This window comes from Haemorhous mexicanus, chromosome Z (assembly GCF_027477595.1).
Source record: "Haemorhous mexicanus isolate bHaeMex1 chromosome Z, bHaeMex1.pri, whole genome shotgun sequence".
NCBI lineage: Eukaryota > Metazoa > Chordata > Aves > Passeriformes > Fringillidae > Haemorhous > Haemorhous mexicanus.
In genome coordinates this window covers 72,091,889-72,152,836 of record NC_082381.1, presented here as the reverse complement: position 1 = coordinate 72,152,836, position 60,948 = coordinate 72,091,889, and the positions used below count along the sequence as shown (strand labels likewise).

The 60,948-nt window shown below is 40.0% G+C and overlaps 1 protein-coding gene across 3 annotated transcripts; it reads right to left on the bottom strand.

Annotated features, from left to right (window-relative positions):
• Window positions 1-376: 376 nt before the first annotated feature.
• On the bottom strand, window positions 377-47,810 carry ANKRD55 (ankyrin repeat domain 55). 3 transcript variants are annotated; one of them, XR_009490346.1, is made up of 12 exons: window positions 47,424-47,810; window positions 40,391-40,513; window positions 38,450-38,580; window positions 36,269-36,378; window positions 33,022-33,082; window positions 29,320-29,448; window positions 16,108-16,292; window positions 14,329-14,496; window positions 11,824-12,488; window positions 10,000-10,511; window positions 6,229-9,309; window positions 2,521-6,132 (listed from the first exon to the last, which is right to left on the bottom strand). XR_009490346.1 is itself a non-coding variant. In XM_059874045.1 (11 exons), exons 1-11 carry the CDS (start codon window positions 47,461-47,463, stop codon window positions 866-868), a joined length of 1,965 nt encoding a protein of 654 aa, XP_059730028.1. In that variant the 5' UTR covers window positions 47,464-47,810; the 3' UTR covers window positions 377-865. The 3 variants fall into 3 exon arrangements, 2 of the variants coding, with proteins under 2 accessions (XP_059730028.1, XP_059730029.1); XM_059874045.1 differs by lacking the exons at window positions 2,521-6,132; window positions 10,000-10,511 and adding an exon at window positions 377-1,116 and having other exon boundaries at window positions 6,229-6,330; XM_059874046.1 differs by lacking the exons at window positions 2,521-6,132; window positions 6,229-9,309 and having other exon boundaries at window positions 9,938-10,511.
• Between the last annotated feature and the right edge of the window lie 13,138 nt (window positions 47,811-60,948).

Sequence of the window (60,948 nt, the reverse complement as noted above, 5' to 3'; positions counted from 1 at the left end):
ATGCTGGCGTCTTTGTTAGCCTCTAGGAAAGGACAGTCTTGTGCAATGTTTAGTTAAAGGCTTATACGACTCGTAAAGGTTCTTGACTGAACAGCAGTGTAGTTAAATTTCTTCCAGTTCAGTGATCAAAGTGAAACAATGCCTAAAAACTCAGGACAGTGCAATCCTTGTTTTATGAAGATGCATTTTTGTCACTGTGGAGTATGAAGGATTAAATAAGACATTAATCTGTCTGTGAAATGAACAGTTTTGAACAGTGCAGGCTAAAGGTCTGTCTGTTCCACTGGAATTAGTGTTTCATTGTACTTTTTTAACTTGTTGAATTCACGAACTGACAGTTTAGAAAATGTGTGAAAACAGAGACAAAAGACTTCAATTGCTAAGGCTGCCTTTTATTTTGAGTTTATTTTGAGTTTATTTTCTCAATCTTAAAAAGATTCTTTTTACGGCACACAGCATCAGAATCAGCACCTTTGCATTTACAAATTACAGAGAAGCCCTGTCAATTTGTTTCCCTAGTTTCAACTTTTAAATCATGCAGAAAACTTTACTCTTTGTTCCTTTTTTCTATGAAAGGCTTAACAGCACATTGCTGCAACAAAATCATCTTATGAGGGTTCCATTCACAGAATAAATTTACTGCACATTAAATGTTGATTAAGTAATTTCATCATAAATGAAAACTATAATGCAAATACATATATACACACGCACAGTGCAGCTTTTGCCATGTACTGTCTTGTCTTGGTTTTTGTTATGCTCCAGATCACAACAGTTTCATTAGTGCAAATTAATGAGATTTAACTGTAAAGTTATCTTTTAACCACTTGGACATATTTCAACTAATTTAGGCCACTGTAATGAATTAATTTTCAGTGTCTGATTTGGTGAGTGATTTCTCAAGCTCCTCTTCAGGATTAGATTTCTTCTGGTTTGGGATAGCAGGTAGGACACAGCTTGGTTTTAGATGCTCTCCTGATAGATCAGGCAAGGGAGAATAGAGGGTATGACTCTGAGAATGTCCTGTTTTCGGAGATCTGGAGATTGGAGCTGGTGGGAGAATAACTGTACCAGTCCGTAGGGACTTAAACCTAAAATCCTGAGATGGCAGCTGAACTAGAGGAAATAGGAAAAAAGAGAAAGTGCACAGAAAGTGAAAAGCATGGCATTTTTAGAAATGATTTTGCTACTTCCTTTGAACTGTTGTCTCTTACTCTGTGTACTCAAGCCTGTACTTGAAAAATGTGATCAAAATACTAATAAAATATTGTATTTTTGTATTCAGATGAAGATAAACCTGGCAAGGGTTACCTTCATCTAAAGGAAACAACTCCAGGGTTAAGTGATTTACTTTTGATTTAGTGACCAGTAAGTCTTGAAAAGTTCAAAGATTTACTTTTGATAAGCAGAGAACCCATCATTTGCCTGGAGGAGACTTGGTCTGTTGAGAAATTTTCACAATATATTTTTTCATTAGAAATCACAGGCTGACTGTAACAGAAGTGTTCCATGGGGATATATTATTTCTAAGAAAATTGCTCTATTGCTGAAGGTAAATGCTGATCAAAATCTAAAGAAGATGAAATGGAAGAATGTGGGATGTTGTGTCTGGGTTTCTCTAGGCACAGACACAACATATGTCTATCATAAACACAGGTCCACACATGCTCTGATATTCACAGGCCACAAAAGTAGCCCATTACCCTGTAGCACACCAAGACACACCAAAACACTTGAGAGGCACACCCATTACATATGTCTGTTTTTGTCTTGTAAGAAACTGTGGATTTAGATAATTTCTAATTCCCAAGTCACAGTCATCAGTGTAACATTGTGCTTCAAAGCTAATGTAGTTCTGTATTTTCTTTAAATTGAAATCATCAGGCTCGTTCATTCAGACAACTCACTAATTTCCTGATTTTTAAAAGGAGAATTCAAAACCATAACAGTAGACCTACTTTTCTGTGCCGTCAATTTACTGTGAATTGCATTAGCTTCTTTTCATTTTATCTCTATTTTATTCACAAGCTCTTTGTATACAAACAGTTTTGTTTCTTATAGTTTAAGCATATTTCTGGAGCTGCATCATCTCTGTTTTGGCAACTGAATCTTGCAATTTTTTACATTCATTTTTCGTTGATTTCGTTCTCATTGCACTTGGGATTTCCTTCCATCTGTGTATTTGTGATGAATTATCTGAGAGGCTATTAACACTTTCCTCTTCAGTGTTCTAGCTGGAAATTTTGTGCTTCATTTAATTTGCTCCACTGAAAACAAATGTTACCTCTCTAATGTCGGCAGTGGGCCCTCACTGCATATATTTGTCCATCTATCTATCTATCTATCTGTCTATCTATCTATCTATCTACCTGTCTATCTATCTATCTATCTATCTATCTATCTATCTATCTATCTATCATCTATCTATCTATCTAATCATCTATCTATCTGTCTATCTATCTATCTATCTATCTATCTTTTATCTATCTATTTGTCTATCTATCTATCTATCTATCTATCTATCTATCTATCTATCTGTCTATCTATCTATCTTAACTATACACATGGTACAAAAGAGGCTGAAGTTCTCATCATAATCCCCTGTAGCATGCACCTTATACTAATTTAATAATTGATTATTTATTTTTCAGGAGCAGTACTTTTCTAAAGCTTACCAGGTATGGATTTAGGGCAAAGTAGGATCTTTATAGTGAGGATTTAGAAACTTGGTAGATTCTTTTATTTTTAAGCTAATTTCAATTACTATTCAAGTTGTGATTACCTGAGCAGACAGTGTTTACTAAAACTGCCTGGCCTCTAGGAGTGTACTGTAATGGGTCATATTTTAGATTCATTCATGTTCAGAAATTCAATAAATCACTTCTCTTTTCCACGAAAAACACCCAAACCATTAACACTTTGCTTTAGTTGGTGCTGAATTTGTGTGAGTCTGGTGGGGCTATATACAATAAATTAGCCCATTTGTTTTCTGGCACATGGTAGAATGCTTTGAGTTCACTGAAATTTTGGTGTGCCTTCAGCAAATGTTGAGACGCTCACTTGTGTCCCTCTTTGGAACACTGTCATATGTTAATATATTCAAAGTTCACATCTGTGTGAAAAATATCTATAAAGCTTTATGTACTTTATGTACATCATTAAAAACTTTAAATGATGGACTCAAGTAGGCCAAAACCACTGTAGCTTAACTTCACATCCATGACAGAACAGCCATCACAAACTCATGCTCATTCAAAGAATCCAAACATCAGTGCTTTCCACATTGTCCCACATACTGCGCTCAGTTTAGGATATTCAATTTAGGATTTCAGGGCTGGTACATGGATGGCTCTGAAACAATGCATATAATGACTAGTATTAGTACATGTATTGAAACACCTGAGCCTGGACCCGGGGCTGGGATCTGTGGGAGGCCTTAATGCCCCAGAAGCTACATACAGGAAAAGCACCATTAATGATTCACACACAGAGGGCAGAGTCGGTCACCAAAGACCCGAACAGTAGGAGCTACTGGTTCAAGAAGCCTTTTCCACTCAGTAGAGACTCTGGAGTGGCTGCTATTACAAACTGCAGAGGCAAAAATAAGGCTGTCAGAAAGGCATTGCCCAAGGAGTATGGAGTCCAGCTAAAGAATGGGTCTTAGACACCCCTCTGCAAGCAGTGGACAACAGTGGCCTTCTGCAGTGATGCTGGTGCTTTGTGGAATGCTTTGCTGTTAACTTGGGAAAGATGAAACATCAAATCATAATGAATAATGGCAAAAAACAACCACAGATCTCCAGAAAATATTGTTAAATGACCTGTAGAAATAGATTTTAAGTTTGTTTTTTAAATTTGTTGTTGTGGTTTTTTTATCAGCAACTAATAATGTCACCTTTTTGTGCATCAGACACATGTTGTCTCCTCTGATGTTTCCAGAAATATCTGACCTTCTTAACTACATGAAGAAGTGAGAGAAGCAGAGAGTTCTCTAGTAGTCCCATATTTGTTTGAAGATTTATTCTGGCATTTTGTGAGGACTGTGTGACAGTCTGTTTTCCAGGGGTTGTTGGAAATGTTGCATGATAAGATGGAAAGACTGTGTGGGGGATGAAGCAGCAGCATGCAGAATAGGAGATGCAGTCTGTGCTGAAGCTACTCAAGAAGTCATGGGAGGGATCTCTGGCCTTGGGAATATCTGAAGGGTGAGAATTTTATTGTTTAAAATCACTCAAGTACTCTTCCCAGGCTACTGTTTCATTCCTATTTTCCTCTTTGTAATGTGTATTTTAAAACGTTTTTACTGAGAGATTTAATAATTTCTTCCTTCTTTTTTAATTGACCTTCCTTTTTTGGGAGAGATACTTCTTCTTTCTCTATCTCTGAGTAGTTTCAGTTCTCATTCTAGTTTTTGCTTATTTTATTGTTCCAACTTCTTGGTAGTGGTTTGGTTTTTTTTTTTTTTTTTCTTGGTGTATTTTAAACACACATCTTGTGTATTAAAAATACTAGAGAAAACACAGATATTTATACTCAGACTTTGTTGCTTAAGCACTTTATCTGGATAAAGGCTATGTCCAAAAAGGTAATACTTTTAGGGCTGGATGGAGGATGAGTGAAATCTCATACTGAGATGAGACTCTGAAACAATTATTTAGAAAGCTTCATGAGCAAATATGTAATTTGTGTTAACAAGAAATACAATCTATTTTGCAAATAATTTTGCTTTTCTGTTACTGGCTTGAACTAATGTTCAAGCAGTAATGGCACCTGGATAAATGGGCTGTGTTAGTTAATAAACCAGCGATTCTTAATTATGACAATTGTATCTTATTTGCAAGACAATTTTTGGCATGAGACTAGAACTAAATTCTTAACCACTTGTAAGAATTAATGCAAGAGCAAAAATTATTATGAAAGATTTTTTAAAGGATTTTGCTTACAACTATGATTTAACTGGAAGACACAGAGAACATGAGTAGAAAGCTTAAAAAACAGAATGCTTGGACCTGGGGTTTTAAAAGCAATCAAAACCAATTAAATTATTTTCTTCCTTCTGAGCAGAGAGAGAATACGACCTCAGTAATTCAAACAGCTTTTCTTCTTTCTGTTTAATGTAGAAAACAACAGCAGTGCAGGATTCTGTACATACCCATCCAATACAACCCTGTAAGGCTGCCTCTGCCTCATTTCTAGCAATATTGTCAGGATTTCTTCTGACATTCAGATTTTAAGTGGCAAGGAATCTTAAATTTAGGTCTGAATGCTTTTGCGCCTGGCTGATCCACAGGATGACAGTCAGTAAACTGTAAATCCTCATGTAGTATACAATGGAGATCTGTGCTTTGTGGAGCACAAGAATGTGAGGTTAGGACTGCTGAGACTAGGGCTACATGTGAAGAAAACTCCAGTTGCTGGCTTGATCCAGCCTGGGACAATCACAGTCTTGACACTCTGCTGGGACTCTGGGAGTGGGATGAAGCTCTCCTGCTCTTTGGGACCACTGCTTTCCCAAGCTGAATGCAAGCCAGCAATGTGCCCATGCAGAAATAGAGCCAACAGCATCTGGGGCTGCACCAGGAAGAACAACGCCAGCAGATTGCGACAGGTGATTCTTCCCCTCTACTCAGCTTGGGTGAGACACACTTGGAGTTCTGAGTCCAGTTCTGAAGCTCCCGGTATACAGAGGGAGGGGGACATACTGAAACAAATCCAGTGGAGGGCAATGGAGATGACTCAAGGGTTGGAGTGTCAGCCTTAAAGGGGAGACTGACTGTGCTGGGACTGTTCAGCCTCAAGAAGAGTAGCAGCTCAAAGGATCTTGTCAATATCTATAAATGTTTGATTGTGCAGAGTAATGGAGAAGGAGACAGACTCTTCTCAGTGGAGTCCTACGGAGGGAAAAGAATCAATGGCCACAAATAATTACTAAGAAACTTTTTCCTCTGAGGGTAGTCAACCACTGGAAGAGATGGCCCAGAGAAAGTGTGTAGTCTCAATCTCCATTCTCAGAGATATTTAAAACAAAACTGGTGTGAACGTAGGCAATGTGCTGTAGGTGACTTCTCTGTGGACATGAGGATGGACAGACAGAATCCAAAGGTGTCTTCCTACCTCAGCCATTCTACAATGCTGTGAAAAACAAACATGAAACCTCTGTCAGGCCCTGAGATGCTAGTGATGGAGGCATGCAATGTGATACAGTAACTGACACTTGTCTGTACTTACTTTTGTGAGCACTGTGGTTGGGTATTGGAGCTAGGCTGTTCTGCCAAGGAATAACATTTTTCATTTTGTATTGGTCCATGGACATCTGTCGAAAACTTCTACCTGTGAAAGAAAAAGAAAATTATTATGGAAGTAATTGTAACTAGTGCGGTGCACTGTGCATTTCTGGCTTCCAGAAAAGAAAACTTACCTAGTATTTCTCAGAAATATGCAATAACAAGAAACCACTGACTGAAAAAAAGAAGCTGTTGCTTAGTTCACTTTATGCTCATAAGAAAGACTGGTTGATTTAGTACAACCCTCACATATACTTTTATATTTTCCTCTAGTATAATATAGCTTTAGGTCTTAAAATGGGCACAGTTTATTAGCTAGGTCTCTCTAAGAATCTTTGGACTCTAAATCTGTAAAATTATTCAAATAGATGATTTGATTTAAAAATTGAAGCTTTAGTTTTCAAAATGTCCTGACAGGGTCTCAGCCTTTGTAAATATTAAAACAAAAACAGAGTTCAACTGCTGGTTGGAAAAGGACATTGAAAGCTATTAGCAGTAAAGATGAGCTTTGAGAGGGTTTTGTTGCAGATGAAAGCATATCACAACTGATAGAAGGCTATACTGATCCTTGTTAAACTATGTTTATGCAGTTGTTAAGTTATGTTTATGACAGAAGAGTATATACTGGAAAAGGAAAGGTTAATTGGTTAATTCTGGCATGTCACATGGTTAAGACATGCCTAAGTTAACTTAGGTCTAATACTACTTAAAAAGACAGTATATTAGAAGATGTAATGGATTTCATCACATAAAGACACGTCTAATACTGAAAAAGTAGAAACTCAAGCACAAAGTCAACCTTTTTACCAGATCTTTTTCCTGAGCCGATCTTATTCTGTGATGCTTGAGTAACTCAAATAATTTTTCTTGTTATTACCAAATCTGCAATGAGCCATGTAATGAGACGTTTTGGCAAGCAGCTGCTCATCCAGCATGGCTTTGCAATATAGCTCATTGAAGAGCAGACATATGCTCTGTCAGCACACAGAGACAAGGGGAGACACAGGGTGGATGTAGCAGGACATCCTAAGCAGGAGGAAGAGATGGAATGACATTAACTGCCTTTGTGGATTTGCAGCTGGTACTTGAAAATACCTATGTGTTGTTGGGCTTTGCAAGATAAAGCTGTAGAAAAACAGTTTTCTAAAAGTTTTCTAAAGGTGCACAAAAGTAGCTGTCAGGGCTGCTGTAACTCTGCTGATGACTGAACTGATTCTGTGTGAAAGGAGTTACTGTGGTGTTGGTCAGGCAAACCACCATGTTACAGTGCAGCCTTCAGCTCAGCACGGAGCAAGGCTCTGGTCTAAAAGCCACAACAGTTGATACACATTGGGTTGGTCTGCTGGATCCTGTGGTTAAGCTGATGTGTCTGAGCTAAAGCATGAAGAATCTTGTATGGCTGAGCTCTGCTTTACAGAAACAGACTTCAGTTTGGTTTCCCTGTGTTTACTCTTTAACATCTCTAGTGTCTAGTTGGTAAATTTCTTCTATAGACCTTGCATGCACTTTGCACAAAGGACTAAATATATCAATTCCAATATAGCAGAGAATTGTTTGTTGCTCTCATTAGAGAAATTCAAGTTATATTGGTTTCTGTGATGCTTATGCTGAGAACTAATGGCTTATTGTGTGCGTACCATTATGGCTTTGATGATGGCAGGTTGTTGTTGCTATCAAGAGATATATTCATTTCTTAAATGGGATATCTGTCAGCAAAACAATCAAAACATAATCGTGGTTGCAAGTATAATGTGAATGCTTGGAAAAGAATCCTTGTTAAAACTTTTGGCATCAAGTGGAAGTTTTCTACTTTTCCTTTCTATCTGTTTAGCATAACATCTGGAAAAATAGTTTTTCTCTCTCTGAGACATCATCTTTGCTGTCCCCAAGAGCACATTTATAATTGCAGTTATTTCTGAATAAATGGAAAGAAAGCAATTTCATTCTTAAAAAATGCAGGACTGCATTTGGGTCTTTTTAGAGGCTGTATTTTTTTTCATTTTTCCTTGTATTTAGGAAGGTGAACCACATAGTAGCGTATTTTGTGTAAAAGTTGTTAATGTTATGATGAATGTCTCAGAGTAAATTGGTTCTTAAATTTGAGAAAGTGACAGCCACACTGATCAGCTTTGCTCTGCTTTCCTAGCCAAAGAATGTTTCCTGTTGAACTATGCTTATGATGGTATACTGCTCATACCATCATAAACTTAATAATAGTCCATTTTTCACATTTTCTATTCAAGCAAACAGAAGGTACTGTAATAAAACCTGTAATAAAGTATCATCTTACATCTGGAAATTTAGTAACCCAAAAGATGAGAGGGTGATAGGGGTCTCAGAGCTGTCTTATACTTGAGACAGGGTTCCTGTTACCCATATCACTTGGAATTCTCTACTTCCACTATTTTTCCCTGTAGAATGTAGATGGCAGTACATTTTGCAAAAAGAGATTATTGCAAAGCTCATAAGTAAATGCTTCAGATTTTTGATGCTAGCTCAGTACTGCGGGTGGCAAACTCTCATGGAATTTTGACAGATTCTAGTTTAGACTCTCTTTGCTCTTCTCAGTGGAGGGCAGTAATTCTGAGAGAAACAAATGGCACAGTAGTAAAGTAATTCTCATTGCTACACTCAGCAACCTCTCCCCTTTGTGTAAGTGTTAAAGCTCAGATAGTAAATTGACTCATCTTTTATTCCTAGGACCACAGATAACAGAACAAAAAACCTCCAAAGACTTTGACACATATATGGGCCAGCTGCCTTTGTATCAAGTGAGAATAAAAATTAGCTTTGACTTTGACAATAGACATGGTCATGAAGGACAATCATCACTCTGTGTCAACACAGAAAATAAAATTTAAAATTGAGTTTTCTTAGATTACTGATACCCATAATCCTGGCCTAGATATTCAGTGATTAGGAAATTACATCTAGTCCCCCCCAGTCATGAATTGAGAAATGAAGTATTAACATTTCAGTGTCTTCAAAAACTGGATGTTGTTTTTTGCCCCCTCAGCTAAGTCTCCTGCAGAAAGAAAGAAGAATCAATTAAAAAACCCCAACCAAACAAACAACAAAAAACCCCACCAAAAAAAATCCCCAAAAACAAACCAACCAAAAAACTCTCAAACCAAACCACTCCAAACCAACCAAAAAACCAAAAAACAAAACCAAAAAGAAAACAAAAACCCCCAAAACCAACAAAAAGCCAAGAAAACCCAACAAAAGATATTTTTCCTCAGAGAGAGGGCTGCCTGTACAGCCTTGCTAGCTGGCCTGGAACCAGACTTTTCTTTTGATCCCTGGAAGTCCTGCAGGCACAGCACACTGGAGACCTGGAAGCCCTGGAGCTCCTACAGTAATGCAACTCTAATTCACAGAAAGTCAGGTGGCTTTAATTACAGGGGCAGACAGATTTAAACCACCCACATAGGCATGAAAAGGGATAAGCAGATCTTTTTATCATGAAGAAATGTGAGACAATATCTGTGTTGTGCAATGCATTCCTGTCAGACACTCTCTTCCTCCTTAGAGGATTTTAATTCACATGTTTCAGAGGAAGGTCCTTTTTGCCAGCTACAGGCATAGTTTCATTCTTGGAAAATGGTGTTAAATCTTAAAATTGAGTTGGTACAAAGAAAACTGGACTTAAAGAAGATTCAGGCTTTTTATTTTCTAAGAGAGATAACAAATTGTCAGAATTAAGATTACTTACCTTCCCTTTGGGCATGCAAAGATGGCTCCCATTATAACAACTACATTTTTGTCATAGGATTTCCACAGAAACATTTTTTCTAGGAAAACCATCTATCCTTCTGTCCAGAGCAGACAAGGATTTAGCCATTTTCTTAGCACTGTAGTATACTACAATATTAAGAAAAATCTATAATCACATTTTAAATAACATGGTAGTTACTTCCATGTCAAATGTATTAATAGTCTAGCAAATTCCAACAGGAAATTTTCCCAGAAATAGCTGTTCTCCAGCTTGGCTTATCCAGCTTGAACTCATTCCTGGTACTGCTGTCAAGTTCAATGATGCCAAATATCTTAGACTCGCTGTATCCTATTATAGTGAGGTTGTAAAGTAGCCCTGCAGGTATTCTTGTGTTCCACATGTGAGCTGAACCTTGCAGAATTTAGTGTAGAAGGAGTCGTGCAGAAGCAATCATTGCTGGGCATGTGGAGTCTGGAGCTTGTATGGTTGAGTGAACAGCTGAAGAGAGCCTAGTAAAAAAGTAGAGACACCTTTGGAGCAGTTCTATTAAGCTTTCAGGAATGTGGCTGGGAGTTCAGGAAGTGGCACTTTTAAAGTAGTTCTTTTTTTACACCAAAAAGCTATTTCCAGCCTTTATTTGCACAATGTATGTATAATGACCTGTCATTCTGAAATTGCTGTCTCTGCTCTAGTTGTCAGATCTGTGTGCAAAGATTTGCTTTTTTGTAGTTCACTTCACTTAGATTTCAGATCAGTTAGCACTATCACGCAGCTAACTGGAGGCTCTTCTTAGGGTTTCTTAGGGTTTTCACTCCTCTTTCCACTGAAGGGTAATGGCTCATGTCTCTTGGTGTAAGTGTAGATTACCTTATTGTAAAATTTTTACTCCTTTTAATGGCATACTGGAAAGTTTGGGGCTTGCTTTTGCTTGCTTCATTTTCAGTTAGATATTGTGGTTGGAAGGTATGCTAGATGTGTTTAATTTTGGCATGGGACTAACCCCAAAAGAGATGAATTTGGAGACACTGATATGTTAAAGTAAACTCCAGAATGCAGGCCAGCCAGGCAGATTCATTTAAACATGGATGTGAGTCAAACAAAATACTAGATCCCAAATCCAGCCAAACAGCCAAACTCTGGTATCAAGTTCATCTTAGAACTCTAACGCTCTGCTTCATTACTGTTGCATTACAATTTCCAGACCACAGCATAAAAGCATTTGTCCCATTTCTGTAAATTTAGTATCCTGAATTCAGCTTTGGAGAAACCATTAGAACAGCACATCATACCAAAGAGCTGGCACTCAGGGTGGTATTCAGGGTGGGAAGGGGTGCCACTGCAGCCTGGAGTCAGAATATAACTATATGGGTAAAGTGGCATGGCATAAAGCTGTCCAGCATGGCACTGGACCTGGCTGGATCCAGAAGCAGCTCTCAGCACAGTTAGAGATTTGAGGGCAAGACTGTTCCCTTATACATCTACATCCAGGACTAGATGTGGACACAAGGCAGCAGGTGTGGTAGTGGGTGTTAATGTGCAATTCACAAAGCCCATACCTGGAGGCATTTATTGCTCTGGTGCCTTATATACTTCCTAGATACCTGCATTTTTGCTTGCTCAGATCTACTTAAATCTCCTATTTCTCTTCAGCTTTCAACTGATGTCCCACCCACACAAGCTATCTGTGATGGCCACGTAAAGGAGAAACTGGAAAAAAAATTTAAAAACAGAAATATTATTGGTCCCTACTTTTTTCTTGACTCAGTTTGCCACACCAGTAGATATTATAGGATATAGGATATAGAGAAGGAAAAAAATTACCTGATGGAGAACTAGGAAGTGAGGGAAGGCAGGGAGGGCACAAAAGCACATGGTGAGATTTATCAGAGTCTAAGCCATTCATCAGTTTGTCTGAAGAAGTCCTAGTACAGACTTTGTAAGAGAGCCTTTGGTTAGAATTTGTGTTCCAGGGATGATCCAGCAAAGCCTGGCAGCTGTCTGTGTTGTCCAGCAAGTTGTGCTCACTCCTACTCTTTTGAGATTTGTATGGAAAATGGTGGGTACTGGAGCTGGAGGAGAAGCTTGACATTTTGCTCTGGGAAGCAGTTAGGAAAGAATTGCCTGCAGTGATTGGGGGAAAGCTCTGGGTGGTGATGGGTGGAAGTCCCTGACATACTGATTTCTTCTTTTCTGCTATGAGGTACTTAGTGTCTGTACTCTTTCTTTTAAAGTTAGGGGTGGTCTTACGCTCATCTGGAATGTCTTTGCAATTTTTATTCATAATGCAATCAAAACGGGTGATGATATCGTCTACTTCTGAGGTCTCTTCTCCAGGATATTGATCCCTGCTTCTCTCCTTCTGACTGGTTTTCTGATCATCTTTCTTCTTTTTGCAAGAGAAGATCTGGTTCAGCATACTGAATCGTCCTTCTTTCTTTATAAGTCTGTTGTTCTGGGAGTGAAACTGATGATCTGACTCAGATCTACTGGAAATACAAAACAAAATGTGATGTCAATATTACCAAACAATGAGAAAATACTGTGTTACTCCATTAAAGAAGCAATATTCTGTCCAGATACATTTGCATGGGTGGTTTAAGAAAACCAGGATCCCAAATCTGTAATTAACAGATTGAAAATGCTACTGTGACAATTCACTCTTTCTTGTAGGTGAATCGTCTCACAATCATCTTAAGGATTGTGACTTAGCACAGCTATCTGAGAAAAAACAAACACATTTTCATGGCTTCAGTATCTACCAGATGTGAAGCTCTAATGATAATGAGAACATGCTGTGATCTTTTAAATCAGGTATTTGTATTATGTCATACTTGGAAAAAGGTATTTCTGGTCACTGCAAACACTGTAAAAAATGCACTAGTTCACCATTCCTACTGTCCCTCTCCTTTTTCCTCTTTCCTGTTTGCCCTTTCCCTGCTAGCCCTTTCCCTTGTCTTGCTTGTGCTAAAGAGGTCCAGCACGGTTTGGTCAAGAGATAATTACCTACATTGGTGTTGTTGCCTTTTCTGAACTAGAAATCAAACTCAAGATAATTTTAGTATGGGAGGTAATATAAAAGTGGATCTTTACTGAAGGCCTTCAGGGGCAGCTATGGAAAGATGTCCACAAAAGCCCACCACCACAAGGGTGAGTACGTTTTTATAGGTTTTAGGAAATTAGGATAATTGATAAAAAGCACCAGTTAGGAAGACAGGTGGTGATGGAATTCCCCCCCCAGGTCAAGCCCCTTCTCTGGAGCCCCTCCCTTGGTACTAGTTGCACTCTGTCCATGAGAATGTATCCTGCAGACTTGTTCTAAACCTTGGTAGCCAGGAATACAAAGACAGCATTGGGGCTTGTCCCCCCCTGGGACTTGGAGCTCTGCAATTTATTTTGTCTTTCTGCCTAGGGAAAGACCATGGAAAATTACTGGGAAAACCAGCCACTAGTACAATAGGCTACAGAGCTACAAATATATGTGCAAAGAATACAGAGAACAGATAAAAAAGAAAAAGGCAAAAATGAAAATGTTACCAGTATTGCTGTAGTGGTTTTGAGATGAAATTTTGGTTAATCTCTGACCTTCTCTAATAGACAGAGTGCAGGAAAAAGTGGAGAGGTAATATTACCTTTGTCTCACATAATACTAACTTCTGACTGGAAAGGAGGGGAAAGTGCAAAGAAATGGAGAGATAAATGTGCGTGCGTACTTGAAGTAGAAGAATGGAAACTAATTAGATACCAGTTGTTGAAAAAGAAAGAATACAAAGAAAGGAAGATTGTAACCAATAAGTCTTTTGTTATACTTTTTAACAGACAAGAACGCAGAATAAAGAACCACATCAAGGTAAAGAACTGAAGAAGATTAGGATAATGCTACCAAACCCTTACTCTGAGGATGAAAACTTGCGATTTATTTTATTTTTTGTCAAAGCTGCTTTTGTGTTCAGTCTATCTGTCTGTCTGATTATATGAGCACACAGATAGTGCACAGAGATTTCAAAAAAATGGAAGTTACATATATCTAAGGGTTGAAATGATTCTGTTATATAAATTTTCTACATGAAGGTGACTGAGCAAGAGCTATACACAAATCTTCTTCATAGCCCTCTGCTGCTTGCTAGAGTAGTATTCAACCTCAGTGAAGAGTCCTTGTGAAGAGAACTGATTGTAATGTTTCAACATTGGTGGAAAATGGAACGAGTATTGCCTGTGGATCAAGGAAACACCACTGAGGGCCCAAGCCCTTCAGGAGCATTCAAAAACCAATAAATTTGTTTTCTAATCAGCAGCAACACGTGAGCAAGATGTGAACTTTACTTTTACCTGCTCTCCTGAGTCAGCAGCTTGATGCATGCCGTGTGCCCACAGTATATTGCATATGTCAGAGGAGTGTTTTCATTGATGTCTCGAGGGCTGCTGTCTATTCCCAGTTCTAGCAGAGTCTGCACACAGTCAGCTTTCCCTGCTGCTGCAGCCCAGTGCAAAGGAGTCCTACAGGAAAGGGGGTGTATAATTAAAATAGATGAACAGATCTATGATCAAAGCTATTAATGACATAGTGAGGTGTGCACAGGATATGCTGCTTGTCCAGATTAATAATACACATTTGAAGAAATTCTCCAGCCAACTGTTGTAGCTTCATTTATTTAGCTGCAGATAAAGTAGGTAAGGGGCTGCAGAATGTCTATACATTATATAATAGCATCTCTTCCACAGCTGGAATTGTAGAGTAGGAAAAGTGACCGAAGTTTTGAAAAAAACCTTCACAGTGTCTACTGCATAGGGGCAAACTCTTCTCATCTTTACACCAACCACAATTAGCCATGGTTGGCAGAGGACTGAAGGTAATTACCATGAAGGTAATTAGTGAAGCCTCTCCCAGATGAATGACAAGGACCAAACACATCTACCAGACTGCCACTTTGCCAGTTTCTCAGTTCTATAATAGTCACAGACCAGAGGATGCATAATTGTTTTGAATCTCTGCAGAAGAATCAAACTGATTTTGGTCTTGGCATAAAATTTGCATCTTGTATTTAGAAACTTTAGTCCAGTTTCCAAATTGCTCTTGTGAAAAACCTGAAAGCACAGACAGCACCACAGAAGTGTTAAAGAAATTGACATTTTTCTTTCTATTCCTTTTCAGTCCCAGTGATTTTAGACTGGATATAATCAGAAACACAACAGAATGAAAATCTCATAGATGTGTTTGTAATGAAAAGCTTACCTTTTCCCTCTCCAAGTGCATGTATTCTGTGGAAATATCTGAGGACATGGAATAGGTGGCCATGTCTTAATGAACTTTGAAGTGTAGGCAATCTTTTCCCTTTGCTCTTCTTTCCATAGAAACACAGCCTGCTCAACTACATTTTAATGATGTTTAGAAACAGCACCAGAACCCTATTCATTTATTTCTGCTCCATTTTATTGCACTTTTCCATGAAGAATGATATTATTTTAAGTACCTAAAGGCCTAAGCCAAGAAAACCTTGGCTTTTGCTTCACTGAGCAGAATAATCAATGTGAACAGCCAGCTGGTTCTCTTTGCATTAAACAAATTTATGAGAAAAGTTCCAAGGAAGGTAGGTGTGGGGTGAAAAAGAGGAAAGATGACTCTTCTGTACTTATGAAATAGAGATTTAATCACAGAAGAAATCACAGGTCTTTTCAGAATGGAAGGTGAGGTTCCTCTGGTCCTATAGGAGTATGGTATTTTCATCTTAAATACAACAAGAGAACACTGCCATTTCTTAAATACAAATAACAGCAGGATCCTGGCTTCAAGTTGTATTGATCCCATTGTATTGTTTTAAAAAGAATGTTCACTTTTGATTGAAAGAAACTTAGGTGAGTCATGGCAAAGCCCTTACACAAACAATCTTTTTCTAGCACAAACAAAAAGCTAAATATCATTCTTTCTAGTCTGGTATCATACTAAGTGCTGGACTGGTTTGCAATGCTTCTGAGCAAGCACAGCTCTCTGTGGAGTTCAGGGCATTACTGGGTCATGGCCTGTGAAACAGGAAACATGATTACATAGTAGACAGAGCTGGTCTCAGGTTATTAGAAAGGGAGCAGCAACTTCAGAGTTTCCATGGTTACCTGTCATCCACATCAAGGGCCTGCAAGTTGCACTTTGGGACTTTAGCCAGCTCACTGATGATATCACTGTAGCCTGCAGCAGCAGCAATGTGCATGCATGTTTTGCCATTCTCATCATCATAATTTATTATTGATGGTCCCTGCCAGTGGTCCAGAATGATGGAACACAGAATCCTGTTGCCACTCTGGAAGGAAATTCAGAGAAGGAAAGTGTTTAACAGTGGAGCTCACACCAAGCTGCATCTTCTCTGCTAGAGAATGCTAAATATAGTAATGGTATTCTTCTGTGTGTATACCAGAATCTCCAGATATGAAAGCCAAAATCTTCCAATCTCCAGCCAGGAATTGTGCTTACTTTATGAATTTTCTAAAACACTCCAAACACTGGAAAAATAATAAATAATGAACCACTGCAAATGTCTCCAGAAATTGTAGAGTGTAAATTACTTAATAGAAATTACTTGTGGTTTTGCTGTTTTGCTAAGCCAGAGTCCAGAAACACAAGCCTGTATTTTCCAATAGAAATTTAGGGCTGAAAAGAACCTCAGAAAACCAACTCGTATCTGTAAGTCTGTCTCAATACACTTAGAAAAGCCATGTCAAATATTTGTTGAACTGCTTCTTGAAAACTTTCTTAGCTAGTTTGCTCCGGTGTCTGGTGTCTTAATAGAAAGTCAACATTGTTCTCTAACCCGCAAATGAAATTGAACATTTTATATCCTACCTTAGTGGAAACAGAGCAGAATAATTCATTACTTTTTTATAACAACAGAAACACAAGATTGCAATTGTCTTTCCGTAACATCAAATTCAATCCTTGCAATCGCTTGAAGCTATGTTACATCATTCCTCTCATAAACTTGCTTTGTCCATTAAAGGCAATTAGGTTCCTTTTGCCCCCATTACTCTCAAAGGAACACAGTTCAAGAACTTCTTTGTTTTTATGATTTGTATCTCTAAATTCTATTCACACTCAGGACTGATGATATCCTTTTGTTTCTGTTCCAGCATAATTATTTGGATTAAATACTCCTTTCCTCTTACTGGCACTTGTTCTTCAGATGTATTTATAGGCAATCATCGCATCTCTTTTGAATTGTTCTCTTGCTGCTCTAACCAATCATGGTCTTTTAAAGTTTGTGTTTTTTTAAAGTACGCTTTCTGTTTCTCTCATTAACCTAGTAACCCGTTTCCTATTGTGTTTTAGTTGTGTTTCCTTGAAGAGGGATGATTAAAATTGTACTAGTCATACAAAGATGTTTTTGCCAGATCTTATACAGTGAAACTGCTCTTCCTTATTTGTGTCAGAAATACCTCTTTTAGTATGTCATCGAACAGCATTTGCCTCATTCACAGCGGTGTCCCATTAGAAGCTCCTAGTAATTTTGTAATGACCCTTTACACCTCAGTACTTCCTTAATTTTTTTTCCAAACATAGAGTTTCTAGTTTTGGGGAGGACCTTCTGTTACTAGCACCCAATTGCCTGACTTACACATTTTATCCTATTCAGTTTTGTCCCATTTGTATTGCTCAAGGTTTAAAGGTGATCCATATCCCTGTATGATATTCCCATTTCTTCCTGTTATTGTCTTTCAGTTTTTATTATTGGCAGATTTTATCTGAAAGCTCCTGTCAAGTTATTATGAAAATATTAAATAAGAGTAATATCAAGTCTTATCTCTGAAAGTAATTTCCTTCCAGCTTCTATTCACCATTTAATCATAATCTTGTTTTCTGGATTTTAAGACACAATTTCTTTTGCTTCTCTGTACTTTTGTATCTTATTTTGTAAGATAGCTATTTATTCTAAATATATATTTTAAAGATGGGTAGACATCCATTATCTCACGACTCTACACTTTTCGTCTCTGCTCTTGGGATTCAGCTTCCTGCACCATTGAGAGGATACATTCCAGGTCCCTGGAACATTCTGATCTCACAACTACTCAGTCCAGCTGAGAATTTCCTTAATTTATCAAAACACATCCCCCAGAAGTCAGGAATTTTGTTTTACATATACTTTGCTTAATTTAGAGTCTAATTTGATCATGTAATCCAAGCTTATTTTCTATGGCCAGCATATTGTAACATCTTGATTAACCAGGTTCAAATTAAGCTACAGTTGACTGAATATCTAATGAAAAGAGGAGTGTTGATCCTCATGTTCAGCAATACTGAGGTCCTATGAATAACTATTGTTTTTATTGTCCAATCCTTATGCCAGATACCAATATCCTCCATACGGGTATAATTCCCAGGTACATATTTTCATCATTAACATCAGTGAAATCTCTAGTTACATTCAGGTCTAACTAAATCTAGACGCCTATTACATACTTCTGTTACTACCACAATAAATATCTATCTGTTATCATCCTTCTCTAAGTCAGTTTTGATACAAAAACTAATTTACATTAGCACCTTATTACTTCTGTATTCATGTTCTAGTGACTCTACTATTCCTCCTCCAGTTTTACACTGTCTTGCTAAGTCCAAATTTCACACCCTGCAGCTGCAGCTTCAGTCCCTCCATGATCTTGCACAACTCTTAACATTCACGTAAGAAATTTCCCACTGTTCTGACTGGCATTTTATACTTTTACAGTCTGTTCTGTCTCCCACCAATCTTCTGTTTTCTAGACTAAACAAACAATCAACCTCCCTGTGCAGGTCATGTTTTCCAATGCACTTATCATACTTGGCGCTTGCTTTTGGCCTGTTTCCAGTTTGTCTACAGTTTTTTTCAACCATGACACTCCAAACAACACAATTATCCAGCAGAGGTTTCTCTTCTGACATTGAAAATGACTTCCTGTAGCCCACATGTACCATACTTCTGTTAATATGTCCCAGAATTATGTTTGATTTATATCAACACCATAATTTAAACTGCTTCTCACTTTTATAATCTGCTAGTCTATTACTCTTAATTTTGTGCAAAAACCTTTAATTTTTTCACAGTTCTGTATACAGTGTTATTTTATTAATTTCAATTAATTCCTACAATATCTCAAAATAATTTTGAATTTAATCCTTACCCATGAAGTACTTGATGTCCCTGTAATTTGATTTTCACTGTGGGTTATATGTGTGTTCTGTACTTTGACACCTCATTATGGAACAAACAAAAACATTTTGCTGATACATCCCTGGTTGGACAGTCTACGAGATATTCACCTCCAAAGACTATTTGAACTGTCTTGAATGTGGCTGATAGAGAATATATGATATGTGATACAAGTTGATTTTGACAGCATCATTCCTTCTTATTCCCCTGAGGGACATCTCAGACAGAATTCTGTGTCTATTATAGCAGTTCTGCTTACAAAAATTATGCTATTGATGTTACTCAATATAATTAAAATTGCACATACTGCTCAAATGAGAAAGGAACAAAGAATTAGACTTTTAATGACTAATGCATTTGCCACATGCTTAGAAAGGCTTTTGTGCCATGTGATGAACTTTATCTTGTCACTTTTCCAAAATTTTTGTGTTTTATTATATGGGATTAAACTGATTAATTGACATTCAAACATACTATACCTTATTAGGTATAGAAGCTTCTTATCTGAGGAAGCAGTAAATGCTTTGAAGACAGCCATGGAAATTCTGCCTTGTTTCAATAATACAATCAAATTGTTACTTCCATTTTCTAAGTAATCAAAGAGTATTTCCTAATATTTGAACCTTCTGCTGTACGAGATTTCTGGGTGACTGCTCAGCGGCTTTCCAGTTCTCTCTTCCTAAGAATGCCTTCTTATCTTTAAATTCCTCTTGGCTCTTTGAAATTGCACTCAGAAATTCTCCTAAAATGCTTACAGTGCCCTTATTATGAGATTGATAGCTTTGAGCTGTGGTCAGCAAAAATGTAGTGTTCCTGTGGTAAATTTGCCACAGTACTATTGTTAGATCAGGATGTTCTCTGGTAAATTTACCACAGGAAAATTATGTGTTTTTGTAACCTTACTGTACGCATCACTAAATTTCATCTTCCCCTTTTGTATTCAAATTCTTTACAGCAGAGATGAAAATGTTCTCAGAGATTATCAGTCATTTTTGCTATGTTTCTAAATAGTTTTGTAGGAGTTCTCTCCACCCCTCCCCTGCCCTTCCCCCATGACTTTTGTCCCATCTCACACTTTTATCTGCTTCCACCCATTACTGATTTCGTCAGTGAAATTTTCTTCCTTAGATCCCTTATCTCAATTGAACATACTTTATTGTTCTAGGGTGACTTTATTTGCCCCAAACCAGGATATATATATGAAGAAGAAATGTCTGAAAGCCTGGATCCATGAGCACCTATAAGAAAAATTTTGTGCCTTATGCAAATTTTTTGTCTGAGACTTATATCACCTCCAGACAGTGGCAAACAGCCAAATCACTAACAGATATTTAGCTCTGACACTTGATTACAGCTCTGGTTTCTATAAGTTGGTTAATGAAAGTCAGACTTCTGAGACTTGTGTCTCTCAGTGCTTTCCAAATAGAAAAATAATTATTCAGGAGGTGTCTATCTAATCAAGTACCATGAGGAGAATCCCGAACCCCTGGGAAACTTTTCCACTTTCAGCACTTCTTTCAGCTATGTCTACTCAATTTATTGTCATTGTTACTACAACCATGGTTCTTATACTTCAGCCCTTTCTGTGTCCATCTGACAAGAACAATAATTTTACTTAGAAAGCTTCTTGTCACTTACATAATATTTTACCATAACATTGCATTTTATTCTGCCAGGTCTTCAGTCATAAACATTGAGATGTTTGTTTTTTGTTTATACTGCACTGTATAGATGGATATTTTTTTCTCCACTTCAGAATATTCTAGTAAACTAGATAATGGGTTGTCAAAGAGGAGTCATATGAAAGGAGTCTGCTAAGCCTTCTACCAGTAAAGGAGAGGTGGGACGGGTAGAGGAACAAGCTATGGACCACTTAACTGGTCTCATGAAACCCAGATAAAATTTTTTTCTTCCAAGTAAATGCCTCTGGAGATTATATGGTTAGGTCATATTAGTTCTCCTATATTTCCTGTCTGTTTGTATTAGCATGCAGTTAAAAGGTTTCCTATATCTATAGCCATCTTTGCCAGGTGGAAATGCCCCACTAGAAGCTCTTGATGTTGCTTCTTATCATTAGCATTGAACTTTAGGTCTGCCTGTGTTTTCCTCTTTTTCATTCTGTCATTTTTTGATTTCTCAATTATGAACCCAAAGTCACCCCTGAGTGACTTGAGATTTTAAGCATTATTTCACTCCTTTCTGCAGCCACAAACAAATACTATCACCATTGCACTACTCTGGGAGGTAACTCACTTTTATAAAAAAAGCAAAATCAATCACATTTACATAAGTACTTCCAGCTTCCTTCTGGAAACCATCTATGTGCGTCAATGGGTGCTGTTTGAGTTTTATGTTAGAGAATCCAAGCCCTTTTGTCTTTCCTCTTATCCTTCACAAACAGACACACATAGAATACTTTAATCTGTAACACTACCAGGACCATTAGAAAATAAACTGTAACACCACCAGGACCATTAGAAAATAAACCAGCCAAACAAAACAAAAATATTTTTCTCCTTTGCTGAAATAAAGAAATATGAGCCATTTAAAGTATTTTTGAGTAACCCATAGCAAAATTTACAAATAACTTGTCTGTGGACCTTTTCCTTTATAACCCTAGATGAAACTATCCTGTTGGTAAATACATCCTTCCCTTCAAATAACTTTTTAACCTCTTTCTTTGTTCTGAAATTCAGTATTTACCAAAAGCAGAAGCCATTCCACATGGTTCTCTGGACTGGATCTTGAAAAGCCTTGGTCTTTAACTCAAGGCTATTCTGGCAGAAACTGTGTGTTTAGTTACAGCTGTACTGGCAAAACTCAGCTATTCTTCCAATACGTTCTTTTCCCTTATGTGATTAATTTCACTGAAGTGCCATTTTCCTCATATTCACAGGCAGAGCAATGGAGCAGTGCATCACATCATTGCTTTTACTGTAATATGATTTAGAACTTCATCCTAGAAACAGAGCAAGACAAATTTTACATCAGCTGTGAGGATAAGTCAGGTTGGCATCAGATATTGAGACAGTTATAAATCTATCTTGTGGTAGGTGCGGTGTCTGCTTTTTTAAGGCTGGAGAATGCCAGACTCAAAAACAGAGACATAATGTTGCTTCTAGTCTGCAGCAAACAGTGCTGTGAGAAATGTCCTTTTATTGGCAGTTTGGCTTACTGAAGAGTTTTGCACACATTGGTGCTTTCCCCCATGTATCAAGGATTTCCAGCACCTCCTCCTTCTGCACCCAAGACTAGACAAAGCTAAGGAATAGTAACACCTTCACTCCACCTTCAGTGCTGTCATTTCCTGGTTGCTAGATGGCTGACCTTGGTAGTGGAGAAGTAAGCAAAAATTCAGAGCACCCTGTGGTTTCTCTACCCTGATAGGACATGGGAAACTGGTCTCTGTGATGAGGAAAGAAGCAAGTCATAATACCATCTTCATCTCTCCTCCTGCCCGGGAAACTGTGCTGGAGATTCCCAGAATGCAGCCCAGGCACTTCACAGGGTGTGTTTCTGATGGCAAACCAATACAAATTACCAACAACTCCTCTGACACCACTGTAGGTGTATTGGTGAGACTCAGTCAGCTCAGAGAGAAGCTCATTCATCTTCTCCTAACCCAAGTGCTGCAGCTTTACACATCCACTGAGACAGCATCTCTGCAGAGTCAGAGTGACCCAGCTTGGCTTGAATTTGTGGTACTGTGGGAAAGAGAATGTGTTGTTGTACAGGAAAGTTTGTCCTGTGGTCCTCAGAGCATTGCTGCCTCTGGTACAGGGTACATGATATTTTAAAAATATTTTTCCTTTCAGCAGCCTTAATGTGTGTTGGAAAAAAGTATCAAATGACAAAGGAAGTCATGGAGGCATGACTCTGGCTATCATATGTCCCTGCCTCTCTAACCCTCTCTTTGCTCCAACAAAACACTGCATGAAACACTGGCCAAGTCTCTCTGAGAATTTATTTTCCCTTGGAGTCTAAGTGCATATGATTTATTGTGTAAATGACTATGACTATGACTAAAATCACTTGGCAACTTTCCCCTGCTATTGCATTGTTGTAAGGACTGATTTCTCCAAATGAGCTGTTTACATGCTTTGGAAAAGAGGTATTTTTAAAATCTGCAGAAGAATAAGGATTTATTCTATCAGAGAAATGGAAGCATTTGTCTTCAAGTGCCTTTTGTCAGGCACAGGAGATCAGGACATGTATAGATATGCAAGAAGTGTATTGCACATACATTACTCATATTCTGGCATCCACTGGGCAGTTACACATAGACTGTACGCTGGGAAGAGGTCTGGCAATTATTCTGTACTTACCTACAGGTTTTGCCCAAGACAAATTCCTGCTAAGCTCAGTGGGAATTCTGCAATTGATTACCTCAGACATTTGATTGGCATGAACAATTACATTGTCTATGGCATGTTTACACTTGAAGGGCTTACTTTTTAACAGTTTATTATTTCAGTAAGAGTTTTTCTGATGATCTGGCTGTACTGGTGAGTTTTTATATCAATACTGCAGGTTTGCAGATGGTACAAAACTGGGAGGAGATGTTGACAACCTCCAGGGCAGGGAGGCCCCACAGAAAGACCTTGATAAATTAGAGAGATAGGCAATCATAAACCATACAGAGTTCAACACAGGAAAGTGCTGAATTCTGCACCTGGGATGGGCCAGCCCTGCATGTACAGACAGACTGGGGAATGAGAGGCTGGACAGCAGTGCCATGGAAAGGGCCCTGGGGCTCTGGTCCATGGCAAGTTGAACATGAGCCAACAGTGCCCTGGCAGCCAGGAGGGCCAAGCGTGTCCTGGGGGCATCAGGGACAGCATCACCAGCCAGGCAAGGGAGGGGATTGTCCTGCTCTGCTCTGCTCTGGGGCAGCCTCACCTCGAGTGCTGGGGGCACTTTTGGGTGCCACAGTACAATCAAGTTATTAAACTATTAGAGAGCATCCAAAGGAGGGCAACAAAGATGGTGAATGGACTTCAAGGAAGCCGTATGAGGAGTAGCTGAGGTCACTTGGTCTGTTCAGCCTGGAGGAGACTGAGGTAAGACTTCAATTTTCCTAATGAGGGGAAGAGGAGGGGCAGACAGTCCTCTTTCTCTGTGGTGACCAGTGACATGACCCAAGGAAATGGTCTGAAGCTGTGTTGGGAGGATTAGGTTGGATATCAGGAAAAGTTTCTTCACTCAGAGGGTGTTTGGGCACTGGAACAGGCTCCCCAGGGAAGTGGTCACTGCATGAAGCCTGCCAGAGGTCAAGAGAAGAGTTTGGACAATGCTCTCAGGCACAGGTGTGACTCTTGGGGTCTCCTGTGCAGGACCAGGAGTTGGACTCAATGATCCTTCTGAGTCTCTTCCAACTCAGCTTATTTTGTGACAACTTAAAGTGAAGAAATAGGTTGCAGCTTGATTAAAAATGAAGCAGCACTCAGGAACATCCTTCAGCACTGGAATTTAATTGTCTCTACCAAATAATTCTTAAAATCCTCCCTGGCATGGTTTAGGCCTTGGTCAATTAAGACTTTCCCTGGAGCTTATATGGGTGCCAGATTATTCCCAGTAGGTGGTCTGTGTAGGACCATCCTGTTTGGATAGGAGAGTATAGCAGTAGGGACACAGGTTGTCCCATGACAGATTGCCTCAGTGCCAGAGGGAAGACTCAGGCACATTCAATTCACTCTTGCAGACAGTGTCACAAATATTTAGGGCACTTTATGGAAAAAGCTTCTGCTAGTATTAAAGCAAGTTTATTTGTTACTCAAAATTATTTGCAAATTCTCTTCTATCTTATTTTGCAACTTGACAGCTCACTCTGTAGATCCCCACTACTATGTAATGTTCCAGGCTCCACAAGCAAGAGTTGTACCACTGCTGGAATGAAAATATTTACAAAAGAAGGTGATTTTAAAAGTGTATATTTAAAAAATGAAAGTTGAATATCTTTTTGACTTGTTTGTTAACAGTCAAAATTGTCTTTAAAGCTTAGTGACCTGAAAAAGGAAATCACTACTCTTCCTTTCAAGCCATCTTTAGAAAAAACTGCATGAAACAAGGAGAAATGAAGTACAACTTTGCAGGGAAAGAAATCTGCCTGAAACCAACTAGACAGTTGGTTTCAGGCAAATGCACCTTTTCTGGGCAGTCCAACAACAGACATATCAGCAGTAGAGAAACAGTCACTGGGTTTCAAGATGTCTTTGGAAGTTTCTCTGAATTCTTCAACTGTATGTAGCCCACATGAAAAAATGGGGTGCTGTGCAGACAGAAGGAGAGAAGTGGTCCCTTGGGAGACATTCTGAGCCACCACTCATTTCTCTGGCCCCTTCGTCTGCTCTGGCTGGATAGCCAGCTGTGTCCTCGAGATGTTCTGCAGCAACAGAGACATTCTTTCCTGGAGATCCTGGCATTTAAGTGTGCTTTCACCTTCCAACCAATTGCAGATAAACTGCAACGCTTGATCAGCCAAACACAAATTAATACATACTTACGCATTTCTTTTACAGTGTGTTTTATTTACACAGGTATTTCACTCTCTTCTCTGGAAACAGAGGAATGAAACAACTGCATTGTTGCTATGGAACAAATACTCTGGCTTCTAATGTTTTAAAAGTTTGCACTCCAAATCAGCCTATTAAAAAATCATAAGAACATATCCCCATGGCAAATTGTTATTTTTAATAGCTTCTTTCTAGTTGCATTCTTTTTATTCCTACAGATTTGTATTTCTTCACTTAAAAATAAAAAAAATCTGTTTTTTCGTGTATCCTTTAGCAGAAAGCTTCTATTTTCACATAATCATATGACTTTGGGAGCCAGAGACTGAGAACAAGACAAAGAAAATTCTGGTAAAAATTATGACAACTGGCAAGACAATGTAGCAAGATTCCAAATCTTCCCAGGATGTTTCTAAGGTACTACTAATACAGTTACAATATGAAACTGTGTAGCATCATAGTGCATGCTGTATGGTATATATTGTATTTTACCAGGATTTCAGTAATACCATTATGTAGAATTGTTAGAATGGCTTTACCCTTTGTCCCTGTATCAGTTAACAGTTTTGTATTTCAAAGGTGTGTTTCCTTTTCACTACAGCAATGCTGGCTGAAGTGAAAGGAGAGGAAAACCTCCTGAGACACTTTTAATAGGCTTGCCTGCACCAGCACATAGAATAATACTGCATGTGTAAAAAATGTGGTGTGAGATACTCTCACACCAAACAGTAATGATCAGAGTTTTTGACACTGATACATTTGCACTTAAGATGTGAACTTGAATGGCAGGAGATTTGAGCTTCTCAAAAGAGCAGACCTCGGTGTGGGCAAGGTCTATCTGGTTACCTGGATGGGACAGATCATCCCATGATGCCTGATGGAAGACAAAGCCACAAACATGCAGTCTTTGAAAGAGTCAGCATGGAACAATGATTTCATATGAAATATGCCTCATGCCCACGAATTTGGGTTTGAATGGTGGGCAATGATTTTCATATAGTCCTACTGTGTGTTTCAGCCAAGTGTGAACAAAGTCCCTCTTTCCTGCAACTTCTGAAACAAGTTTCTGTGCAGTGTCTGGTCTTCCCCTCGCTGCATTTAAAAAAAAAAAGAAATTAAACACAGAGCCCTATTCAGCCAAAAATAACCCGTGCAGCTGTACTGCCTGAGCTCTGTGAGTCTCTTGTTCTCTGAAGATATTTATACAATTCTTAAAGGAAAAATATCTCCTTTCCAGCAGTCACAGAAGAGGCTATTAGACATAATGATGATCCCAAAAAGCAGAGCTGTTGTCCTGTTCTCTGTCACAGCAGGGAAAGTTGTGCCTGTCGACAGTATCCAAATCTCCTGGGCCTAAATGGGCAGCAGAGAGCACTGGCTGCAAGTTGTTGTTTTCTTGGCCAAGAGTTTTCTTATTTGAGTAAGAGAAATGTGAACAGATCTATTTCATGCTCTGGTATTTCAACTGCCACTTCTGGACTTAGAATGCAGAGAAGCATGTGGATGGAAGAAGCATTTTAAAGGGTTTCATGTCAGAAATCTCACAATAAGGGAAAAAAGGGTGTGTGTGTGTCATTCTGCACACTTCCTCTTGATTTCTGGCAGCAGCTTAAAGGAAAAAAGGGCATTTGTGAGTTCCTTCCACCTGAGGCCAAGTGGGTTTTGTGCAGTTTCCGTTTCCCCATTTCTCAAGACTTTCACTGCACATTTATGAGAGAAGGGAGGAGGTGAGAGTTAACAGTGGAATTAAATAATGAAACATACAAAATACAGAATCAGGGAAAGCTTAAAGAAGGAGGGGAACTCTAAAGGTTGTAAAGTGGATTCACTTTTCTCTTTCTGTTTGTCAGACAGTTTGTCCCCAGAGCTATGATACAGACCAGTAGCTATCATGAAGGATTTGGCATGAGATTCAGATGTTTCCCACTGGAAGCAGACAGAACTTGAATTAGCCTGGAGAAAATGCACAACAGGTAGTAGAGTAGATACCTTTAATCTTCTAAGGCAAATAACAAGCCCAATTTAAGAGTGATTAGGATTAAAAAAGAAGAAAACATTTGAAATAATACCAGTTTCAGAGGTCAAAATACACCTCTACTTATGAAAAAAAAAGTTAGGCCTATTATATGTTAATCATTTTTATGAGGCTGTGGTTGAAGAAAACAGATTATTTGTTCAGATGTCCTTACCCTGTAATAAATATAGTATATGGCAGTTCAGAATTTCAAATTTTCTTGTTGACACTTCTTTTAAGGAAAGCAAACTTAGACCAAAAGATGAGAATACAAATATTTGGAAATTGTACAAAAAGCTTGCTGGATTTTTGTTTGAGTTCTACTTTGGCTTACCTATCGTGCATGTGTTTTGAACATTGATACTGGAACTTGCTATGGTAAGAGGGCACGTGAAAACATACAATTTCATCTGGGCAGTTTTCTGCACTAAACTAGGAAAGCCAGGATCTGATATGCTGTATCTGATATCACTAACTAACACAATTACATAATACAGTTTTTAGTGTCATATTAAACCTGTATGGTTTATTCATCTAATGATGGCCTAAGTATTTGACAATGTTCTTTTGCACATCAGATAGAAACATACAGCTCAACAGGAAATGTGTTTAGCTCCATGTCTTCTCCTGTCTCCAGAGAAGTAGGGTCTCAACCCTTCAGATAAGTCTTTCACAGCTGTGGCTCTTTAAATGTGTTTTAACTTGTGTTTTAACTCATGTTTATGCTATTTTATTCCCAAAGGCCTTTGGCAAGTAAGCTGCTAGTTTCTGCAACCCTGATTTAGTGGAAAAAAAAAAAAATAGGCACAAGTTCAACATGGAGCATACACATAGTCTCACTGAGATAAATGAAAACTTTGGGGCAACAGGGCTAAGCCTCTATTAGGTATGCCTTGGTCTCCTGTAGGCGAGACGGGGCGCAGCAGGGTCAGGACAGACGGAGACAAGAGATCTCTGGAGCCAGGTAGTGGAACTTGCAGTTTATTGCAAAGGGCGTGGGTACAGGGCCCTGCTGGGAGCTGCCAGCTGCAGCTCGGAGCAGGCCCGAGAGAAGAGAGAGGATGAGAGGGTAATAACGTAAAAGGCAAGAGCTAAGAGCATAGAAAAGTAAGTAAGAGCAAGAGAGCACTACATTACCATACTGTGCTACATTTTAAACCCTAAAAACTACTCTTCGGACCCCTTCTGACAAGCTGGCAGGGTCTGCTCGGACCCTTGGACCTGCCTGCTTGGAGAGGGTATTGTTTCATAAAAAGGGGATTACCTTCAGCATTGTTACACCATTGTTTTCCTGTTGTTCAGTAACTAAGGGATCTCAAAGCTTGCTTTCATTTCAATCTCGCTTATAGTTTCTATATTCTCAAAATCTTTTGCCAGGCAATCATATTTTTAAGGCTTTCCTGTTTCATCTTCCCCAACAGTCTCCAAAGAAGATGCTAGATCCTTGGTCTATACCCGCTGGCAAAATGCTGGGGCTTAGTGGGCATTTTTATGGAACATAAAATATTCAAGGAACTATTTCCTTGTTCCACAATCCAAACTACTTCCATAGAAGTATTTAGGATATCACAACAGCTAACTCAGCTCAATAAACATTCCACTGGGGCGTGTTGTGGCTCACCTGTACTGCCCAGTGCAGAGCTGTTTTGAAGTCCTTGTCCACCAGAGTCGGGTCTGCTCCCTTGTGCAGCAGAGTCTGGGTGTGCTGGGGTCTGTTGTGGAATGCAGCCCAGTGGAGTGAAGTCATTCCCTGCAAGCCACAAACCCAGAGGGCAAATTACTGTCATCACAGAAGCACCCTTCAAGTCTATGTAGATAAGCTAGGCAGCCCTGAAACCATCCAGGGTGGACAGATTCTTCCCTCTTCACCTTGATTTGAAATATTTAGTAGCAGCTTCTGAATTAGTGGAGTCACAAGGCAGAACCAAGCAATTAGCTTTTTTGAATTATTACAGAAAACAGATACAAGTACAAATGCTTCCTCCATATGTGCCTATAGCCTGTTATAAATAACATATGATCAGGGCCATGATGGATGGGGGGACAGTTCCTCACTGCTCAGCTTGAATACTGCAAGAAAAGCCTGGTTTAGTCTGGTGCTTTGGCATTACACAGCATGATGTTTGTGCTTGGTCTTATCTTTGATCCAAAATAAATATTATAAGCTATTACTGCAGCTGGCACTAGTCAGCAAGCTGAAGAACTGACAGAGTGGTGCTCACAAAAAAGTCACAATATAAACATTTATATTTACTCTTCAGGGAGAAAACAAAGCAAATGGTAAGGTATTCAGCTGCATTTTTATTCCATCTCATCTACATTCAGTCTGTCTTAAAAGATCAGAGAATTCATGGCCTATATTTGCACCTTCAGCATTGTTACACTTACCTGTATTTTACTCTATATCTATAATAATTAAGATTTTCTGTATAAATTGACTAATTTATCATGTTTCTAACAAATTTCTAGTGTTTTCAGGTGTGGTAACATTTTTCTTTCAGTAGGTCCTGTTTTCTCTCTTACAAGAAAAAATGCATTTCAAGGGTCTTGCCTGATTTCCAAAAGGATAAAAAGCAAAAAGAAAAAAAAAAGTTGAGAGGAAAAGCAATTAAAACTTGAAACAGAACCCCAATAAAGCCATTTGGTAACAATCCAGGTAAAGCATGACCTATATTGATGCAGACAGCTTATCAGTGCGTTAAAGTGGAAGCTGTTTGCAGTGATTTTCTGACTCATAGCCTGAATGCCTTAGCATTCATTTCTCTCACTCATCACATATCTTTTAAGACTTTTAAGATCCGATGTGGCTAAAGTATGGGTGATAACAAAACAGAGCAGTTGAATGAGAGCAGTTTAGGTTTTACTTAGGGTTCACAAGGCATAATCATGGGGGTTTCAGTTTTGTCAAACCAAAACTGAGGGCAAACTCCTGCACCAACTGAAATTAATGGGAGCTCTGCAATTTATGTCAGTAGACATGGGGACCTAGTACTGTTGATGGACACACATGATCTCTGAGGCGTCAGTGAAGTGATTTCCAGCTGGGAAATGAATCCTTGCCACTTCTGTCATCCTCTCTCAGTGTGTTGACAGGACCAAAAAAAAAAATCCTTGAATAATCAACTTTCTTTCTGTTTCTACTGTGGTAGCCAGCAGAATCAGCTGTAACATTAGAGTATAAAACAGTGGATAGCTTTCAAAAATCACTATAGGACAATGACAAAACTCAGAGAGGTCAGTAGCAGATGCTTAGTGCAAAAATGTAAGAAACAAGGCTTGACAATATACTGCCACATAATATTCTGGTAATCAGATTAAAGACTTCATATGACATCCAGCCCTTTAAAGAGTAATGATACATTTTCTGAATAAGTATTTATTTTAATTTTCTTTGAAACTATTGCCTGATAATTTTTGTAGAAGTCTCCATATTTTATATGCAAAAACCCCGGACCAATTAATAATAATTCTCTTTTCATTTCCACGCCATTTATGATATCATAGGTTTATATCATCCTTCTGATGTAGTTGCGGAGCTGAAAATCCTGTTATAATTAGTCTGCTCTAGTTAGCCTGCCCATGTGAGAAAGCTACTCTATAACAATTATCATCTTTGTGGTCCTTTTTCTGTTCCTTTTCTTGTATATCTTTTTTCAGTTTAGTCTTGTAGCCATGTGGCTGTACAAAGGATTAAAACAGAGCTTCCTGTTTTCTTCTCCATTTCCTTTCTAATACTTTGTACATTCCACGTGTCCTTTCAGAGTGCCTAGCTGAGCACAGAGCATTGAGCTGTTTGTCGCAGCAGCTCACTCCTGGGGGCTTTCTGCAGCGGGCAATGGCTGCCCAGCCCACCCCATCTGTGCTTTGTGCTACCACCCTGGAGTGGCATCTGTAGGTAAACAGACTGTTGTTCTTAAGTGGAAACATGAAAGTGGTGTCAGAACTGCCAAAGCTGAAGGTCCAGCAGAAAACAGTCTTAGAGGTGAGATGGACAAACAACTGCACATTCATAAAAAATGAGGAGCAATACGGGACATAAAAGGACAAACTCCAAGAAATGACTCTGAGAAATACAGTGTGACACTTGTTTTGCTCAGATTCAAGGCTTTTACAGGGAATGCTTCTTCACATTGTCATCTCACAGGCTTCACTAATAAACCCACAGAAAGACAGGGTTGTGGAAGCTATGAAACCTCCAGATGTATTTCTTACTGTTTATGTGTTCATGCATTCATCAGGGTGATTTTCTCAAGCGTCAATGGGAAAACTGAAGTGTTTTACTTATGCCAAGAGAACAGCTCTCTTAGCTGTAATCATTTATTAGGATCCACATTTTTCAGAAAACCTGAGTATTCAGGGCTTAGAACTGACACTTGAACAAATATACTGTCAGTGTCAAATGATAATGAGATCGACTAAAAGTTCCAAATTGCACGTAGCAGCGCATTACAGCAAAATATTATGGCTTGAAATGATGATCCACCATTCCATGCAATTCATTACTAACATAGTTCTACATCATGACAGTGCATGTATCTGGTTTGGAGTGTTGTGAGCAGGGTCTGCAAACCTTTCAGTGGGTAAGACAGAGGAAAAATATACAGCTCTTTGGCCATTCTGACACTGTGGAAAAGAGACACATCCTTGAGCAACTGTTAAAATGAACAGAAACATATGAAAAGGCACTCAGAATCTCTCTTGTGTCTTGACTTCTCTATTTGGAGAAAAACATGTGGGAAGTTAACTCTTTCCTGTGTACAATATGCATACATGCAGGGCACAATTCCACATGGAAGACAACAGCACAAATTTTTGTGCTTCCGTGAGTGTTCTGTGTTATGCCAGCTCTCTGATACTTTTCCTGAGAACGGGAGTTGAATGGTGGGATCAACGAATCATTGAATCATAGAATGGCTTGGGTTGGAAGGGATCTTAAATATTATCTGGTTCCAACCTGCCTGCCATGGGCAGAGACACCTTTCACTAGACCAGGCTGCTCAGAGCTCCATCCAGCCTGGCCTTGAACACTTATGACGGGTAAAGGTGAAGACTTGGTCCTTTGTCTAACTTCAGAAGAATCAAGGGTAATTCTTGTCTTGAAAAATAATTTAAGAGACGGATTCAAGGTACCTCATAGCTGCCTCAATAGAGAGAAGATTTATTAGCCCACAGGTGCATAGTACATATAAGGAAGAATGAGATGATACTTCGCAGAGTTTAGCAAAAGCATTATAGAAATTTTTGACTTAGCCTTATTATAAAATTGAATGGCTTCTCTGCCTCCAGTGCCAGGGACAGTGACTTGTAGCACAAGCTCACTCACCTCATTGTCCTGGTGATTAATTTCACTAAGATTTGACTGCTGCAGGAGCAAGCTCAGAAGCCTGTGGAAGCAATGATATAATCAGTGTGCTGTACTCCTGACTAAACTTGAAAAACTGACAGTTTTTTAAAAACAAAATGTGCAATTTCATGAAAAATCAGTATTAGTGATTGGCACAGATCAGAATCATAGGTCTGAGCTTTGTCATATGAGCAAAACAAATTGGACTTTATGGCTTATGGTAAAAACAAAAGTTTAGAGCTTGGAATTAAAAGAAGATCCACTCAGAATAACTCTTATGCTGACTGCTGGGCTAGAATCAGAATGTAAAATACTGTACATTTGTGCAGTTTTTGGTAGCTTAGAAATTTGCTGCCAACATATTTTATAATGCCCTAAAGTAACAGAGATGCCAGATTCTGTAAGGATTTTTCACTCTATTTAACCCTCAGAGTAATGTGATGTAGTGTACATATTTGTGTGCATATGTGTGTATATGCATGCTTGCTGTATGTTTACACACAAAACCCCCAATATTTTACAAGGCAATACAGAATGTCTGCTGGAATAGGGCCATAATTATGGCATAAAACATAGCAATGCATAGGTTCACATTTTATAGAATATTGGACTAAAAGCACTCTTGTCTGGTGGAGGGAAAAATAAAGTAGTGAAATGAAATATTATTCAAATACAATAATATTTTTAATACCTTCTTTTTCTTTTGCTATCTTGTGAAGATATTCTGAAATCACTATAGGTTTGGCAAAGCTGGCTGTGTTCAATAGCAGGATGCTAATTGTTTGGATCATGTATGAGGCTGGACCATGAAAATGAAAAACTCCATCCATTCACATGCTGTAGCAAAGCAAATCCTAATATGAATGTACAGTTCTTAGAATTATAGCAAAATGAAGGATATATCCTCAGTGGACCATTGTGCAAACCTGTGGCTCATCTGAAGGTATGAATTTGGTAGAAACCTTCAGAACATGGACATGAAGAAGACAAACTATTTAGGAGGGAAAGTAAAAAATAATGAAGTATAAAGGAAGGAAATTTGATAAATGTAAAGATAACACAGAAACAAATGTATAAAATCCTGCATTTATTCCTATGCAGAGGAGACTGAATAAAAATCTTTTGCTGCTTTTTGTCTTCAACCACTTCTAGTGTATCTTCTGGATTGAACTGTGCTTAGGTGTGTGCATCAGATTAATGTTCCATGTCAAAATTTTTCTTCCCTACTGGTAATAAGGAACTAGCTACATAAATTATTCAAAAGAAGACATTTACAGAGATGATTTTGACAATTCTGCAGGCAAAAATCTTATCTATAGGTAACATCTTCCTCAGGTGTTGAAAGTCCAAAGTCAGGATTTTTTTAAAGTAGAGTCCCTAAAGCGGGATGACTGAGTAGATCCCAGCATAGGAATTTTGCTTTGACTTCAAATCCATTTGCATATGGATACAAATTCTTGTAGAAAAGAGGTGGTCACACGTCTGTTTCTAAATGGAGTCATACTGTAGGAAATCTGAAAAGGATGACACTATGATTGTTGTGATTGTTTGGGTAAAAGTTTGTAAAAGTGAAGAAAGATTTAGTTGTCATTTAGCAAAATAACTCAGAATCTCAGAAATTCCGTGTTTTAAAACAGGTCTTGGTAAATATCAACTAGAGAGGAAAACCAAAGTGAGATAACCATATTATGCTTGTAAAACCATTTATCACATAGTTTTATAATCTGATACAGGGCTCTGTGGTTCAACTCCTGATATGATCAATGACACCACTGTATGTGAAAGAAATCTAATTATTTGTTTATCATGAATAAAGTTTGACTCAGTTACACCATTAGACTATTACGGCAACATAAGTGGTACATTTAAATATGTAGATATCCAACCAGCTGATGTTTCTCTGCTATCTACTCTTAAAGGCATAGATCAGGAATGAATTCTCTTTCCACCTGGCCTATTAGGCTCTGTGGAATGCACTGGAGCACATAAATCAATTATCAAATCAATACATGAACTGTCTCTGTCTTTCCATGCTCCAGCATGTGAGGTTGTAGCAGTGGACTGCTACCTTTCAAATTTAGCTGCAAAAGCATTTCACAACTGGCCATTGCATATTCTCTTTTGGCAATGACATAGGATGACAAGGGACTGATAATGACCATGATGGAAAAACCTCTGCTCAGTGCTCCAGGCCTGTGTCTGGGCATGGAGCAAACCCAGTGGGAAGACAGAGGAAAAGGAAAACTGTGCAGAGCAAAGAAGGGTATGTCTCTATCCTTGGAGAATGTGAAAAACATTCAGGGGACCCAGTGTGCTCCTGGGGAGAGGAGATTAGTGTTCCCTTTCAAGTAGCAACATGTGTGGTGATGTACAAATATTGTCTTTTTTCTTGTGTTGTTTTTGTTTAATGATAGGGACCGTTTTTCTGCAGAAACCTCAAATTATTCTTTCCAAGTGATGCATGAAAAGCAATGACAATGTGGAAAATTAATAAAGCTGTTGAAAGAGGCTGGAGAACAAGACCAGCAGAAATGGACACATGTCTGGCCTGGTCTGGTATGGTTGCAGCAACAAAATCATGGACTCAGTGATTAAGTCACATGAACATATTGCATGTACTGAATGTTTTACCTGTTTCTAATGTCTTTCTATTTACTTTCGATTTACTTGGGGGAGTTTTTTGAGTGAATTTATTCAGATATACAAATCAAAATTTATCAAACTGTCCTATTGGCACAGGCTGGAATCAGAAAAAGAGAATCTTAAGAATTCTGTGAAGACACTCTGTAGCTGTACTTTTACCTTTGGTAAAAGTAGTTAAAAATGAGCCAGACCACCAGTCCTTAACTTCCCCTTTATGGTTGGGGATTTTCAGAGAAGTTATCTTGTGGAAAACTTTTCTCACATTTGCAACGCTACTCAGAGGAGAAGTCCAGAGAAGGAGTCTTGTACTATTTCATGTGGTAGGACAGAAAGGTAGCTGGGCAGGGGAAACGTAGGGTTTCAATCTCTCTTCTAATTATTCTTCCTCCTCCAGCTATTGCAATTTTAAAACAGGCTCCTGTCTTTACCCGGCCATCGGTCTCTGGTACACAAATATTGCACAATGTTTTTCCTCCTCTCTATCCACTTCACGGTAACCACTAAACAAAGACACAGGTCACAAGTGTAGCTGTCACAACTATTATTCCTGCTGTGGGCTCTCCTTGGGGAGCCAGGCACATACCTCACGTCAGGCTCTGCGGTGGCAGCGTGCAGGGGCAACCTCCCGTTCTTGTCAGGTATGTTCTGCTTAGCACCATTCCTGAGCAGGCTGACACAGCCTTCCAGCCAGCCCTAAAAAAGAAATTGGAGCATATCAAAGAGAAAAGTGAAAAGTATAAGGCCAGATCTTTTCTTGTTGGTGCTGGCATTCACATGTGACTGTAGCCATTTCTGTCGGCAGAGAAACTGGAATTTTTTTCCTCAGTAGAGGTTTCTCAGCACTGAGAGTGGTTCCCCTTTGGCGTGTGGGTCTCAAACTACCTCAGTTCATTTCTTTGACGAGGTGTTTCATTTACACTTATTTTTTATTTGTTTGTTTTTTGGTCTGGTTTTTTGTTTGTTTTCTCCCTGCATCTGTGGCAAGCACTAACAGTGATTAAAACCTACTAATTCCTGTATCACTAGCAGATGCTACACATATTCTTGCATGTGAATTCAGTCATGCTAGATTAAATCAAGAACGCAAGCACCCAATCTGATTTTGTTTTTGAGATTTTAGCAAAGAGGGCAAATCAATGGTAAAAAGCCTTAGAGTGTGGTCTTCTAAATGTTGTTGCAGAAGTTTGTACTAGTGGCAGTGTTAGACTGAAAATAGCACCAAAACAGATGGGATGAATCAGTTCTTGGACTAAAACCTTCTATTGATCACCTCAGCATAAAAGCAAGTAAACAGTCTGGTTGTGACTGCATAAATCTTTCAGCATATACTAAAGTCTGAAGAAAACCAAGCATGAGTTTAAGTGTTTTGTTAAAACTTCAGCAGACAATTGACAAAGACCATTCCCTCTCATATGAGCTATTTTGGATTGGCATTACAAGCATTTCTGGGGAAAATGTGTGGAATGGTAGAATCAGAATATTCCTGTTGGAGCTCTTGGTGGAAGTACAAGACCACCAAATGCCACACGCAGTCTTGACTGTGCAACTCTCTTGAGTTCATTTGTCTGGACAGACATCACAGCAGAATTCTCTCTGGACCTCTCATTTTATCCCTCACAGAAAAAGAAATGGAAATTTAGAAGCCTGGGTGGTTTAAATCTTTTCCAGTAATTTCTTTTTTTTTCCAAAGAATATTTTTTCCCCTCCGGGAAAAGAGGAAGGAAAAAAGAAGCGTGACACTTATTATGGGATTTTTTAAAAATATCTTCCAGAGGAAATGTTTGTTGTCAAGTAAGTGGGGCATGCCCCTGTTTTGCTATTTTCTACACTTATTTTCTGGCTGAATATTGCATAGCTAAGCAGGAACATTGTTTTTGTCCTGAATTTTCAGGAAGAAACTACGTGCAAGGGATGTCATTTAATTAGGCTGCCACAGTATCTGTTTAAATGAGCTGGCATTCATCCAGCTTAACTCATACTGTGCAGCCATGGCTGCACACTCCTTCCTTTCTGTCCAATTAATAATGGAAGCCCAGTCTGCTCGGCTAACTCTGTCCCCACTTTCTCTCTGAAACCTGAATTCCCTCCTGCAAGGAGTAGAAGACTAAAGAAAAAAGGACTATAGTTGCTTCAGACAGATTCGGAAGTACCTATTCTTTTCCCAAACATCTCACTGGGATGTCTGCCCCTCCTGTAACTTGCATGTAGGCTGAACATCAGGGGACTGGATTGTTTATGATCTAAGCAAGTACACCAGCACCTTCAGCACCTAGAACTTCAGCCCTCAACCTGGCCATACAAAGTCCAGCACCACAGTGAAAAGAAGCAATGCCCTGGTTCATGCGGTGTGCAGTAACACTTGCCCGCTGATCATCAGAGTTTGAGCTAGGAAAGCTCTCACTAGAGCATAAATATCTAATGCTGGCTATGCAAGGGGGAGAAGTCAATCTGCCTAATAAGAACAAGAGGGAACTATCAGTGTTCAAAAAACCCAATTTTCTTGTGAGATCCTCATATCAGGCACTGATTTTATAAGCCAAAAGAGAAAGGAGACTCTGACAGGAGTGTCTGACAGAAGTCCTGATCCTCTTGTAATAATCATTGCTCAGCTTTGCATTGTAGTAAAGTTTCAAAACCAATTCCACTGTTGTCTAGAACCAAATGTTTTGTGCTTTTCTTTTTCTTCCTGCAGTATAAGCAGAAATCTTATTTGGTCTGCACATTTACTCCCTTCACTCCATCCTTGTCCCCCAAGTCTTGGTACCAAATAAGTTGCCAGAGATAAACTGGTACGTCCACAAGCATCTTGAGTATTAATATTAGCTCCCATCTTCAACAGAAGCTTCACTGTGTCAACCTGGCGTCCTGACACAGCATGCATCAAAGGTGTGCAACCTGGGGAAGAAAGCCAAATTTATTTTACCATTTGTTGTGTCATGTCTATAAGATATAGTTTCTTATTTTCTAATCTTAACACTGGCAAGCTAACAAATCCTTTCTCTGACAACTGTCCAATAGTTGTACTCAGCTTGTTTTAGTCAGGAAGTAACTTCTATGACAGTCACTGACCACTAATTAAAAAAAGAGCATGACTATATTAGCAAAAGCTTTGCCTCATTAATTCCACTTCTGGAGGGAAAAGTGCTTTTCTGTTGATAAGTTCTCAAAATGAACTTTTGGCTTTGTACACCATTTTGGAGGCTGATATCCTCCAGAATGACTAGTAACCAGATGGTGCTTGTCTAACTTTCTCAAGCCGCAGCTTCATTATGTCTGTGTATTCAAAAGACTTACAAAATCAAGCTGTTTCTCTTGCAAATGTATAAAAGTGTGATTTGGCCCTTTATGCAGAGAACAATTTAATTTGAAGTCTGGATTTGCTCTAGGATATTTTATTTCCTGGTTTTATAAGAACTTATTTCATATTCTGCAAACATTTTCCCTTTTGAAAAACCCCTGAAATCTCCATTTAAACCTAATACTCTAATTTCCTCATGAAGTACTGTACCATTTAATTGCTCCCGCTTCCTTCCATTCTGTTAACTGTTGAAAAACAGCAAGAGATTTTCCTGCAGAATCTGACAAAGCATTTTAAAATTACTAGGCTGGGAATAAACATGAGTATTAGAAACTATAAAACTGCTAGAAACTTAATCTATAGTTGAAGAATAACTATTCTTACTGGACTCAATGAGATTGCTGAAGAAATGTGCTACTCAACCTGAGGTCATGGGGAGCCTAAAAAAATGTGCAGGATATGAGCTGTATGTTTTGTGCTGAAATACTGCTCTTTAGTTACATTTGCATGGACAACCTAGGAGACAAGTTCGTTCCAGAGCTGAAGTACTCCTGGCCAGTCCATCTCCTCCTACTCCACCCACCATTCATACCTAGTCTTTCTCCCATTAATGAGGGACAGGGACCATTTTGTCTTCAGTAAATTTTCTCAACTAGATATTTTAAAGATATCAGTTAGAATGCCTGGTTTAAAGTATATGAAAAATTGGTAGCTTGGTAAAAGCTATTAAAGATTAGAAAAGACAGTGTTCATATGGACCCCTTATAAGAAACTGCAATTAAAAAAATACTTCTGACAAAAAAAGTTATCCTTAAGAACAGCTTCCAGAGGTCTGTGGTTCTTACTCACTTCAGAAATAGATGCATATAAAACCCAGCCAATGTACAATAATTTGCAATAACATTAAGTAGTAACTTGAACACAAAATGAGCACAGCCTGACAGATAAAACGGATCATTTAGATAATTGCACATTGTATCTTTTGGCAAATAAATTACTTGACCAAACCATTCAAACTGTGACTGTACACATACTATAACCTCTGCTTTAGAGCTGTCCAGAATGTATGTCATTTGTCATTGGTAAAAATATTCTTTTTCCTCCCCTGAAATGTCAGCAGTTTCTCAGCATACCCCTAAATAAGATAAACTAAATAAATGGTAAAGTACTGTCTAATTATAGCAAAACAGCTTATTTGTAATCATATAAAAATATCTTACAATTACAGGGGGAAGGAATTATCCGAACTGTGCATTTCCAGTGGATGTTCCAAGGAATAACTCAAATTTCCCATATTCTGCTACTAAATATAATTTTCTGAACTAAAAAATCAGAATAAAAACTGGAAAACTTAATTTGCAAGCTGAAGCAACAGATCTCCTGAGAACAAGCTGGGCCTTCATTTACCCTCTCTGTCACAAGACTCCAGGATGGAAGGATCCTCTCGGATCACTGCAGTCAGGGTGTCCACATCGCCATTAGCTGCTGCTTGGTAAACCACAGCCAAGTCCATCTCTTCTGCTGCATCAGCTGCAGACAAGGAGCACATCCATGAGCAAACAGAGAGCAAGCAAAATGATAAACAGGAAAAATAATGACACTTGTCTCACTGAGTTTGAATGACTGTGTAACTTGGGCTGGAACAAATTGTATCTAAACAGCACTGTGGTTTTTGTTAGTCATCTGAAAATTGCTTTTCATCATAACTTCTTCCAAAAACTCTCAAACATGGACACCAAAAGGACTTAAGAAAAATTCTGGAAAGTTTCCACTTCTTGTAAGAAATCATACTAACGTAACATGACTCGAAAAAAAATGTAATAACTGAACTAGCTCGTAAAATTTCTGGCTGCATTTTTATGAGATAGGATGAAATCAGGACTCAGGTGTTTTCAATTTCAGTATTATCCTTGTACCAGTCAGAAGACTGAAGCTTTTCACTTCCCTGTAATGTCCAAAGGAATTCTCTTCTAGGGAGAGCAAACTTCTGGCAACAATGGTTTGTGTTGATAATTCCTGCAAAAAGGAAAAGTAGACTATTGCTTGGAACCCAGGAGAGGTTTATTTTGTTTGGCAGCTACAGTGTGAGTTATTATTTAAAGCAGATGCCTTGCAGGACCTGTTCTGGAACATTCCTCAGACTTTTCTTTTGAAAGAAATAAGATTCTCTTTGCTTCTTTCCTTTTCACTTCCTTTCAGACTTGTCATGTCATGCTCCACATGCATGCATCTCCTTTGGCTTCAAGTGGACTATTAACCTCTCAACTCTAGGAGTAAAAGAGTAGATTTTTAGGTGCAGGGTCAAATCTATGTACTGGTAAAGTGTTCTAGGTATGTATTGTTGGTCAGAAAGAGTCTCATGTTTCTCATCCCTATTAACTCAAAAATAAGTACGGTTGCAGGGAGCTGTACTGCTCTCAATGGCTGAGGGTCAGTTGGAGTTTAACCCCAGATGACCAGTCAGAGTTTAACCCCAGATGCTCAGTCACTGTCCTGACCCCTGTGAGGTCAGGAGAATCAGAAAATGGTAAAGTTGTTGGGTTAAGGTAAGAACAGTTCAATAATTGAAATAACAGACCATCACCATCATCATCACCACCACCACCAGAACAACAACATCATTAATAATTGTAATAAAAGGAGAGAAACAGATGAATAAAACCCAAGAAAGGCAAGCGATGCACAATACAGTTGCTCGCCACCTGCTGACTGATACCCAGCCTGTCACACTGCAGCTCCCCCCAGGTCGCATCCTGGCCACGTTGGTCTGTGTATGGAACACCCCTTTGACCAGGTCAGGTCAGCTCTCCTGGCCGTGCTCCCCCAGCCTCTGGGGCACCTGAGCAATGCAGAGCACAGGACACTGAAATGTCCTGGATTTAGGGTGAGCACTAACTACGAACAACTAAAATAGCACTGTGTTTTCAACATTAGTCTCATACTAAATGCAAAATACAGCACTGTGTTGGCTTCTAAGAAGAAAATCAATTCTGTTCCAGGCTAAACAGGACAGGGTCAGAGATATAAAACATACCACTTGTCCAGCCACTCCACTACCTTGTTAGCTGGAGAAAATGCCTAAATCACACTACAGAGTTGATCAAAGGAAAGAGAGATTAAGTGTCTGGTGACTTACCTGTCCTGAAAAACTTCTGGAGATAGCATGACTATTTATATTTTTTGAGTGATAAAAGATCTATAAATAATGTTGTAAAGTATTAGCCACACTACTCATGTTGTGATTAGACGTTGTCTCAGATGAACTTACATGAGCTCTATGGTGGACTTCACAGCCTAGCCTAATTCTGCACGTGATCTTCTCTCACAGGGCGCAATCAGTACTCTGGACTTCAAAATTTGGCTGCCATGGAAACACAATCTGCTCTTACCCTGGAATGGGTTAGTCTGTCAAAACTGGAACTCTGTTTGTGGGACTGGGAAAATTAACAAGCTGACTTTAATCTGCCTTTGCCAGATTCCTTCCCAATTTCTCCTCAGCTAAAGAGAATCTAATTTATTTTATTTCTTCTAACTGGTATTTTAAATTACACACTTCATAAAGTTTGTGAATAAAAATGTTAACTTGATTTTTATTCTGTTGAGGGGTCTGTTGCTGAGGCAACTGTTCATTTGGCTCAGGAGGTTTGTCCTGTGGGCCTAGGAAATCCAGAGAGATGAGGAGTCATTGGTGCCAGAGAGTCATCATCAGTGACTAGTACGTGAAGAAAAAGAAGTGACTTCACCACTGGCTCAATTAGTAATACTTCCTTATTACGTCAGACCTGAAGATGCCTCCCACAATTGGCACACTCAGCAAAAACATGTTAATGACAAGCTCAGGTCTGAGTGGTTGACAGCTTGTGTTGCTCCTCTTGTCCTCCAGTCTCTGGAGGTTCACAGAGGGTGCCAGCCCTGAGCATGGCTCCTCACATGGCTGCTGTTGTGTACAGCTGTGCAGGTGCTGTGTGGGTGTGGTACAGAGAAGACGCTGATGGCACTGGGAAAGAAACTGCTAGATATAGTGAGGCAGACAGTGAATCAAAGGGGCCCTCACCTCCTTTGATGCATTACACATGTAAATTTTGTACTCTTTTTTTGCCTTGTAGGTACTGTTAAGTGTTCCTCTTGTGAGTCAGGAGCAGAGAAATCTAGCCACCAAAGGGAAATCTCCATCTCCTGAGCAGAGCAGTTGCTTACCTGGAGGGCACTATGGCAGGAAGATGAGGACAAGGGTGCACTCCTTCATGTGGGTCTCTGAACATCTCTGCCCTTTTTCCTGCAGGTAAAACCAAGACACTTCCCCTTTGCTTCTGCTGGGCTCAGTCTGCTTTGTCCAGAGCAACTACCGTTTTGTATAAGGAGGGGAAGTAAAACTGTGCATGGATGGATGGATGGATGGATGGATGGATGGATGGATGTACGGATGGATGGAAAAATGAATGAAGTTTTGCCCCTGCCTCTTTTTGCAGAACACAGGCTCCATTCCTGTTAAAGGATGGTGGCATGAAGCCACAAAGATTTACACTTCCCCACCCACAAGTCCTATCTGCCAGAGCAGGGAGAGGCAAGTGGAGCAGGCTGTCACCCTGACTGGGAGCCTGCGCCAGGAGGAATGGATGAGTGCTCATGTTGGGATCTGAATAAAGATGACTGCCATGAATTCCATTTCTGTTGGGTGACACAACTTCAAGTGGGGTGTCTTGACCAGTGTGATTGTGGATGGGGAATGAGAAAGAAGATAGATAAATGGTCTTCTGATGTTTCACATGACAGAGAGCAGAAAATGCTGGGAGAGCCTGGATGTCATTTGTGCTGGATGCACTTGGCTTCAGGTGAACAACATGACCACTTCATCTTCCTCCAGCTTACCCTGTCAAGGAACGAAGAAGTATGGGCACAAAGCTAGTAGGACATTTATTTTTGAAGACATCTTCCTGGGCAGAAGAGGAATGGTTCAGAAAGTGAGCATTTTGCAGAAGGTACCAGTGAAGTACTGAGTGCTTGTGTCCTGCCCTCTGTGAGCTTACTCTGCAGGGGGCCTTGCTGGGGCTGGGTCACAAGCACCACGTGGCAGAAAGGGATTGTGATCTACCAAACTCCTGACTCTTCACCTTCTAATGTGTTAGAGAGAGTTACTCCATTACTATGTTGCAGTTCAAGAAATGCCACTAAGTTCCCATTTCAAATACAATTTACATTTTAGAGAATTGATGTGATACTGGTAAAAGACAGCTGTCACTCAGATTCAGAAAGGCAGAAGATCCATTTAAGATATAGAGAAAGGCAGGGGAGAAACTGCAGGCTAACAGTAGTGGTGTAGAAAGGTCTGGAAGAAAAGATTAAATGACACAGGGTGGTGCTAAAATCCTCGGAAACAATCAAAGCTAAACACCAATCATCGGAAATAACCTGCAGTGTTTTAAGAATGTATAGTTTCTTCAAGGCTAAGTAGTTTTCTTTTGATCAAAAAAGGGAGTATATAGAAAGAGAATTATTACAGGATTCAGAGCAGTGAAATTGTGCTTCTCATTACCTTAATCCTCCTCCTTAAACCTCCTCTGATGTACTATGAAGAATGCATGTTTTACATGATTTGTGATCTTGGCTGATTTGTTGTTTTATAAAGTGCACATTAGATGTACGTAAGTGCAAGCTTTCTGGGGCATTGGATTTTTAAGTTCTATATAAATTTGCTGGAGCTTGGTGTACATGCTCACATACATGTACATGGCAATGATTGATTTTGGACTTGCTAAACCATAAGATATTAAAAACTGAAGACAGAATAATAGGATAACTCATGTTCATTGTGAAAAAGATGCATTTGTGTAATTTATTACCCTCCCTCTCATAATACCTCTTGTCTCCACCACTAGCCAAAGGCCATACGTGATTTTCTACACCTGGCTGTCAGGACAGGCGTAGGGAATCACAGGGGCAGTGGGAGGGGCCGTTTTTGAAAAGTGTAACTTACTCTCTACCACTGCATTTTTATTGAACACTCAACAAAGTAATAATCCCTGTGCTTGCCTGGCAGTGCATGCACTAGTACAGGTCTTTGTCTGGCTTCTCTGTTTATTTAGTAAACATTTGAAAACAGGAAAAGCAGACATTTATTTAAATGGCACCAAGCAATACTAGGAGGGAAGGGGTTTCTGGTGCTGTTTGCCTTCTGTAAGCTCCACATTCCTGTTACTATTGTAAATACTATGAGATATTATTGCACAAAAGAATTGTAAAAGAGACAGTATGATTTTCAAATTTGGAATGCTGGGGATTTTTTTTATTTATAGTTGGGAGAATCTTCTGATGTGCGGAATGGAGAAAAAAGGGTTTGTGTGGAGAGCTGAATTATTTTTTTGGACCAAGAGAGAGAAATTTAGTGTGTTTGAAAGATAGCTTGTATTCTTCCATTGTTATAAATTGCTGCAATGAAAGACATTTCCCTTCTCCTTGTTAAAAAAATGATACCTGCTTAAATCAATATTGTGCCAACACAATAAGTGGTATTTAGGCAAAATCCACTATACACTGTAAGTTTTGAATAGAGTATTCTTTGCATAGTAACCAATGAGCTCAGTATCCCATTACTGTGTGTTTTGTACTCCTGCTTCCCATCCACCTCCCACGCAGCTACCAGGGAAGGCACGCAGTAAATCACAAAGCACCTAATGAGCAAGCATTCCTGCAGCGCTGGTGAAGCAGAGGTGATGAATGTATAGTGAAGGGACCTTCTGGCAGGGGAGTTGATGTAGGTGGAGAGTGACACAGGCTGCAGGTGATGCTGGACAGAAATTAGGATGGGTCAGTGTGGAGAGTGGTCTGGCAGCAGGAGGGGGTGCAGATTCGGAGCAAGGGGAGGTATAGGTAGATGTTGCCTCTCAACATTATCCCTTCTATTTGGATACTCTGGTCTGGGACTGAGGTCTCCTGCACTGCTTTCTGCCCCCTAAACCATCCGGAGATTTAGCTTTGCCTTCCCCAGCCTTGGTGATATTCCAGACTCATTCCTGGCACCACTTCCACTGGCTCCCTGGCAGCCATCCCGATGTCACTGAGCATGCAGGATTTTACCTCTGCTTCCCCACTCTGAGCCCTGCTGGGCTGGCTTGTGGCACAGAGGACATTCATAGTGCTGCAGAAGCATAGGTTGGAATGGCTATTTGGAGCTGCAGAAGCTCAGTCAGCCCCACACCTCTGTCCTGTTGGGAAAAATGCTCCTTAGGTCATTCACACATGATTTAGGAACACCTGTCTCCTTTCCTGCAGTACAGATCCCCCTTTTACCACTGCACTTCCCCTTCTCCTCTACACCTGTTGGTAGCAGATTTTTCTCTCTTGACACTCAGTTTGACTTCCCACTTGTCCCCCACTACATGGGGGTCCCAGCTAGGCTGATGTAGACCAGTCCTCCCAAGATTTGCTCAGGCTTTGAGTGCTACTGTGGCTGAAGGGCAGCCATAAACCCACTGCTTTATATGGGCTGTATTCACTTTGGGTTCACCAAAGAAGTATAGGCTAGCACAGAAGTACAACCTGTAGCACTCAGCTTCCCAAAAGTCAGTGCCTTGTCTTCCTCCTGCTTTCATTTTTGTTCCACTGTCAGCCCCTTTGTTGTGGGGCCTGTGTGGCCATGTCAGCTCAGATACTTTGCAGGTCTGCTCTGGGAACTGCACTGGAAACTGTGGCCACTGCACACATACTGTTTGGTAAACCAGCTTAGAAGAGAAATTTGTTGCAACAGGCAATCAAGCAATGAGTGTCCTGCTTTGGGAACATAAAAGGAATGTTGCTACACTTGTAGTGTATTAAGCCATAAAACATAAAAGCTTGTATTGGCAAATAAAGACATGAAATTTAACATTTAACTTCAAAATAGACAAGAAAGAGACAGTTGTATTTCCATAGCAACCTTACAATGTAGAAAATCTTTACATTGTGGATTTTAGTGATATCTTAAATTTGCAATTATGACCATACTCACCTATACAGACAAATTTCCTAAAGCAAAGTATTTAACTTGTCAGCTTCTAGTCCTTTTAGTGTAGACTTAGAAAAACCAGCTGTTCTTAAATTTTTTACTCCATTTAAAACAGCTGTTTGCTAGTAGTGCAACTGTTTTAAATATCTATAACAACAAAAAGACCAATATACAATATAAGGAAAAAAAAATATATATACATCTCTCAGTGCTAACCATAAGAGTAGCCAGATGCTGTTGCTGTTCTGCTGAAAATTAATTTTTTAAAATCACTGTAGCAATAGACTGAAATATCCATCCAGTCTAAACCTGATGGAAGAAATTCCTTTACATGAAACCAAAATAAACCTAATCTTTCCCAAAAATTAATGTTATTGATTCTGTCAAGTAATCTTAGTACATTTGCATGGGACGCATTGGAGGACCAGAGGATTTTGAAATTAGTAGCACGTGACTTACCTTTGTGCTGGTCAAACACGGATGAGGAACTGAAATCCATTGTGATCTATCTCATTATTTACAACCAGACCAGACAAATGCCACCTCCAGCGTTCTCAGGGTAGAATCTCATATATTACAGTACACAGTGAAACGATAGCTGTCACCAGTCTTCCTCTCAGAGAATTAAACTTGCTTTACGGCTGCAGGTTGTTGCCAAGGCAAGAGCCTGATGGAAACATTATATTCTGTTATGGACTGTCTTAAAAAGATGCCCCTGGAAGCCTATCTGAGACTCTGAAAAATGCCATGTCTTCAGCGAGTGCAAGAGCCTGCGAGCAGCTCGGCGATGCCGCAGCTCTCGCAGCCCAGCGAGGGCAGTGCGAGCGGCCCGGGCTGGCACACGGAGCATGTGCAGAGCCAGCGGGCCCGCCGCTCGCCCGTCCCCGCCGGGCCCCGCGGCCCACCGGGGCTCACCGGGGCCCACCGGGGCTCACCGGGGCCCTCAGGGGCACACCGGGGTCCTGCGGCCACGCTGCCCGCCCCGACTGGGCCTGAGCGCGGCCAGGCCGGCGGTGCCTTCAGGCACCACCTGAGTGAGCACCGCCGCGGAGAGCACAGCTCACAGGGCCGTCCTACCTCAGTTTGGGACCACGCAGTTACTGTTAATTAAGGGACAGTGAAGGGACAATAACTGCAAACTGCTGCGGCTGAAGCGGACAGCGTTAGCTCCAACGCTGTGTGTTAGCACAGTGCAGCCGATACACGGTGCACAGCTGTGCTGTTTTGAGCTGGGGTAGAATTCATTTTCTTCAAAGCAGTGTCATGGGGCAGAGGTGTGGATTTGCTGGGAGCAGTGTTGGTAACACAGAGATGTTTTAGCTCTCCCGGAGCAGTGCTCACACAGTGTCAAGGCCTTTTCTGCTCCTCACTGTGTCCCACCAGGCAGGAGGCTGGGAGGGGTCACAGGGAGTCGGGAGGGGACACACCAGGGCAGCTGCCCACCAGTGACTACAGGGGTGTCCCTTCCACAGGGTGGCATGCTCAGATATAAAGCTGCAGGAGGAAGGAGGAAGGAGGGGACGTTCAGAATGATGGCGTTTGTCTTCCCAAGTCACAGTTGTGTGTGTTAGAGCCCTGCTGTCCTGGGGATGGCTGAACACACCTATCTGCCCATGGAAAGGGATGAATAAATCCCTTGATTTACTTTGCTTGTGAATGTAGCTTTTGCTTTCCCTGTTAAACTGTCTCTAACTCAACCCATGAATTAATTCACATTTACTCCTTCAATTCTCTCCCGCATCCCACAGTGGGCTGCATGGGGCTGGCTTAGATTATACTGTGGAAATAGGGGATGTCAGACCCAGGGTCTATAACTTCAAACCCAGTATCTGCCAAACTGTCTTCACACTTTGTTTTTGATCAGGCCTCTGCCTTCCTAATTTGAGAACTCAGAACTTGTACTTTAAGGGGAGGGGACCCTGATAAGCTTTGCTTTTTGCTACATTATTTCTGTGAAACAAAGAGTAATAAATGTACTGACTTGGAATTTATCTCGAACACTAGTTTACCAGCACTATCTGGGGTTTTGACCAGTTTCTATTACTACAGCACATCCTAGAGACATGTTCTACATGTGGATAAAACATGAGGTATGTCTGGAGCTTGTTTACGTCCTGAGCACCTCCTTCACATGGTCCAGGAAGCTACACAGACTCAACAGCTTGAAATGAAACACCAGAGCTGAAACTCTCTAGAATGTGGCAGTGTGATCTGCTGATCTGATTAACTGTGAAGTAGCATGTGGTAGGACAGAGAATTCAGAGACAGGCTCTGAATTCTCTTTTCTCTGCTGCTGATTGTTTTGTGGTTTGCCTTGTCTCAGGCCAACTTTGTTATACTGAGGAGGGACCCACCCCACCATATGACACGTGCTGTCTATGCAATCTGGGAGCAGAATATTACTCATGCAGATGGTCAGCTCCTAACTGGCATTTCCTTGGTGGGAGGGTGGCTCCAGGGGTGGCACCAGCAGGTGAAGTCCAGTCTGGGCTAGTCTAATACACTGACTCTGTTCAAACAGCTGCCACGGCGGCTGACTTCATGGAGGAGGCGCTGGGATATGTCTCTGGTCAGGAATTTTGACCTGCAAATTGTCACCCGTAGCGATCTTGAAAGACCACAAAAGTGATCTTTGCTTTCTGCATGTGATAAGAGGCCCTTTGTCCTCTGTGTACACAGGATTTCTGACCCTGGGTACTGCTGCTGGATCCCCTCCCCCCTCTACCCAATTCAATGTCAATGACATACTCATAGTTTTACCTGCCCATTTGCTGTTACTGAGTCCCTGCCCCTTCATTCTGCTCCTGAGATGAAGGCGGTGGCTTTGGGGGTTACTGGTTCAGTCACACTCTTGCAGTACATTAGCCTGGGAATGGGTCACACTCAGATGTGCAGCCAGGGAATTTGGGGGAGAAACACTTGGCAGCTGACTCTTTCTGTGTCCCATGTGTGACACAATATTCCCTATAGCACTTTTGCCTGCAGTTTAGCTTGCCTTCAGCTACGTGAAAGCCAGGCACCTCCTCTGAGACTGGTGTCCACAGCTGCCATGGTGTCTTGTGTGTTTGAGAGCTAGCATCTTCTCCTCTCCACATTCATCAGAAGGGAAGTGAGGCCAATACTTTAGCAAAACACCTTTCCTCATGTAGATCTGAGCACCAGGTGAACAGTTCTGTTCCTCAGCTATGGTAGATATATCACAGCTCAGATGCTGCCAAAAAACCAGAGGTTTAGGAGGCTTGAGTCACTGACTTTCTGTATTGCTTCTTTAGAAGAAATAAATGTCTCAAAATTCCTCATGGCCTCTTGTTTGCAGTACCTATGAAAGCAGCTCTGGCTAGGGATAACAAAGTTACAAAAAACTTAGATACTAGTATATGCAGCAGATAAAGGTTGTACCTTTGATATTGTTAATTTACACTATTCTTTAATTTAATCAAAGTGATTCTGACTTTTTATTCTCTCAGAAGTAGTTTGGTTTTTTGGAAAGTTTTTTAGTGGTCCAGAAAACTGATTAAGAGGGAGTATCAGAAACACAGGCATTCTTTTTGCATGTTTGTTTGCCCACATTTGCATTAGCACTGTGCTGTATGTAGGGTAGAATTAACTGATTCTCCTCCTTCTAATTGTTGTTCATTAGGTGAATGCAAAAGCTGTGGTGAAACCACAGACAGTGTGTGAAACATATACTCAAGTGCTAGATATTCAAGTATAAACAATATATATAAAATATTTATAAACTATATATTCAAATGCAAGTAAGTGTTATTTACTGGGGTGCAGAGCAGGGCTGAAAACTGACAGTGCAGAGGCTGAAAGCTCATGGGTGCTTACATCTGCCAGCTCCTACTCTGTGCCACATTGCCATCACTAGCAGAGACTCAGCTTGGAGATCTCTTCTCTTGTCCCTGAGGAGGACGCTGGCAAGTGCGCAAGAGTTTTGCATCCGTTTGACGCAGCCAATGCTTTGGAGGTAGGATGAGCCTCTCGCCTTGCAAAGCGCCTGGAGCAGCAGTGCCCCCGTCTGTAAGGCGCTCTGCCAGCAGCCAGCACTGCAGAGGCAGCAGCTCCAGCCGTAAATTTTGCTTCCCTGCTTTCTTCACGGGTGTGTCACAAGCCTGAGTGTTCACACCCTCAGTATTGCTTGGTAAGCATGCAATCCAGGGAATGGAAGCAAAAATTGACAGAGGGATACCATCAATCTTCATTTCCAGTTTCTATTTGAAATCCACTAGTAATAATTTGGTTGTTAAGCTTTTAAAATACAATGCTATGTACTGTTTAAAGTACAATACTAACTCCTCATACGATTTTGAGCCCCATCTGCTTCTGTCTGGAAGGTTAGCATCAAGCTCAGAGGTGTGGAGAAGAGACACCACGAAATAGGCAGAAGTAGTCAGCTGTGCTCACTAGTGGGAGCTGATCTAGGATGCTCTAAGTGAACAAAGCCTCCCTTGAAATGTTGGTAGATAAACAGTAACTAGAGAAAGGAGAATAAAGTCACCGCTGTACCTTAGAGGTACTCACAGAGTGAGAACCAACTCTACTTTGCTCCCTGTTTTTTAAGGCCAAGTAGGTCCTCTGCTCAGTCAATATGACTTTTTGCCCCTGACTTTGATGGGATCAGGGCATCTCTTATGGTGTGACTTATTGGGATATCAGTAGCACCCTGTGAAACATATTTATTAACAAGCCAATACTCTTGAAAGTCCTCTCTATGGACTGTTAAACAGTTACTAGTTTATGGGTATTGTTTAACCAAAGGATAATCTGATTACAATTTAGTAAATCAAATTAAATCTTTTTTCTAAGACTGATTGTTGTGCCCACTTCAGAAGGAGTGGGGAATCTTTCATGGAGCTTATCACCCTAACCATCTTCTAGCTTTCTCTTGTTACCCTCCAAAAACTTCCTCATGATATTTCAGATGTAAAGCTGCATTCAGTGCCTCTGGCATGGTGTAGGGCTGGTTTGATGAGCCTGCCAGAGTGCTTGAGCCAGATATGCCTGTGGAGGAGGAGATGGGTGGGTGTGGAGACCTTATGAGTCAGGGGAGTCACGGCGTGTCTGATGTGTCTGTCCTGGGTACATGGGTCTCTGTCTGTACTGTCTGTGACACCAGGGAGCTGGAGATGGGGCATGACGCTTTCGTGGTGTTACACTGGTAAAGAGACATTTCTGTGCAAATCCTCACTTTCATATTTATTTTTAAGAAATTCTGTTATTGTTTATTCTACAAGATAACATAAGGGGGGGAAAAAAAGTGTCTCTTCCAGGTTAGATCACAGGTTTTCCTAACCAGGTAACAAGTGTTTGAATGACACTTACCAGCAGTCGTCTGGCAATCTGCAGGGCAAGTGCGCAGTGAATGACTTTTCTTCTGACCACTCCCCTGGTCTCCAGTCCTTTTCAGACTCCTGCAGAGAGGAGCCTCCGAGGTGGTTCTGTGATTCTGCAGAGTTCCAGAAGGTGGTGGTCTGGGATCAGCACTTGGCTCCGTGAACCAGCAGGAGCAGTTCTTAAGTAGAAACATTTATATTACTTTCCATTAAATCCTTCTAAATGGAGGAAGAAAAGTTCATTTGTGGGAAACCAGTAATCTCTGACCTTATGCAGTGCATTAAGAATGCCTGCAAATTAATGAAGTCCCATTCCAAATATCAAAGAACAGTATAGAGCATGACTAATCATCTATGAATGGTAAGCTTTGAGAGCCTTGCTGAAAACCTTTGTGATAGTAGATTTGCACTCGTAAAATACACGAAAAGCTTAACATGTTTATGCTTCCATGTGTTTGGGATAATTAAAGGTCCATGTCCATTAAAGTCTTTGATTTGCTATATTTTACATTTCACTGCCAAAATATGCCGGAGGCCCAGATATGAGAAACAAACAGAAAAAAAGGTGTCTGTAACATTGAAACTGTAAATTATGACACAAAATATTTAGTCCCGCATTCCCTGCATACCTGGGACTCCTATTGATATCTTACCCAGGATTATGAGTTTTACTTCAGGTTTGCAAGGTGACAAGTGCAATGGAGTAATGGAGCATGCAAGTCTGTGGTTTGGCATTGTTGTACTTAAACAGAAGTGGCAATTTAAACATGTGCCGATGAAACTCAAACAAAAACGCAAACATTTAACTCACTGGTATCTCACTATATGTAGTGCACTCACCATCAGAAGTTGAAGTTAAGCAGCTCAGTAGTAAAAAGCAGGTTCAGGAGAAGTCCAAACACACTGGGCTAAGCAACCTGATCCCTTAGAAGACTCAGATTATGACCACATCACAAGGGGCATCAGATTTGCAACCCATCAGGACTTTAGATTGCAACAGCATTGATTATTGCTTTGCCACAGCTGTGATAGTTCTCAGACTTATAAGACCTCTTTATGAACACCCTCTTCACCTGCAAAATTACTTCTGTAGTTATGGTGAAATTACGGTGGTACTAGGAGGATCAAGCAGGCCTTGTGCTCCCGTGGTGTCATGCAGGACTGAAACCCAGCCTAAAACTCTTGAGCTCCCAAGATTTTCCAGTCTACCTAGAGAAGAACTTAACAAAGGTTAGGAAAAGTGGACAAGGTCAAGTACAATATAGAGGTCACTTGGAAAGCCATAGCAGGGTCACACACCTGGCTAGCAGTTCTGGGACTAGCAAAGGGCTTTCAAATGGCCATGATGGGTTAGTGCTCAGTCACTTGATATCGTGTCTGTGGAGCAAGATGGCCTTAGTTAAATACTAAATTGGGAGACTGCTCTCTTTTGCTGCAGTCTGCTTGCACAGGCTCTGCTGTTTCTGGAAATAATAATACTGTAATAATGTTCCTGTTTACTGGAAATAATAATACTGTAATAATGTTCATTGGTTATTAATAGAAAAAGGTTTGTATACAGAACTGATGTAGTTTTAAATACTTCAGTGGGTGTTTGAAAGAGGGCTGTTGTAAAGTTTGCTCATTTCTCACTGCACTATCTAGAAGGAGTGTGTAACAGAAATTTAGAAAATATATTTTGGGTGCTGACAAGTGGCTTTTATATAAAATAATTTTGAGCCATAGGGGACCTTTTCAGAGATTACACAACCATCTAAGTGGGTCAAAGCATGGCCTGGCAAAAGAAACTGAAAGCTCTTTGGGACCACTCAAATATTTTGCGTGTGTTTATATTCTGCACATGATGGAACAAGGCACAAACTCCCTTGATTTGTGCTCTAACACAAATAAACCAAGATTTTTTTAGCTCAAGCCTAGCATTGTACTCATGCAATCTCACATTTCTCAGCTTTCTGTCCGCTATATACAACGTATATGCATGGAAAAAATACTTGCAAAGAGGAACTTTTTTGTTACAAATGTAACCAAAACCTCAATACACATTGGTTAGGAAGGATGGAATGGATGACGCACAAAGATGTGATGCGGGAACAGGAGCATGAGAGTGGACCAGAGGAGGTGCTGCAGCTGAAAGGGATGCAGGACCCATGCAGGGTGCTGAGCTGCATGGTCTGGGGTGCAGCGCAGTGCTGTGATGCATGCCAGGTTTTCTGTGGTGTTCATGCATGTTTCGGTTAGACAAGCACAGGCCTTCCTGGAAAAGTTGCTCCACTTCAGTTGTTTTTCAGAAAGAGGGAGATGTTTTTCAGTCTGGTTAGGAAGGCTAAGGAAACATGCACAGCTTCTTTGGAGACATAGCTTGTGGGAAAATGATGTTGCTTTGTCTCAGCTGGTTGAAAAGACAGCTTTCATGGCAGAAGCTGTCAGCAGTGGCAAGGACATTGCATGTCCAGCCTGGCTGGGGTACATTGGTGGCCGCAGGCAGATCAGCAGCTGTCTGGTGTCAGGGAGGGTCTGTAGCAGCTGCATTTCTGTACAGCACCCTGAGGCCAGCACGACTTCTCAGCTGGCCAGGGCTCCCAGCAAACACCCACCAGCTCCCTGCAAATTTCCATTCCTCTGGGCCTACCCTCATTCTGGGTGTCAGCCTGGGGTTGTGCTGATACGTGATTTTTGTACGAAGAAGCTATGGAATCACCTGTGTTTTTATGCCTGCCCAAGCTCTTTACCTAGACAAGGTGTCTGCAGCAAGCCCAGGACACCAAGAGAGAATATACAGGGAAGCAAGTACTTCCCATGCCATTATTAACTCTGTTTTTCCTATCAGACTGTGTGCCTTTTGATTTGGGCGCTCTCTCACTCCTGTGAATGCTGGCCATGCTTCCTGCTGGCTGGTGGGTGGGATACAGGGATGAGAGGATGTCCCCATCCTGTCCAGGGTCTCTGCACTATGCTCTGCCTTCACTGCTGGGAGCAGCTGCCAGGTGTAGCCAGGTTTCACCCTGCCAGCCTCCCAGCAGCAGGAAGGGTAGTGTAGTGGGAAGTGCTCAATGGTGGTGATGGCTGTCTTTTCACTAACCTCAGCCTTTGAAATTAACAACCTGCAGACCCATCCCTTGGTCCCTTCTGGGCGCTTTGAGAAGCAGCTTGAACAACCTTGAGAAAAATATGCAAAATTCTAAAAGTGGTTTTGTGATTTGCTGTATGACAGGTTGAAGGCAGAAGTATTTGGAAGCTCCTTGAGCATGTTCTGTTCTTCTTTTAAGTTACAGCACTTTTACCTGTTATATAGCTTCTTTCTTTTCTACAGTAACTGGGGTCACTTTGGCAGTCTCTAAGTCCTAAGGTGTTCATTGTAACATTACCAGGGGTGGATAGGGCTACATAGAAGTAAGTATAACAAGCACTTTCAGTTTTAGAAAAAGCAAATGTTATGGAATCGGCCAAGATATTTTTAAATATGTGAAAAAGCATTCTTGATTTGTTTGTGCTAACATTCAAGTTGGCTTAATACTAAAGAAATCCTTTGCAAATATTTTTTTCTGTTTCACAGCTGGTTTACTGTGAGTTGTGGGGTTGGTTATAATCCACAACTGTCTTGGCAGCTGTGTGATTATGAAATTGTTGTGTCTGCAAACCATGAAAATGTCATGAGTCTCTATGGATGAGTGAGAAATTTTAGCTGGTCTTTATTATTCTGTTGTTATAAAATTATATCCATTATTATCTCCTTTTTTGAGATTTTTCTTTCTGCTTTCTTTTCCACCCAGAAGAGATAAGTGTGCATAAATCTTTTCAGGCAATTTTGACTGTGCAGGGATTTAAATTTATTCAAGCAAGGCTGGATGGAGCTTTACATTCTCCAGAAAGCATTTTAATGCGTAAATTTTATTACACAAAATGCCTGTAGATGATCATTCAAACAAGATGAACAATAAATAGTTTACAGGCATTTGCCTACTGAGATTTGCAAACCGATACACACCCACACAGAGACAAACACATTGTATTTTCACACAAACACACTGTGAGGCCTTCATCAATCTTTAATGGGAAGCCAAGACAGATTATAAAATTTTACCAAAAAGACATTGCACAGGGCTCAGGCGCAGAAAAAAAAGTGGAAATCTGTAGGAAATAAAGCCAGATAACAGACAACCTTTAAGTGAACTTGCTTAATCCAGGAGAGGATTTGCTGGTGAATGGTGGGGAGGGGGGCAGGAGACTGTCCCTGTTTCTCCTAAGTGGCATATGCTTCATGTCACATGCGAGAAGAGCAGCTGTGCAGCCTCCCCAATCCACTTCATGGCTGTACTGATCTCTGCATAATTCATGGCAAATTTATAACTCAGCTCAGGTGGGGCTACATGAAATCACTTCATCAAAACTACAACAAGGCTACATGATGACAGAGGCACTGGGGACATTTATCTTCAAAGATACTACAGGATCTCCAATATTTATGGGGCAAATAGGAATCTACCATAGCGTCTTCTCCAGCAACTATGAGCAGCAGGTGCTTTCAAGTGTAGGAACTCTATCACTGGTGCTCAGGGACCTACATTCCTCTGAGGTTCTGTCTCTGACTCCTTCCATGTAGATGTTACAGAAGCCAGTAGCTAGTGGAGATGTTTTGAGTGTGGTGAATATCTGCCACAGTGAAGAAAGAAAAGTGGTGATTTCTTCCAGTAGAAACAAATGCATTTTCTCTGTCAGATCTGTGAAATCAACTGAATGAAATAATGAAAAACTTTCCTGGAATAAATATCGATGTAGCAGAGCTAGTGGGATGGAGCTATTTCTGTGAGCATTTTCTAAGGACCTCATTGTCAATGTGGAGCTGAGCCTGAGTATGTACAGCAGCCACTTAAAATTGGGGAAGAGGTTGCTATGGGGGGGGGGGTCTTCTGCTGAATCCATGGATTTTTGGCAGTGATGAATTTAGACCTGTAATTACTAAAACAAATGAAATATAGCAGGCAGAGGTTATAGTATGAAATACCTGCCAGTAGTATTTTTAATGATGCCAGAAAGGCTATGAAGTATCTTAGGTTTGCTTTTCTTCTGGTAGAAGGGTGCTCAAGACAGGAGAGACAATAAAGTTCTTACTTAGACTGTGAAGAGGCTATAAAGCTTAGCATGCTTTAAATTGCTTAGCAAACACTGGAAAACTCTAGCTTAGAATAAGGCCATTTCTATTGCAATCTGCTGCAACATTTTACTTTGAGCAGGGAGGACTGTAGTTCAAAGAGCTGTCATCAGAGCTGGAGCAAATACCGCTCCAGGAGTGACTGGGGCACACACTTTTTAGTAGAAAGTGTGCACAATGCCAAATCAAGTAAAGGCAGAGTGAGGAAGAGTTAATAGGTATAGGTGGGCATAGGTATAGCTGTTGATGAGCTGTATGATGCATAGCACTCTTCAAGTGTTGGCTCTTCTCTTTGTACAAAAAAATGCAACTAATTTGGTGTTCCTGATGCACTTCCCTCTTTAGGGTGCTAAGAATCCCATAAACACAACAGCACAACAGCCAGTCCACGCATATGTATGTACGAATGTCTGTAAACAGCATTCCCATACACATTAACACCCACATATATAGTGGCCAGCCTGATATGTCTGTTGTGATACATAATATGCTTATTTGAAAAGGTACTGAAAGTGCAGTTGACTGAAAACTATTGTGAACTCTTTTTAGTAAATGCTATTTGTAAACGGCCTTCAGAAGAACTCAGTATTTTATTGAAACCAATTAAACCCACAGATTTTCTTTAGGTCCATGTTTTTACTCATCCCATTAAATACTGGTCACCTGGACATTTTAATCAGGATTATGCTCTCTAAGGAGATTAGTTAGATAACACTTCTTGTTAATTAGGGTGGGTGCCGACTAGATTTTTCTGAAGGGCATGTGGGTGCCTGAAACAGAATGCTTTGGAGGACAAGTGACTGTGTGAAACCAAGATCAGAGGTAGGATGCTGCAGTGTATATGACAGGGCAAACACGAGTGTTAGCACTGACATGCTTTTACAACAGTCAATTAAAAAGACATTATTAGGAAAACTCCACAATAGACACACTTTTGTAGAAGTAACTCTGTCTATTCAACTACTATTCAAATGTACCTATTGTATTTGAATGGAAGATGTGTTCAGACTGCAGTTAAAACCAAACCAAACCAAAGCGAACCAAACCAAAGCAAACCAAATCAAAGCAAACCAAAGCAAACCAAACCAAACCAGAAAATTGCAATGAGAAAGATCATTTTGAAAGAAACTATTAGAAAAGAGCTAACTTATTTCTTGCTCTGAATAGTTCTGTGGTGGAGATGTTTGTATTATGGTGAGTACCTTTACTATTTGAGAGAGTTTCAGTATGCACTTGAGACCCACTTACATTTTCTACTTAAGTCCAGATTCTTTGCACTTTCTAAGAAAACAGAACAAAAATCCTGATTTTTTGTTTAGAATGAAGGACAACAATTCAAAACTGTTGGATGAAACACAGCATATTAAAATGTAGGCTGAACATCTGGACAGATGTCATGATAGTAAGATAAATTAGACTGTAAAAGAGTCTGATGAAAGCCTGAGATTCATTTAAACTAGAAAGAACAAAGCTGCCTGACATATATTGTGGAGAACAACCCCATGCTCAGGGGAGGCTCTGGAGGAGAGACAAGATTGTATCAGAGGCCTTTTCCATAATTTATTTTCTAATGCCTATAATCTGTGATAAAGCATACTTTTCTGAAGAGAAGCCCGTAGTTTTAAGCCTAGCACTGACATTGGGATCTAGTTTAAAGAAATATATGTCAAGAGCAGCCTTTACAAAACTCTAAGACGTAATGCAAAACTAGCTGAGATGTTACTGTGTTGCACCAACAGAGTGCTTATAAAAGCAGGGGCTGCCTAGGAGGGTGCATCTGTGCAGATTTCCTTGCATTGCTCCATCTGCAGTTGACTCCTATGTATTGCAATAAGAAAAATAATAATAGTTAGAAATAATAGCATACTGCCTTTGTGATACCAGTAACGGAATCCAAAACCTCTAAACAAACATACATGTAGATTTTACAAAGCATGGTGTGGTTTTGAAATATAAAGGAAAAAAAAAATTTATAGCACTTGGGTTTTATGCCTTCTACATTACAAGACAGCACATCCACTTTTTTCCTAGCATCCTAAGAATCAATGCCAGGAGCTTACAGTGAAAAATATGGCCTCTGACTCCTGTGTGATGGTTGTGATCATTCTGGTAGCTGCTGGCCTTGAATATGCAACATACATGAAAATATGTAAGAGCCTTATAGCTTTTGTGCTCATAATATTTGCATTGTTTTCTTCTCAGCATTACAAACATGGCAATAACAAAGACAAAAGGTATATGTATACATATATATTGCATGTAACTGCATCAATTTCCTTCACACTGATCCTTTTTTAAAATAAAAATCAGCATGTATGAGGAGAATATAATTAAATAATATTTGTCTTACCTAACTCATTGATTCTGTCATTTGAAGAATGACAAAGAAGACATGATGATCAAACATAACCTCAGCAGGTAAAATAAACCATAAAGTCCATGTATTTATAGTAGAACAAGATGACACAGTGATAAGGTGGAGACTTACGAAGTATTCAGCCAGTGTTCAGCCAGCTGGGTAAGCTCAAAGTCCACCCAAATCCTTGCCAATGCCTCTTGTACTGCAGCAGGCTGCCAAGGGAAGTGGTGGACTCACAAACCCTGGAAGTGTTCAAAAGGTGTGTGGATGTGACACCGTGGTGGTGCTGGATTATTGGTTGGACTCTGAAATCTTAGGGGACATTTCCAACTTTAATCATTCCATGATTTAGTTTGTTGGCTTCAGCTCTTCAGAATCGTCTACCTGATATGAAATAGAAATCTGGGAAACTTAAATGCAGTTCTGGCCAATTGAATTTCAAGATCTCTTTTTTCCTACTGACAGCATTATGAGCTGTACATATACTTAAAAGGCAGTTATAGAATATACTTTTTAAAATCTCATTTATGGCCCTCTGGTGTTGTTTTTGGTGGGTTTTTTTTTTTGTTTGTTTTTTTGTTTGTTTGTTTGTTTAACTCTGAAATATGAGGTCTGATCCTTTGAGGAGACAGTATGAATGACCAGCAGTGTTGCCGGGCATGGCATCCCCAGTGGGTCATGGCATGCACCATCAGTTCTGGATAAATCCTCTGCTGTGCAATGCAATAGCATAAATCACAGGTTGCTTTCTGAATCAGGCTAGCCATTCTCATCTTCATCTGGATGGTTCGTTTGGAATCATAACCCTTTTTTTTTTCAACTTTGTGAACTACATGTGCAAGTAGCTGGCTAGCATTTCTCCAGAGCACCTAATAAAATCTTACCCAACAAGAAATATACTAATAAGTTACTAAAAAACCCCTAAAAAAACTAGAGCAGAAAAGAGAGAGCTTCATCATCTTCCAGTTTTCTAAAGTCTGGTTTTGTAGATCTTCACCATATTTTCGTTTGAGCATATGCGATACCTTAAATGTTATAAACTATAATTAAAAATTTGCATGTTAATTTCCCAATAAAAGAGTAGATCCAGAGTCAAATGCATTCTTATATTAAAGGAATTTACAAGTGTTTTTCTAG

Excerpts from the sequence above, each read along its gene's own strand:
- ANKRD55 (XM_059874045.1), bottom strand. The coding sequence starts at position 47,463 with ATGGATTTCAGTTCCTCATCCGTGTTTGACCAGCACAAAG. Across the intron at positions 16,293-29,319 it reads CTCTGCACTGGGCAGTACAG|AGTGGCAACAGGATTCTGTG; the intron begins GTGAGCCACAAC and ends ATTTCCTTCCAG. Across the intron at positions 14,497-16,107 it reads GCCCTTGATGTGGATGACAG|GACTCCTTTGCACTGGGCTG; the intron begins GTAACCATGGAA and ends CCTTTCCTGTAG.